The sequence below is a fragment of the Vitis vinifera genome, chromosome 14, assembly GCF_030704535.1.
Source record: "Vitis vinifera cultivar Pinot Noir 40024 chromosome 14, ASM3070453v1".
NCBI lineage: Eukaryota > Viridiplantae > Streptophyta > Magnoliopsida > Vitales > Vitaceae > Vitis > Vitis vinifera.
Window position 1 is genome coordinate 18,040,794 of NC_081818.1, and position 60,096 is coordinate 18,100,889.

Consider the following 60,096-nt stretch of genomic DNA (forward strand, 5'->3'; position numbering starts at 1 on the left):
CTCTGATGATCCCAAGTATATCAACGAATACCAAACAAGCACAATTTTTTCTTTTTTCATTTTTTATTTTATTTTTTCTTTTTTCATTTTTTATTTTATTTTTTCCTTTTTCAATTTTTTCTTTCTTTTTTTTTCATTCATTTTTTTTTCAAAGTAGGCCGAATACCCCACTAGCATAGTCCAACCAAGAGAACCTCAAATCTCAAACCCAAATGGTCTCCTCAAACTAAAACTCCTGGATCAAAACCTAAGGGTGGAACGAAAGATGTGACAAGCCTGACTTGTAGCCTTGAGACGAGAGCGCGTCACCATCACACAAGGGAAAACAGAAGTGAAATGAATACAGTGTGAAGATGCAAAACAGAGAAGAAAAGAAACAAGCAATGATGCAAAAAAGAACAAACGAAGAATAACACAATGCTCCCAATGCTCACAGATCTAATCAATAAATACAAAGCGCACAGGGGTAGGCCCCCAACCCGGGTCAAAAAAAGGTATGCAAGGCTGAATGAAAGAAAAGGCCATAATAAACCGCGTGAGGCTCAAAGGGCTAGCAATAGGGTATATCGATGTATGAGTGTGCAATAGGGAATATGGCTACTCGAAGTGATGGCCACCCATCCTCTGACCATGATCTCACGCATAAAACTTCTTCAGCTGATCCACATTGACTGGCTCTATGAACTGATTTCCGTCTAGGTCTGTCAACCAGGCAGCTCCCTCTTGAGTCAGATCTCAGATGACATAAGGCCCGCTCCAACTCGGTCTAAACTTGCCTCCAAGGTCGCTGATCAATCCCCTAAGGACTTTCAAGACTAGGTCACCTCTTTGGAATTTCCTAGGCCTAACCCTCTTTTTGAATGCATAGGTCATCTTCCTCTGATAGGCCTGAGCATGATCTGCTGCCCTTAATCTCTTCTCATCCAACAGGCTAAGCTGATCGTAACGAGACTGGACCCACTCGGCCTCGGATACATGTTGCTCTAGTGCTACTCTTAAAGATCTCATCTCAATCTCAACAGATAACACTGCCTCCATACCATACACCAAAGAATATGGGGTAGCTCTAGTAGAGGTACGAAAATATGTACGATAAGCCCACAATGCGAAAGGGAGCTTTTCTGACCAATCCCGAGAAGTCTCGACCATCTTTCTCAAAATCATCTTGATATTCTTATTTGCGGCCTCAACTGCCCCGTTAGTTTGTGGCCTGTACACAGACGATTTGTGATGCTGAATGCCATACTCCTAAATCAACGTGTCCACCTCACCCCTGAAATGCACCCCTCTATCAAAAATCAGCTCTTGAGGGACCCTGTATCGGCAGATAATGTGCGATATGATGAATTTGGCCACCTTGGCCGCTATCAATCTAGCATAAGAAGCGGCTTCCACCCACTTGGTGAAATAGTCAATGGCTACTAAGATGTACTCATGACCATTGGAGGACTTGGGCGAGATCTTCCCAATAATATCAACACCTCATACTGAAAATGGCCAAGGGGATGTGAGTGCATGCAACTCAAAAGGTGGCACGTGTATCAAGTCTCCATGCATCTGACACTCCTGACATCTCTGTACAAACTGGCAACAATCTGTCTCCATGGTCAATCAAAAGTAACCAACCCTCATGATCTTACACGCTAGCATATGACCTCCCATGTGTGGGCCACAGACCCCTGCATGAACCTCTCTCATCACTCGATCTGCAGATATACGATCTAGACATAATAATAATAGGCCATCAGGTGATCTCCTATACAGTGCATCCCCACAAATAACAAATCTGATGGCCAACTGTCTCAATGCTCTCCTATCCTTGGTCGAGGTTGACTCTGGGTAAGTGTCGCATGACAGAAACTGATAAATATCGTGATACCATGGCAACTCAATCTGATCCTCTATCTCTCCAATCAGACAATAGTAAGCTGGTGCAGACCTAGTTTTAATCAGCAATGGCCTAATAGTCACCCCCGCGGGGATCACAATCATAGAAGCCAAGGTGGCTAATGCATCGGCAAACTGATTCTCCGCCCTGGGCAGATGTATATACCTTAACACATCAAATCCATCACTCAACAGGTCCAAGTAAGCATGGTAGGGTTTTAGCTTCTCATCCCGAGTCCTCCAGATACCCTGAGTTTGCTGTATAACCAAATTGAAATCCCCGTGGATCTCCAACTATCTAATGCCAAGATCAAGTGTAGTCTCCAAACCTGTAATGCAAGCCTCATACTCCACAATATTATTCGTCAACCGGTGATGATCGGAAAATGGTAACCGGACTGATCTGGGGATATGATCACCCTGTGGTGATATCAACAAGATACCAATGCCAAACCCCGACTGATTGGCGGCGCCATCAAAGTACAATCGCCATCCCATAATGATTACTACCCAAAAAGTGCTATTTTACACCTTTAATGCATTATGTTTTAAGCACTTTTGTGTAGTAGTTCTCCATCTTTAGTCCAATTGGCATGTTAAGGACCTAGCAATATCTTCTAATCATATTTGTGGCTAGTTTTAATGTTTTGATAGCTTTTTGGATCGTTAAAACAAGTCAAGCAAAGGAGAAAACCAAAGAGAAGCAAAGTGAAGAAAAATCAAAATGTAGCAGCTGCAGTCTTCTTTCGCACTTTTGGAGCACTTTCCGAAGTCCAATTTTTACATGCTATATACCATTTTAAAGCTCTTGAAGTCAAGAATCCAACGCTTCAAACCGTGCCCGATTTGGAGCTGAAATGAGGAAGATATGGCCTTCGGAAGCCAACTGCCCCAGCATATGCGAAAATTTCGCATTCCACAAGAGCAAATGCGAATTTCGCATTTAGTTCGCATTTGGTTCGCATAACCCATGCGTGTTGCGAATTTTGCTTTGCCTTTTGCCGACTCCACTTTAGATATTTTCCTTTGTATTTTGTGATGTAATTTCCTTTATTATCCTTGTAAATAACCAATCATAAGCTATGGCTTTTGTAAAGACTTTATAAGGGGTGGAAATCACCTCTTGGAATATGGAATACGTATTACGTTTTTACACTGTGAATTTTACAGAGCTCTCTCGTTCTCTTTGCTCTTTACTATTTTCTTTTTCTTGGAAGCCAAACAACCTCTAAGGATGTTTGCCCGGAGGATGAGAGGCTAAACTTTCGGTTTCTTGGACTAAAGGAAGCTAGGTGAAAAGTCCAGATGAAATGGTGGAAAGCTCCCGTGCATTAAATTCAGGTAGTTGGAATTCATAAATGGCTTCTAAATCCAAAGTTTTGCTTTAAACCCCTTAGAATCACTTTGAATGACCAATACATGGTAAGCTTCAGGTCTTTATGGATGCTTATTGCTAGATTCATATTAGTCCATTAGTTATCATGTACGAGTCATTGGAAAGTGATTCAAGGTGAAGACCCATAGTGTCTTAAGCCATTAATGGACCTTGACTACCATTTCTATTGATCTTTTATGGATTAAATCTTCATTGTCAAACCTATACCGGTTCGGGAAATAACTATAGGTTAAATCCCCAATGCGAGGAGAAAAATCCAGAATTTTCCACTTTCTATTCTGAACTTGATCCTAGCAACCCTTAGCTCCGGGAGACTTTCTTTCTTCCATTTTTAATTAGTTTATGTTAGTTTAGTTTTAAACACTTTCAAATCAAATTTTATTTTCTTTTAAACTTTAAGTTTTTGATTAAGGAAATCATTAAATACAATTTCTAATTTTGAATACATCACTGGTAGAATGAAAACCCATCCCAGAGTTCGACCCTAGAGCCACTATACTATAGTAGCTTTACTACATTAGTATGAGGTCATAGGTTTTATAAATGTTTTTGATTAAATGACCCATTTGGAGTTACAAGCGAATCACATAATACTAGTCATTAAAAAGATCTGCTCATCAGGGAAATCATCATCAACCGATCTGTCATCGGATATCGGCAAAGAAGCTAGATGATCTGCAACAATGCTTCCTTTTACTGACTTCTGTGTGACATAATGAATATCAAACTCTGTCAACAATACCAGCCATCTCATGAGCCTACCGATCAGAACAGGCCTATCAAATAGATACCTCAACGGGTCCAATCGTGAGACCAAGAGCACGAAATGCTCTATCATGTAATGTCTAAGTCTCCTAGTGGCCCAAACCAATGCCAAGCAAAGACGCTCAATCATAATGTACTTGCACTCATACTCAAGCATCCTCTTACTCAAATAATAGATGGCACGCTCCTTCCCCAAATCATCAAGCTGAGCTAACATGCATCCTAAGGCCATGTCTGAAACTGATAAGTACAGAAGCAAAGGACGCCCCGGTGTGGAAGGCACTAAAACCGGAGGAGAAAGGAGACACTCCTTAATCCTCTCAAAAGCGCGCTAACAATCATCACTCCAAACTGTAGGTTGATTCTTCCTCAGAAGGCGGAAGATAGGCTCACAAATGTCTGTCAGTCTAGCAATGAAACGATTGATGTACTGCAATTTGCCTAGGAATCCCCTGATCTCTTTCTCAATCCTCGGGGCAGGCATGTCAAGTATGGCTTTGATTTTCTCTGGATCAATCTCTATACCTCGCTCACTAACAATGTGTCCCAACAATTTTCCAGAAGCCACCCCAAAGGTGCACTTCTTGGGATTCAATCTCAGCCTGAACTGTCTGATCCTCTCAAATAACCTTTGTAAGGCTACTAAGTGATCTGTTCTGTCTCAGGACTTCATTATCATGTCATCCACATATACCTCGACATCTGTGTGCATCATATCATGGAACAGAGTAGTAGCAACTCTCTGATAAGTGGCTCCTGCATTCTTCAACCCAAATGGCATAACCCGGTAGCAGTAAGTACCCCACTCAGTAATGAAAGAAGTCTTTTTCATATCCTTTGGAGCCATCAGAATCTAATTATACCCAGAAAAGCCATCCATGAAGGACAACATCGGATGCCCTGCAGTGCTATTAACCAGCATATCAATGTGTGGGAGGGGAAAATCATCCTTAGGGCTGGTCTTATTCAGATCTCGAAAGTCAACACAAACCCTAACCTTGCCGTCCTTTTTGGAACAGAGACGACATTAACCAGCTGCTCAGGATACTCAACCACTAATAAGAAGCCAACACTGAGTTGCTTTCGAATTTCTTCCTTAACCTGCAAACCCATCGAGAGTGTAGTCTCCTCAATTTCTGCTTAACGGGCCTAACATGTGGTAAAATGGGCAGGTGATGTTGCACTATGGAGGGGTCAAGGCCCGACATGTCCTCATATGACCATGCAAATACATCCAAGTATGACTTGAGCAGGTCAATCAACCTACTCCTCTCATCAGGAGATAGAGAAGAGCCAATCCTAATCTCCCTGGGCTGATCTGGTGCCCCAAAATCTATCAACTCTGTGCTACCAGAAATGGGTGTGACTTTCTCGTCCTCTGTGTCAGAATCAAACTCTGACTGACCACCTAGTGGGTCATCCATATCTCCCACATCATCAACATCATATATATGTGTCGTGGGTACTGGTGGTGCAATCAAAGGAAGATGCTGTGACACAGTCAAGTACTCGAAAATACTCATATCATTATTACCATCAGAAATATCATCAAAGCGGGTGACAAACCCGGACATAGTGTCAGAAGAAAAAGGTGGGTCCATAGAGTCGGACGTTCCCTCAATAGAAGTAAAATCAGAAGTAACGACATCAAGGACTGACTCATCATCAAGTACGGAAACTCCAGATTTGTCAAAAGTAGAATGGGGCCCGCGTGGGGCAGCATCAAGGATACGACCAATGCCTATAAAATCCATATCATCAATATAGGCATCAAGAATAGAGTCATTCCCATCAGTCTCGAGTACAGAAACTCCGAACATATCGAAAGCAGTATGAGGCCCGCGTGGGGCTGCATCAAAGATACGGCCTATGCCGATCATGTCCATCTCGTCAGTGCCATCTCCCAAATTCATAGGTAGGTCATAGTCAGGGACCTCCTCGGGGAAACACATAGAGAACACACTAGCTCGGTCTGGTGATGGGGACGCAACTATCATGGCACCAGGCGTCTCAGTAGTCCCGGTGTCCAAATGCATCTGACCCAGGGCTTGCTGGATGTCCTGAATCTCAATTGTCTCTAGAATGCGAACAGTCCCCTCTGTGCGGGGTGTATGCTTTGAACCCCTGATGAAGTAGTCAACCAATTGGAAGGTGTATGGGCGGAGGGGATAATCAAATGGAATGCCACTCATGCGAGCCCTCACTCTATCCCTGCATAGCTGTGCCATATAACATGCATCAGCCTCTATGGGGATGTAACCCAATCCATAGGGTGTGTCGTGATCAACTGCGAAAGTAAACTCGTGGGGCCCCTGCTGGCGGCGACCCAATCCCATGCCAGGCAAATAAGACATGCCTCTCATCATGCTGAGCACCAAAGTGCTGCTGTGCTAGTCAAATGACATAGGTACCATATCTCTGCTGCCATCCTCTAAGCTGACAACCTGAACCTCATCGAACGTAAACCCGGTCAAATGTAAGTCATTCTCACTGTGACTGATATGTAACACTGGCTCAGACGAAGTGATAATATCTCTATCAGACTGTATCGTGATAATGCCCCCCTCGTGTATGAACTTCACCTTCTGATGAAGGGAAGATGGTATAGCACCAGCCTCATGAATCCATGGGCGACCAAGAAGCAGGTTAAAGGATGACTGAATCCTTAAAACCTGAAATACTATGGAGTGTACCCATAACTGGCCCAATCATGACATGTGTACTGAGTGTACCCATAACTGTCCTCTGAGTCCCATCATAAGCTCTAACAATCTGTGTAGAAGCCCTAAAATCGGCTGGCGAAAACCCAAGTGCAATAACAGTAACCAATGGACAGACGTTCAGGGCAAAACCATTGTCCAGCAGAACAGACGGCACCCGACGGTCTGAACAAACAACATCAATGAATAAGGGTCGAACATGATTTGATCCCTCTGGTGGCAAGTCATCATCAGAAAACACTATGCATGTAGCTCTATCAGCTGTCAACATGTGAATAAGCCCCTCTAGGGTAGTAGCAGTGTCAATCCTAATTTGGCCAAGGGCTCTAACCAATGAATCTCTGTGTGTACTAGATGAGGCCAAAAGGCTCCAAATAGATATGCGAGCTTGAGTAGTGCACAGCTGGCATAATATCTCATCATCTTCCCTCTGAACCTTCTCTCTGGCAGCTATACCAGCAAATGACCTGTCAACGGGTGGAGGTTGTGCTACCCTTCCACTCCGTGTAACTATCTGAACATCTCTGTGAGGGGGCCTATATTCCTCTGGGAACAGAATGAAGGGTGTCATAGGTGGCACATGCTGTAAGTATACTGGTGATACCGGAGGCGGCCCATAAATCTTGTCTGGGGTCAAACTGAATGGCCTGCGGATCTGCTGTCTAGGTATATATCCAACAAAATCTGACTCCTCGTATGGACTGATCGGCTAAGGAGCCTCTCCATCCCAACCCATCATAAATATCTCATCCCCTACAAACTCAATCAAATGTACCCCTTCCAAGGGTGGAGGTACTGCTCTAGTGTCATGAGTAGGTAGCGGGTCTGTGGCTACACCCGGGCGCCCTAAATCAACCAAGCCCTGATCAATCAAATCCTGAATGGCATGTCTCAGTGTTGAACAACTGTCTGTATCATGGCCTGCTCTCTGATGGTAGGCACAGTGAAGATCTGTCCTGAATCCTGGGGGGGTAGGCTGTAATGGTGGTCTAGGCGGTAGTGGGGCAATTAGTCCTCCCTCAACCAATCTCTGAAAAGCTCGGCTCAGTGGCATCCCAAGCTGTGTGAACTGTCTAACCGACCTCGGTGGAGGCGGTGCTCTATACTGATGATGGAACTGCATAGGCGGCCTCTAGGGTGCCTGTGTAGCATATACCGGCTGTGGTGGTGGGTGCAGATAAGTAGTCCCTACCGGCCTAATGGGAACAACTGGTCTGTACCGATCATGCTGTATCATTTGATAAGGAGTGCCTAAAAACTGACTCTGAAACTAAAGACGATGTGCGGACCTGTGTCCTGTCATGCCAATAGTACCAACATCTGAGGTCCTGGGTCCTGATCCCGGCTTCTTCCCCTTTGAGTCTGAATGGGAAGAATCTGCTCATAAACCTCTAGATATACCCTCCTCAATACCATAGAGGGCCTGCACTAACGAGCCAAAGTTTGTCTGAGAGAAGCCCATGAGATGCCTAGCAAAGCGGGGCTGAAGGCTACACATAATCATACTGATCTGATCTCGCTCTGAAGGTCTATCAATAATCTGTGCTATCTTCTCCCTCCAACGGGAAATGAATGAAGTGACTGACTCATCCGGCCCCTGCCTAAGGGCCTCTAACTCCCTCCGGGATACATCCACTACAGTATTAAAAGAATACTGTCTAATAAACTCTTGTCCCAAATCAGCCCATGTCCTACGTCTCAAAGGGTCCAATGAGGCAAACCAATGTTGAGCAGTACCACTCAGTGACAGAGGGAATAACATAATCATCTATGCCTCATCTAGTCTATGCCCGCACATAACAGTGCTATATAACTGCAAGTGAATACGGGGGCACCCTATCCCCGTGTATCTCTCAATGTCCGGCATGCGGAACTCAACAGGCAAAGCTGCTACTGGCAGATGATCATATCCATCCCAACTCATAATCCCATCAGAAACATGTAGTCATCTCATCTTCTGCTCAATCCTGTCAATACGAGCCTGGGTGTCATCAACAATCTGTACAGGTGCCACAACAGAATGCGGCGTAGTCTCAGTCCGGCCGTGCAACATAAATGCTCCAGCCTAGGGAGCTGATTGAATTGGTGGTGGTGGTGGAACTATGTAGTCCTGCTGTATAGTAGGTCCAGATGGCCCAAGTGGTGGTGGTGGTGGTGTGGTAGAGTCATGCGGGGTGCTTCCTAGAATCAGTAATGGCTGGGCCTGGTGCCCATCAATCCTCTGACCCAATCCTAAGATAACGTCCCTGAGTGATGTCATGGTATCGGTAATCTCAGCCAACTGGTCAACAGTAGCGTACTGAGGGTCCATATCTCTATGATCTGGTATCTGCTCTAACTGGCTGTGTGGATCTGATCCTCTAACCAGTCTATCTCCAATCTGAATCCAAGCCCGGGAACCTAGGTCGATCTCAATCAATAATCCTACAAAAGGAAAGGGGGACATCAGTCCCCGTGACTATCAATCCTGACATCAAACTAGGAATGTATGACTAAAATCTTTTGAGAAAATGAACTAACATGTGATGTCAACGGCTAAACCGATATACGGTTCCGCAGGCAGGAGCGGGATTCTGACATGGTGATATCTCAGGGGTAATGTGGCTCAAAAGTCAAAAAAGAGAAAAGACAAGTCCTAAAAGACTAGATGACTGTACCCACAGGGATACGCAACCTAAGGTCCTAACCAACAATCAATCAACAATCAAAGTGACATGCTGGCCACGCATGTATCCATGAAATCCAGCTTAGGGCTATACAGGTCTTCATTGCTCAGATATCCATCTTCTCCATAGTGCTCCCAAACATCGATATAACCCTTATGCTAGACCCTATTCCAAACCCCTAGCTTGGTCGAAGGCGAACAATTGGGAATGACTCCCAAGAAACACAAGCAATTCATGAGGAATAGTTGACCAAGACTAGTGATTCGGAAGTAAGAGGATACACACGTGCCCCACAAACACAAGCAGCAAGCAGTCATGCAAGGGAAGGAGCAGTCATACAACAAATAGTCATGCACAAAGAGATAGCCTACCACACATCTACACACAATCTAATCATCTAAGTCTAATCCCAAATGTCATAGCTAGATACCAATCAACAATGAGCAAGCATGCTAGAATCCAACAGGTGAACACACAAGCAACAACACATCACAGGTGCAAGCCAAATACCAACCAAGTACGTGATCATCAGTCATCTATGTAGCCTAAGAGTCTACTGATCAATGAACCATGTGCTCCAATATACCCAACTCAAGTTCAAGCTTGATCTTCTTATGAAACCAAAGATTCTGGGTTCGATCCCCAGTGAAGTCGCCAATTTGTGGACCCTCACCTGATCCATCGAATTGGCGCGACTCGCTTTTAAAAGAAAAGAAAGAAAGAAAAAGTTTGTGTTTTCCAGTTTTTTATAAAACCCGCCCCCGGTGAGGAACGGTGTTGTATGGAGTCGCCACTTACTTTTTATTTTTATTTTTAAAATGGGGAAAATTAAGTAAGAACAAAAACCCCTAATGACCCTAGTATGGAAAAAAACGGTCTGCAAAAACTAGATTCTGGGTTCGGGGATCAAGTTACCCATTGGGAAGGTACCTCATGTGAGGTAGCACCCCTCTAGGCCCGGACCTCAGTCTCTACTAATGAATTGGGTATGTGGGAGCATATGGGTCAAAAATGAAACCTTAGGCTAAATAGATGTCATGAATCACACAATCCTAATTGGTATTTGGCATGCATATGAATTCAACCAACCAAAACAATGAGTGCGTACCTGTGGTCCCCAGCCAAGCGCTGCACAAAAGGTTAGCCAAACACAGATAAACACATAACAAACATTCAGGATTAAGCACCATGCATGCATATGATTCAACAATAGAAACCAACGATGCATACTTGTGGTCCCTAGCCATGTGCTACAACAGAGGGTAAGTCAGCTACGCAACATGTATTCAAAATCAAACATCAAAGCTTGTGCCAAAAAGGAAGATAGCTGGTTGAAATGAGGTAAGGGACTCCCCAAATGTCATACAAATCGAACTAGACTCATCTAGACCACACCACCCATAACTTCAAAATTGCCCATACTAACTGAAATCAAACACTGACTTAAACCTTCAAGATGGCTCACAAGTGCCCTATAGCAAATGGGTTTGAGCCCCAATGGATACAGGCTCGAAAAATGCCAAAACCGAGGGCTACCTAAAGTCCTCCAACAGAACAGGTTGAACTAGTTCTCAACTGGTACAACCTATTGAGAAGAATTCCCAAATTCTTTTTAGAAAACTCCTAAATGAGGAAGGAAACAAACAAAAGAAACGGTTCTCAATTCCGAGCCCGGATGAGTGAGAACCAGACAAAGAAAGGTCAGGGGTTCCTTATGGCTGACAGAGGCAGCCAGCTATGGTGCTGAACAGGTTGAACCGGTTACCAACTGGTTCAGACGGTTGATAAAAAATCCTAAATTTGGCCAGAAAGTTTCTAACTAAATAAGGAAACAAACAAAAGAAACGGTTCTCAATTCCGAGCCTGGATGAGTAAGAACCAGACAAAAAAAGGTTAGGGGTTCCTCATGGCTGACAGAGGCAGCCAGCTATGGTGCTGAACCGGTTGAACCGGTTCCCAACCGGTTTAGACGGTTGATAAAAAAATCTCAAATTTGGCCAGAAAGTTTCTAATTGAATAAGGAAACAAACAAAAGAAACGATTCTCAATTCCGAGCTCGGATGAGTGAGAATCGAACAAAGAAAGGTTAGGGGTTCCTCATGGCTGACAGAGGCAGCCAGCTATGGCGCTGAACAGGTTGAATTGGTTCCCAACTAGTTTAGACGGTTGATAAAAAATCCCAAATTTGGCCAGAAAGTTTCTAACTGAATAAGGAAACAAAAAAAAGAAACGGTTCTCAATTCCGAGCCCGGATGAATGAGAATCGGACAAAAAAAGGTCAAGGGTTCCTCATGGCTGACAGAGGCAGCCAGCTATGGCGCTAAACCGGTTGAATCGGTGTAGCCGGTTGATGAAAAATCCTAAATTTGGTCAAAAAGTTTCTAAATCATTCATAACCAATCAACAACAATCATGTGTGGCCTTTATTACCCACACCCAAGCAATACAATCTTCATATCAAAGGAAATAAAAGATGATGCGGAAGGAGAAAATGCATATGAAGAAGATGAAGATAAACTGTAGGTAAAAAAAAAATTCAGCCTACTTACCTTAGAATCTCCACCAGATATGATCCGTGTATGTCGATGATGACCTCCAAAAACTGAGATGTTGTAGCTCTCCTCTTCAAAATAACCATAGTGTTGAAGCTTTCCCCCACGCTCTTAACTCAGAAGATGCCCTGACCTTCTGTTTTTCTCACCAGTAAAATATCCCTTCTCCAAAGTGTCCTCCCTTTTTCCTTTGCCCTCCTATCTTCTCACATTTTATACTCATACCCCTCTCAGCATTTGAGCCTCCTGGGTTCCTTCCTCTTCAGCACCGAAATCCCCTCCATCAGCATGAAAAACACATCCCCCATTATTTCTCTTGCACTTAGGAGGCCAGCTCACTCCCTTCAGTTTTCAGCTTGCTTCACCACCAAGAATCCATATGGATTCGTGGTGGGCTGCAAGGAACCCAAACCAAGGCCCAAAATGGGCCCACAACATTGACCAAAACCGATCTGGAGCTTATGGGCCTGAGCCATGTAGGATTTAGGTCCCAAAATTACCAAAATCAGTGTTTTACACCAGCTGACTTGATGAACCGACTGAACCGGCTAAACCAGATGTCAACCGGTCGAATAGGTTGCAAAAAAAAATTTGAAATTTGACAGAATGTTCCTGGAAGAGTGAGGAATTCATGAAAAAAAACGATACGCAATTCCGAGTTCAGAAAAGGGAGATATGATCAAAATAATTACCAAAAATCAGTGTTCTACACCGGCTGACTCGATGAATCGGTTGAACCGGATGCCAACTGGTCGAACCGGTTGCAAAAAATCTTGAAAATTTGACAGAATGTTTCTAGAAAAGTGAGGAATCCATGAAAAAAATGGTATGCAATTCCGAGTTCGGAAAAGGGAGATATGATCAAAATAATTACCAAAAATCAGTGTTCTACACCGCCTGACTCGATGAACCGGCTGAACCGGATGCCAACCAGTCGAACCGGTTGCAAAAAATCTTGAAAATTTGACAGAATGTTTCTGGAAGAGTGAGGAATCCATGAAAAAAAACGGTGTGCAATTCCGAGTTTGAATGAGGGAGCTATGATCAAAACAAGCCCGAGTGCTCCGAACCTCAACATGCCCCTATAAACTCCAACTAAGCTAAAACATCGGGATGACCCCACTTCCTTCCTATAGGGTGATGTGAACGACTAGGAAAATGGCCACGATGACCCTCCAAAATGAACCACATACGCACCACAATGGACCACAGACAAGCCCACACGAGGCTCAGACACCGACTAAGCCCAAAAGGGGCCCTAGTGGTGCCATATGAGAACGATGGGTGCAGGTGACACCCAAAGGATAAATGTCAGTGTCGAGGGACAAAATTGAGGGTCTACACTCGTACTGATTTCGGTGCACTCTCAACTGGAGATTAAAAGAAGGAATACTGAATCCAAACTGTGACCAAAGAGGCTCTGAAGGCCCTTAGATGCACCCACATGTAAGGAGGGAGTCCTAATCGAAGGATCTACGACTCAACCTACAAGGTCAAGGTGGCTTTAAAAGGATAAGGATGGACTTTAAAAGATCCCTAGCAGAAGTGATCATAACCTCCGGCGATACGCAACCCTCTGCACGCCTCCGAAGAGATGAGACGCTTCCATGCAAGGTGGTCATCACCTCCACACATGCACTACCTCGACATCCCAGGGGGTTTCCTATGGTGAAACCTCTCAAAACTCTCAACACTCAGTAGTCGACTAAAGTGCACGGTGAGTGGTGTGGGTGCATCCGAAAATCCTATGAAGCTAAAGTAGAAAAAAGAAACACACTAATCACACAAATATCCATGAAACCTAGCTCTGGGTTATACAGGTCTTCAAAGATTGGACTCCCATCAGCATCAACGTGTTGGCCTCCTCCAGAATGCTCCCAAACATTGATATAGCCCGTCACTAGACCCTACTCTTAACCGCTAGCTCAGTCGAAGAGCAAACAAAGCAACAAATCTCATATCAAATACGAGATCAAGGAAAATAAGGTTGACCGAGATTAGAGAGTTGGAGGTAAGGGGATAGATGTGTATCCCACACAGACAAACAATACATGCATCACACAAAGGAAGAGCAGTCATGCAAAGAATAGGTATATCATCCATATCTACACACAAGCTAAGCAAGAAACATGATAAACAATATAAGTATACAACAAGAATAAACAATATGTCGAGATAAACAAGATAACATACAATAAAGAGAAACAATCATGCTAATATGAATAAGATATACAAAAATGAGAATATACATGTCAAGGAAAGTAAGATAATCATATAATAAGAAGAGTAACTATGTTAAAGTAGGTAAAAGAATCAATGGATGTAATCAATATGTGAACATCTCCAATGAGCAATAATAACTAAACATGCCTCATGGATAAACATATCAAAGCTCTCAACATGTAATCAACACTCAATTGTACAAAAACACATAAAGAGGGGTATCCACTGATCAACTAATCAAACACCACATTTCCCTCAACTCGAGTTCAAGTTTGACCCTCTCTTATCATCCCCAGTGGAGTCGTCATTTTGTGGACCCTGTATTTCTGCTCGATGCATTCCCACTTGATGGCAAAACTCGTTTTTTATTTATTTGGTGAAATTTTAATTTTTAGGAAAAGACTTGGAGTCGCCACTTATTTTTGTTTTATTTTTAAAGGGAAAAACAAAATAAGAAAGAAAAAAACATAAGTGTGACTCCTGTAGGAAAAACGGGTCTGTGAAAAACTAAGTCTGGGTCCGGGGGTCAGGTTACTTATTGGGAAGGTACGGTGGTGAGCCGTAACACCCCTCTAAGCCCATATACGTACGACCTCTACTAAACGAATTAAGGAAATTGTGGCAATTAATTAATTAATTATGGATACTAAGAAAAATAATCAATGTAGAAGTCACGGTGAAAATTAATATACACAAAAATAATGATGAAATCTAATTATAAGAATACACAAAATAAATGACAAAAGAATTATGCAAAATGACTTATTGAACTAAATAAATAAATAATGAAAAAAAAATTTAAAAAAAGTTTTCAAGAAATTTCAAAGGATTTTATTAAAAATTATTTTGAGTGAGTGATTTCAATTTATTTATTTACAAAATATTTTCTTTAAGTGATTTGATTCAATTTCATTTGTATTTAATTTTCAAAAAAAGGTTATTTACACTTATTGTATCAAAAGAATTTATTACAAAATTTCAATTTGGGCACAAAAATTATTTTTTCTTGTTTTAAAAAAAAAGAATGAATTTTTACAATTTTATTTACAAAAATGTTTCAATTTGATTTCATTTAAGAAAAATGATTTATACAAATTATTTAAAAAGACATAACTTTATTTACAAAAGAATTTTTAATTAAAAGGAAAAAATAAAAATAAAAATAAATAAATAAATAAATCATCTATTTCTAAAAATGACTTTTAATCCAATTTTGATTAAGTAAAAAGAGTTTATTTAAAAAAAACATTTTTTTGGACAATTTTATTAAAAATTAATTTTTGGGACAACTTTATTTACAAAACAATATTTCGACAATTTTTCTTAAACAAAGAAATTTTTGGACAAATATTATTTAAAAACAAAATTTCAAATTCCATTAAAAACATTTCTTTTGGATTTTTCTAAATGCATTTTTCTGAATTTTTATAAATTAAAAAAAAAACTTTCCTTTATTAAAAATGATATTTTAAAATTGTTGTTTTATTAAAACACATTTACTAACTTTTTCCTCTCATTTAAACAAAATTTCTAGTTTGTTCGATGTTCAATTCTTTACATACTCAATAAATATATACAAACGAATATTTATAAGAACTAATAAAAATAAAACCAAATAAAAGTGGGAAATAAACTTACAACAAACTCCACGTGTCATAAATTCATACTCGGCCAACAAGATTGCAGAACGGGTTCATGCAAAAACAAAAATAGCACAAATGTAAGTATCCAAAAATATGTAGAGTCCAAAATAATCATTCAAGCCCAAATTCATACTTCAAATTAGTCTAATAAATTTCATCAATTATAAATGGGCCCAAACTAACAAATATAACCTAACAAAAATGTCTCACATATCATAGACCCTAATCTAAAATTTTCAAATTAATAGCTAAAATATAAGCTCAATTAATCAAACCCAAAACACGATAAATTAAAATAAATCTCATTATGCCTAAATTTGATATTTCATAATCCAATCCTAATTTAATATACATCATAACATGTTCAAATTAAATAATTCAAATGGGCCAAGCTCAAATCAAATATTCAAATCATCCAACAAATCTCACCCATATTGTGGGTCCAAAGTTCACATCAATTAACAAACTCACATTAATAAAACACATAACCAAAGGAAATAATACCTTAAGCCCAATCTAATAAGCTCAAACAAATAACCAATTAATAAACCCACATTAATAATACACATGGCCAAAAGAAATAATACTTCAAACCCAATCCAATAAATCTAAACAAATAATCAATTAACAATAGCCCAAGCCCAAATAAACAATATGCAATTGATATAGTCCAAATATCCTAAATTAATCCTACAAACCCAAATTAATAAATTTCAAATTAATTTACCAACAATAAATTAACCCAAATTTCATTTTAATTAACAATAACAAATTAACCCAAATTTTTCATTAATTAACAAACCCACATTAATAATACACATGATCAAAGGAGATAATACCTTAAGCCCAATCTAATAAGCCCAAACAAATAACCAATTAATAAGCTTACATTAATAATACACATGGCCAAAAGAAATAATATCTCAAGCCAAATCCAATAAGCCCAAACAAATAACCTATAAGCAATAAGCCCAAGTTCAAATAAAATAAACAATATACTATTGATATAATCCAAATATCCCAAATTAATCACCAAATACAATATACCCTCAAACCTAAATTAACAAATTTCAAATTAATCCACCAACAATAAATTAACCTAAAGTACACATTAATCTAATAATTCAAATTTTATAAACTACAATTGCTATTAAAATCAAATCAAGAAAGATAAAGAAAAGCAAAAAAATAATAATAATAATAATAATAATAATAATAATAATAATAATAATAATAATAATAACAATAAAAATAAAAATGGAAAATGAGTGATACAAAAGTGAGAGGATGACAGAAAAATGGAGGAGGTCGCCGGTCGACGAGGGCTCGCCGGCGGCGATCGACCGGTGACCTTGCCGGTGGCAGTGGATGGCTTCTTGGAAACAAAAATAAAATAAAATAAGGATAAATAAAAATAAATAAATAAATGAAATGGGAGAAAATGGGGATGGAGGGATGGGCAGCTGAGTGTGCTGATGGGGGAGAGAAGAGAAAAGAAAAAAAAATCGGAGGGAGGAAATAAGGAGATGGGTCGCTGTGAATAGGAGTCTGGAGTAAGGAGTTGTAGAGATGGAGTGAACGGAGGGGGAAAGGAAAAAAAGAAAAAAAAAAAAGGGGTGCTGGCCCGTGAGAGGAAGGGGAAAAATCCCCTCCCCCTAGAAGCCAAAAAAAAAAAAAAAAAAAGAGGGAAGAGTCCGAGAGAGGGGAGAGAATGGGAGGGAAAAAATGGGGGGCAAAAAAAGAAAAAGCATGATGAGAGGGAGCTTTTGGACGTGGGAGAGCATGAGGGGTAGGTGGAGGAAGAGAAGAGAGAGGAGAGAGGAGACAGAAGAAAGAAATAAAATATATATATATATATATATATATATATATATATATATATATATAATATAATACAATATAATACAATATAATATAATAATAACAAATAAAATGAATAAATAAAAATAAAATAATTTACAAAATAATGAAAAGGAAAAATTGAAGGGTGACTGGGCAAAAAATAGTACATGTAATCGGGATTTAAAATTGGACTTAAAATTAATGTAAAAATAAAATTATAAAAAATTTTGGAGTCTACACAAATATAATTAAAATAAATTTAAAACTCTTCCAGTATCAAATTATTTATTTATTTTTATATAAAAGAGTTAAAATAACGAAAATCATTTAAAGGAGTATTTTCTTATTAATGTACAATCTGCATAATCTCATAACAATTCCATTAATGGTGCTCATTTATGGAGGAAAAAAAATGGAAATCACAATTAGGCCAATTAAAATTTCGATCAAACTAAAGAAAAAACTATAAAATAAATACATAATGAAAATCCTAAAACACAATGTATAGGATACGTCAACGCACCATATTCAAACTTTCATATGAGGGTTATTTTTTTTTTTCAAATTTTCATAAAAAAAATAACTTTAGGTTTAAAATTTCTGAATTGTAAATTCACTTAAATATCAATTTATTTATTTATATACTTTTCTATTAATTATTATTATTATTATTATTATTATTATAAAACCAAAGTAACAATTGTATTATAAAAAGGGGGAAAAATATTTTGAAATAAAATTTTTACATAGAAAGTTTTTTTTTAAAAAAAAAAAAAGAAAAAGAAAATTAACTTTTCCTCCTTACCTAAATCTAAAATCTCCACTTCCCTTTCACATTCATCGTATATAGCATTTGTCTTTTAGGGTTAATAATAATATTTGTAAAACCAAAGTAACAATTGTATTCTAAGAAGATGAATATTTTGAAATGAAACTCTTATGAAGAATTTTTCTCAAAAAAAGAAGAAAAATAACTTGTCTTCTTGATTTGGTATCTAAAATCTCAACTTCTCTTTCACCTTCATTCTCTATAGCATCTGAAAGTATATCTAGAACGTGTTTTAGGGTTATTATATTATTATACTTTTATCTTTTTTATATACAACAAAAACTTTAGCCCAATATTAAGATTCTCTTAACTATGAAGATTAAAATTCCATTAGTCAGTTAAACAATTGTTTTTGTATTTTTTCTAAGAGGGTAAGCTGAAATTAGTTACAAATTAGCTATAAATTAGTTTCAGATTAATTACAACACTCTTTGTTTCCGGCCTCCTATATTTAAAACCTTCCTACACATATTTATGATGATGATGAATGAGAACAATACAGAGCACTCTCTTTCTTCTTCTCTTATCTGCTTTGTTTCTTTTTCATATTACCCCATTCAAATCATGGTCCCAAAATCAATCCCTATTGTCCCCAAACTATATTTTTTGGACTAGCTGACGAGCCGCGCACTAGAGAATTAAAGACAGACGTTAAGTGATAATGCATGTGTAGTTTCAAATGGTTGCTTTCGACTTCAAAACTTGGTACACGTCTTTTTAGATGTCGAATCCACTTCTTTATGAACTTTAGGTCCGTACTTTCACATGAATGCAGTCCCAATCATGAACTTAGACATTTGAAAAAAGAAGAAAAATCCGCAACTTGCCAATGTGCTGTTAGTTGAGGTTAATAAATGCATTTTCATGAAAAACGTATGCATGAAAGCGCTTTTCGATCAATGGACACTGCCTGTTTATCGCATACAAAATAAAGGTGTTCACGTATCATACTTACATGAAAATTTGTTAAATTACTCTAATTTCATCCTAATAAAACTAACTATATTTGGTTCTAGAAAGTATTGAAATATATATATATATATATATATATATATATATATATTCATATTTGATTTTCTATTAAAATTATTAATATGATGGGCACCAATGGTTGTTAACAAAAGTGCTCATCATATAAAGACTTACAGAAATGTCCATAATAGTGAAACTTATTGAAGTGATTAACCTCGGATCTTCATTATATGGTGGGCAAACCTAGAATTAATCTAATAATATACCATAAGTCAATAATTATTCTACTAATTGGGTTTTCAAATCATTATTACTTGACTAGATAACAAAGGTTAACATTTTTTCTTTTGTTGACTAAGAGCAGAAAACCAAAATGCACATGTAAAACAAACAAAATTGTCAAATCAATGGGAAAAAAGTTACAAAATTTATATATATACTTCATATTTTCACAGAATCCCTTACTTGAGTTTGAATATACCAAAAGAACAAAGTTGCAAAAATTTCCAATAAACCACATAAGAAAATCCTTCATACTAAAATTCTAATAATCATTATACTTTAAGTATATATTTATTTATTATTTAACCCTATACCAAAATTAGGTGAGTAAATTATCAAAAGAAATATCCAATTTCCATTAATTAGGTTGACTTAATTATATTTTCCTAAAGAATTACTCAAATTTATTTCCTAATTAAGGAATTTAGCCTAATGTTTTTCTAGCATCCAACTATCTAGAATTTATTTAAACTTTTATTAAGATTAGTTCTTCCATGCATTAAGCTGAATCTTCACAAAAGAAAACTTCTCCTGCACATATGCCCATGTCAAATTTCACTATACCCTATATGACACCAAAAATACCTTTGCAACCTATAGGCCTTTTTAAAAAAAAAACAATGTCTACTTCTTTCAAACAACAACATATTATTTTTCAACCTAAAATATACTTGCATAAATTTTCATAACCACATTACACCATCCTTGAAGTTTCTCCATAATAATACTATTGAAAAAAAAAATTATGGAGACATGATATTTTATTTTGTAAGTTTGAATTAATGAATAAAGTATTTGACTCTGACTTATATGGTCCTAGTTAACAGGTTATAATAATTAACCTTGTGACCTTAGTTAACAGGTTATAATTGTTGACTTTTAATTTTGTTCAACTTAAAAGGAACAAATTTGAGGCTAACCACTCATTTGTAAAGTCCCACCTAATTGGGCATCATTTGTTATTTGATAACCAAAGTAAATATATTTTGAATGTATTTGATTTGGTTTTAATGTGAAATTGTTTTGAAATGGATATGAGAGAGTTTTGTAGAAAAGTTTTGAATGTATTACCTTGTTTGAACTCAAAAGTTTTTATGAGAAAAAGATTATACATTATATCTTTTGTTTTCAATCATAATTGAAAACGTTTGATCCATGAAACTGTATTGATATTCCTTATTAGACTTTGTGCTCATTCCCTTTCATTGATAATTTTTTAGGTACTCTCAATTCGGGTGAGAAATGATGGCTAGGCTGATTTGGTTGAGTGTTGGGTTAAAGTTGCTAAGACTAATGTTTAGGGACAATCGTTATCTTCTAAGGGTAGCTCCTTTGATGACTTTAAGAAGTTGGGTCATCCTTATTTTTTTGGCACGTCAAATCCAACAAAGGCAAAGGTTTGGATTCTTAAGATGGAGAAATTCTTTGATGTCATAGATTGCTCTAAGGAGCTAAAAACCTTTTATGCAACATTTCTATTAGACAAACAGGCAGATCATTGGTGGCGTATGACTAATAGACTTTTAGAGGATCAGGAACCTATAACATGGAGACAATTTAGAGAGGCTTTCTACAAGAAGTACTTCCATGATAATGTTAGACAACACAAGGTGGAAGAGTTTGTCATTTAGAACAAGGGGATATGTCGATGGCCCAATATGAAGCCAAATTTACAAAATTGATTGCTACATATGAGGAAAAGACATTAATTTACTAGGATGGATTGAAACCTTATTTAAAGAGCAAGATATCTATTTTGAAGCTTAGTGTCTATTAAGAGATTGTAAACAGAGCCCTTATAGCAGAGAAGGATAATAAGGAGCTTCAATAGTATAAAGAACAACAAAGGAAGAGGAGTAGGAGTGATGGTATCCATGATAACTAAGAATAGAAAAGGTTTGTTTCATTTGAGGGTCAAAATAAAGAGGAAATAGTGCAAAATTTAGATGTGATTTGTTTTATTTGTGGTAAGAAACATTGGGGTAAGACATGCTATAAAGAGACTAGAGTTTGCTTTGGTTGTGGGAAATATGAACATATGATTCTAGATTGTTGAAAAGTTTTGAATGTATTAGCATGTTTGAATTCAAAAAAATTTATGAGAAAAAAATTATACATTGTATCTCTTGTTTGCAATTATAGTTGAAAATGTTTTATCCATGAAATTGTATTGATATTCATTATTAGGTTTTGAGTTTATTTCTTTTCGTTGATAATTTTTTAGGTACTCTCAACTCGGGCTAGAAGTGGTGGCTAGGTTGGGGAATTTTTATTTATTAGGATTTTTGTTCAAACTTTATTTTGGACATTATTTAAATATTAAAATTTAATTCTCGTTTAGATTATTTGAGTATAAAATTATTTAAAAAATAACACTTTAGTTGATGTGTTAGTTTTAAAGTTGAGAATTAAGAATTATAAACTTTATTTATTTTATTATCCTAAATAGGAATTTGGTAATTGAAAATTATCCAATTACAACTTACAAGAGATAGATCGTTTACATTTTGTACCTTTGGACTAGGGGTGTGAAATGAATTTCATGTCCGGTTATGGGGGTGGCAACAACATGTGAAGTTTGAAATTGTTGCTTTCGACTTCAAAACTTTGGTACTCGTCCTTCTGGATGTCGGGCCACTTCTTTATGAATTGTAGACCCGTACGTCTGTATGAATAGTCTCATGAATCATGAACTTTGACATTTGCAAAGAGGAGAAAAACCCATAACTTGCCAATCTCCTGTTTGTTGAGGTTAATAAATGCATTTTCATGAATTAAAATCATCAACCAATTGGCATCCGGTCCTTCCATTCAATTCACTTCAAATAAAATTGCGAAACATGCCAAGGCTTTTTTTTTTTATATATATAGTTTTATTTTTCTTTTATTGTAATTTCATAAATAAGTTTTAGAAGATTATAGGCTTTCATCCATAAATTGGACCGACATTAAGTAATAAAGAGGATCTTGAAATATTTTTTTAATTAAAAAAAGTAGTAAAAAATAATAATACGTCATAATATTGATCAAAAGTTGTCAAGCCCAAAATTCACTCTAACGACACGATAATTATTTCACATACAGAACAAATGAATCAAACAATCATTTTTTTAAAAAGTAAATATATTATAATTCTCTAAACTCAACTTCAAAAATTAACACACTAACACTTTACTATTGTTTAAATATCTTCAAACCCGAAACAATTCAAATTGGAATTCATTTCTAATATCCAAAGTAAAAGTCTAAACCAAAAATCCTAACAATGACCAAATCTCATCCTAATCATTCATTCTTACTCGAATTGAGAGTACTCGAAAAAAATTGTCAATAAAAGGAAATGAACTCAAAACCCAATAAAAAATATTGATATAGTTTCATGAATAAAAAATTTTCAATCACAAATATAAATAAGAGGCACAATTTACGATCCTTTTCATAAGAACTCTTAAGTTTAAATATACTAAAACATTCAAAACTTTTCAAACCATACTTTTTTATATTTACACTAATAAGAATTTCATATCAAATTATATCAAATATTTTCAAAATTTCTTTACTCTAACTATCAAATAACAAATGATGTATGATTTTAGATGGAATTTTATTGTCTAATCAAGTAAGACTTTTATAAATAAGTGACTAGCCTCAAATTTATATCTTTTAAAGTGGAGGAAACCAAAATCAAACATTATTAATACTAATAACCTCTAAGCAGACCGCTCAAGTTTGGAGTTCAAAGCAATTACATTTCCATAAAGGAAACTAAAAGTCAATAATAATACCCTTGTTGATTAGGGTTAAACAAACTAGAGACAATCAAATCTATGTGTATTTAAGAGATTGTCCTCGGTATTCTTTCCCCTGTATTATCCCACAAAAATAAACTATAAGAAAACACTTTTGTTTCATTTATTGGAACTCACAAAAATAAAAAAATAAAAAAATAAAAATTGATAATATCTCCATTTTTTTCTATTTTAAACAATCAAAGATTATCACACATATTTTTCATGCAAAATGTATTAGACCCACATAGAGAAACAAGAAAATATTATATATATATTATAAAATTTATAAGAACTTAATTTACCTCGGAAAAACACTCAAAAACCCGAACAATTTATTATTAAAGAACTTAATTTTCACCTAATATAATATAAGAAAATGTCTATTATTATTGACTATTTATCTAAAACTATAAATTAATAATTGCATTAATTTTCTATTTCAACTTTTTAACCGATAATAATGTAATTAGTGAGTTTTAAAATTTTCATAAAACTTTTATTTCTTCCAAATTCTATTCCAAGAATCCACTCATCTTTTCTTATTTATTTAAACTAAATCTCCTATTGCATTATACCCTTCTATTACTATTATTATTATTATTTAAAAACTTTCTACAGTATTTATCAAGAACAGTACCTCCTTTTGTTTTTTTAGTGGCCGAACCTCCGTACTTGCACTTGACCAACAGCCGTCACATGTCTTCATAATTTCATTTCATGCATGATTTTACTTAGGGTTATTGGTTTTATTTACTTCCGAGCAGCCTACACCAAACCCCTGCACTTCTCCACACCACAATCAATATATATATATATATATATATATATATATATATATTAACTCTTAGGGAAATTCTGCATCCACACACCACCACCACCACCTTTTTACATACGCTTTATTTTCCATGCACACACTTCCACATGTTTTTTTTTTCTTCTTTTTTTTTTTTTTTTTTTCCAACTCTCAGCCTCCACACATGCATGACGTGTTTGTTTGTTTGGTTTTTTCACGTCCAACATCTATGATTTATTTTCTTTTGGTTATTTTTATTGTTTACATCTACTCATTTAAATTTTGAGTCTTTTTATTATCTCCATTAATAAATTTACATATGTTCATATATTTCTAATAATTGAATTTTTTTTTTTATAAATCAAAGTATAATCTAAATTTCAAATATTCCAAAAATATATTTAAATTATTTAAAATTAATTAATGAATATAAAATATTAATTTAAAGCCTAAAATTTTATTGGAATAACAAAACCTTACACTTCCAATATTGCACTACCATTTCTGACCTCATCTAAAAGGATTTCTGCATAGAAAAGTTATAAAATTTACTTTATACCTAAGATTTATGATGTGAAAATAACTTTTTACATTCTTTTAGTTTATTTAAATTATTTCTTTATTTCCAATTTATAATCTTACCCCTAAAATTTCTATGGTTAAGGATATAAAAATAAAAAAATTATCTTATTTTGGGTCATATAAGAAGAGTAATTATGATAAAAATGTTTTAAACGGTATTTGTTTTTTTTAGTTTTTTATTGAAAGTAAATAACATATTAATTTTTCCTTACTTTTTAATATTTAATAGATATAAAATATTACAAAAATAAATAATCTAATACTTAATATTATTAAACCATATTTAGTTTTAATTTCTATTTAAAATTAAGTTTAAAAAAATAAACATTACGTACATTAATCTATAACACTTTTATAAATAAAACATTTCTATCATACACGCTTTTACATCCAGTGCATCACTTTAAGTAATGTTTTTTGAACTTTCTAAAAGTGTTTGAAAAAAATTAAATATTTGATAAAATTTAGGAAACACTTTTTATGTTAGAAAAGCTTCTTATAGTCACTGAAAAATGAGCTCTAAATTGAGATAAAGATGATTTCTAAAATTAATATTTATTTTTTATGGGATAAAATGAGAAGTAGAATATACGGGTCTCTTACATTTTGGAAAATAGTTTGGAAAAATCAGTTTTTGATAATAGCCATAAAAAATAGGGATCCATACCCTTCAAAAACAAAATTATGTTTGATAGCTCAAATATGAAAATATCTATATATATTCCCAAGTTTCTTAATTTCCAGTGCTGCTTGTGGTTGGTCTTCCTCGTTTAAATGATATCCCACCTACCAAGTACAGCCGATGGAATTAATTCCCCATAGACGACAAAATTCAAGCAATGCCAGTACTATAGCTGATGCTGATGCTGATGCTGAGGTCGCTGTAATTTCCTTTTCTTTTATCCCCTTCAATTCCTTGGTAAATACATGTTACCAGCGATCAGTGATTCATGTATGGATTCAACCATAAATAGAGCTCAAACTGAAAGCAATTCGGCAATTCATTTGGAACTGCAATGGCTTTAACAGGCTATGACTGTGAGATCCTTTTAGTGGTTATTTGCCTTCTGCTCCTTCTTCGCTTTTTTAAAGGCAAAAATATAATCCCATGGAATTGGCCTCTCATCGGAATGTTGCCAACGATTCTTTTCCAATATGATCAGGTTTTAGATCTGGGTGCTGAAATTTTAGAAAGATGCGGAGGCACCTTTCTGGTAAAAGGCCTGTGGTTGGCTCACTCGGATATGCTAATCACTTGCATTCCTGCGGACGCGCACCATGTGATGAGCACAAACTTCTGGAATTTTCCCAAAGGGCCTGAGTTTAGGATGATGCTTGATGCTTTTGGGAATGGACTATTCATTTCTGACTTAGAAGACTGGAGTTTCCACCGAAGAATTGGTCGAGCGTTGTTCAATCACCAGAGGTTCCAACAGTTATCAGTGGATATTACCCTGGATAAAGTGGAGAATGGCCTAGTCCCAGTTCTGGAGCATGCTTCCCAACAACGCTTAGCGGTGGACTTTCAAGATTTGTTCCAAAGGTTTGGACTAGATGCAACATGTGCGTTGATCACAGGGTGCGACCCCAAGAGCCTCTGCCTCGAGCTCCCAGATGTTCCATTCGCATCCGCTATGGAAGAGGCTGGAAAAGTGATATTTCTACGCCATGTTTACCCAAAATGCATTTGGAAGTTACAAAGGTGGCTCGGTATTGGGTCAGAGAGAATTTTGATTGCAGCCAAGAAAACCCTCTATGATTTTGCAGCGGAACATGTATCCTTCATGCGAGAAAGGTCGAACATGGGAACTAATCAAACCGAGGGGCTTGATATTTTATCAGCATATATCAATGAAGATGAAGCCTTCCAATCATCGGCCAGTGACAAAGTGTTGATAGACAACATCTTGAGCCTCTTGCTTGCAGGTAAAGACACAACTAGCGCAGCTCTCTCTTGGTTTTTCTGGCTTGTTTCAAAAAACCCTTCAGTTGAAACCAAGATCATTGAAGAACTCAAAGCAGCTGTACCAGCAAAAGAAGCTGAAAAATGGCATCTATTTGATGCAGAAGAGCTAAGCAAGCTGGTTTATCTGCATGGGGCATTGTGTGAATCTCTAAGGCTATTCCCCCCAGTTCCCCTACAGATCAGAACTCCTCTTCAACCAGATATCCTTCCAAGTGGCCACCGGGTTGATCCTTCCACAAAGGTAATTTTTCATGCGTATGCCATGGGCAGGATGGCTTGCGCATGGGGAAAAGACTGCCTAGAATTCAAGCCGAGAGATGGCTGACGGGAAAAGGAAGGACTAAACATGAGCCAGCATACAAGTTCCTTGCGTTTAGCGCAGGACCCAGAATTTGTTTGGGGAAAGAGGTGGCTTTTTTTAAAATGAAGGCCGTTGCTGCTGCTATCATGCATAACTACCATTTCCAAATGGTGAAAGGGCATCGGGTGGTTCCTACCGTTTCCATTGTTCTTCATATGAAGCATGGTTTAAGGGTTAACGTTAAAAACAAATGGGCCTGAATTGAATTATTCCACTGGTTTGGTTCTATATATATATATATATATATATGCAGTTTTAGGTTTTTCCAGTTCTCGTCCCACCTCTTAAATGGAGATTACTACATATTGTGCTTGTATTATGGATTATGTATCAGGAAATCAGTACGGTTGATAAAGTCTTTGGTATAATAAAAGCCATGCATAGATGGCTCATAAAGATTAATGTACATTTTCTTAGTAGTATAAGCTAGACTTAATCTAGATTGTCCTATAAATGTTACGATGTATATCTTATGATTGTGTTGAGGGACAGTTCCCATAAATTTCAATTATTTATGTCAGTGGGAAGATGCATCTTGGTTGGTAGGCCTTAAATAATGTAAAATGTCTTTTTTGGGAAACTTGTATTTTGGGAGGGCCATTTGGAAATAATATGGATTTCAAAACCCTAGGAAATATAATATTCAACTAATAATAAACTAATAATATAAAAAATAATATGATTCTTTGTGCACTTTGTGCTGAGTGGACTTTTGATACCCACTTTGCCCTTACCCAATCTCCATGTTAGCATCCACGTTGAGATAGGAGGCAAAAGGGAAAAAAAAAATTAATTACATAAATTTCCCAAACATCTTTCTCTTCACTTTCTCACCACCCGCACTAAAGCCAAAGAACCCCAAATTTGAAACCATAAACCCTCCCTGATCTTCCTCTAAATCCAAATAACCTAAATGTTGTGAAATCCTACCTGTGATTTTCTCATATATCCCCAAAATCCCTATAATCCCAAGAAACAAACCCTAATCCTTATTTGCACAAGTCGATGTCATAGATTTAAGAGTGTGGGCATCAGTCGATGTCGTAGATTTGAGAGCGTGGGGAAACCCTAACCTCTTTGTCTAAAGATCTAGTTCCGAATCTCTATCTTCATCATCATCATCAGGTGATATATTTTTATGTTGGTATATTTATGGTGGTTTATTTGTGTTAAATTTTTTTTTCACATCGAGAAAGGAGGGTGTGCCGAAGTATGACTATGAAATTTACATATTCTTTTTTTCTTTATGTACAAAACTTCACCTTTCTCTCTAAATTCCTCTCAATTAAGGGCTTCTTTCGGAGATTTGATGTAGCTGCTAATCTTTTGTACTATTTCTCGAAAACCCTTTTTTTTTTTTTTGTTGGAAAATGTTCTCAGATTTTGAAGGTAAGAAATTTGTTTATTTTTAATATTGAAATAGAAACTCAATTGCAGTAATGAATTGAAGATGTTTATTATTATCATTATTATTATTTGTTATTTGTTTGGTTAATTTAGAGGTTTGTGGGTTGGTTGATTATTTCTCATAAATCATTGATCTCAATTTTTTTTTTTGTATTAATAAATTGAAGATTTTATTTTGTTTTTTTTTTCTTTTTCTTTTTTAATGCTTTGTGGTACTAGGTTTAAATTTTTTACGGATGTTTGGGTGGGCATTATTGAAATTAGTGGGTTTATTTTGAGAAATTTAGTTTTCCGACTGAGGAATTTATGCTTCTGAAACAACAAGCATTCAGTTGAGGAATTGTTTTAGGGTTAAAGCCATACTAGATTTTAATTTTGTTGTTTCTACATCTTTTAAAGAATGATGTTAGGCGGTTAGAGTGTGTTCTTTTGTTGTTTTAGGGTTTTTAGGTTGAAAATTGATATGGATTTATGTTTATTAGATTGAGTTAGAATTTTTTCCCACGAATTTATTTGAGAAGCCATGATATGTAATTGTGTTTTGAGATGGTTTTATACTAATTAGTTTTATTTGTGTCTATTTTTGTGCATTTATCTGAGTTTTTTTTTTTTGGTTTTATATTTTTCAAAATGGTTTTTGGTTCATGACTCTTAGAATTGGAAAGGTTTAAGCCAAGTAGGATGAGTTAGCTCTTTTACTTTGGATTTATTTAATATTCATTTTTTCGGGTTCTGCTTTTAGGATCGGATTACATTTGTGAGTCTTTAAATTTGAGATGACTCTTATTTTATTTTATTTTTTGTCAAATGGTACTGTGGTTTTCAAACTACATAACAGATGTAGACATAGGCATTATTGAGGCTTGGAGACCATTGATGCAGTTCTTTTAATTACATTACTTTTTACCATAATTCAGGATTGACTTTTACTAAAAAATATTGATTCTTCATTTTGGTCTCCTTCATAGTTAATGTAAGCATCACTATTTCTACATCTTTGTTATCTTTGTAAATAATTTTTTGCCTTGAATTGTATAACATACTCATATAATTCAAAGTTGCAAAAGTCTTGACCCACAAATTACCATCTCATGTGGATTTGGGAGATAAGAAATTTACAAGTTGAAATACATTGAGCTTTGATAATTCTTACATATTGAAAACTTTTTTATTTATACAATATATTCTGATGGCATTTCAATATTTATGTTTACATTTTGTTTTCTTTTAAATTTTTAAGCAGATTCATGGGTCATAAAGGCTACCATAGGCTTCAGAATTAGACTTTAATATCTAAGAAGCATTTCCTTATTATAATACGAAATGCTTTTGGAAGCTGGTTATAGAATTCCCAGGGAAATGCTTAAATTTTTCAAAACAACATCATATTATTTTTCAACCTAAAATACACTTATATAAATTTTCATAACCACATTACACCATCCTTGAAGTTTCTCCATAATAATACTATTGAAAAAAAAATTATGGAGACATGATATTTTATTTTGTAAGTTTGAATTAATGAAATAAAGTATTTGACTCTAACTTATATGGTCCTAATCAACGAATTATAATAGTTAACCTTGTGACCTTAGTTAACGGGTTATAATTGTTGACTTTTAGTTTTATTCAACTTAAAAGGAACAAATTTAAGGCTAACCACTCATTTGTAAAGTCCCACCTAATTGGGCATCATTTGTTATTTGATAACCAAAATAAATATATTTTGAATGTATTTGATTTGGTTTTGATGTGAAATTGATTTGAAATGGATATGAGAGAGTTTTGTAGAAAAGTTTTGAATGTATTACCTTGTTTGAACTCAAAAGTTTTTATGAGAAAAAGATTATACATTGTATCTTTTGTTTGCAATCATAATTGAAAATGTTTGATCCATGAAGCTATATTGATATTCCTTATTAGACTTTGTGCTCACTCCCCTTCATTAATAATTTTTCAGGTACTCTCAATTCGGGTGAGAAGTGATGGCTAGGCTGATTTGGTTGAGTGTTGGGTTAGAGCTGCTAAGACTAATGTTCAGGGACAATCGTCATCTTCTAAGGGTAGCTCCTTTGATGACTTTAAGAAGTTGGGTCATCCTTATTTTTTTGGCACGTCAAATCCAACGGAGGCAAAGGTTTGGATTCTTAAGATGGAGAAATTCATTGATGTCATAGATTGCTTTAAGGAGCAAAAAACCTCTTATGCAACATTTCTGTTAGACAAACAGGCAGCTCATTGGTGGCGTATGACTAAGAGACTTTTAGAGGATCAGGAACCTATAACATGGAAACAGTTTAGAGAGGCTTTCTACAAGAAGTACTTCCATGATAATGTTAGACAACACAAGGTGGAAGAGTTTGTCATTTAGAACAAGGGGATATGACAATGGCCCAATATGAAGCCAAATTTACAAAGTTGATTGCTACAGATGAGGAAAAGACATTAATTTTCCAGGATGGATTGAAACCTTATCTAAAGAGCAAGATATCTATTTTGAAGCTTAGTGTCTATTGAAAGATTGTAAACAGAGCCCTTATAGGGGAGAAGGATAATAAGGAGCTTCAACAATATAAAGAACAACAAAGAAAGAGGAGTAGGAGTGATGGTACCCATGATAACTAAGAATAGAAAAGGTTTGTTTCAATTGAGGGTCAGAATAAAGAGGAAATAGTGCAAAATTCAGATGTGATTTGTTCTATTTGTGGTAAGAAACATTGGGGTAAGTCATGCTATAAAGAGACTAGAGTTTGCTTTGGTTGTGGGAAGCATGGACATATGATTCTAGATTGTTGAAAAGTTTTGAACGTATTAGCATGTTTGAATTCAAAAAAATTTTATGAGAAAAAAAGTATACATTGTATCTCTTATTTGCAATTATAGTTGAAAATGTTTTATCCATGAAATTGTATTGATATTTATTATTAGGTTTTGAGTTTATTCTTCTTCGTTGATAATTTTTCAGGTACTCTCAACTCGGGCAAGAAGTGGTGACTAGGTTGGCGAATTTTTATTTATTAGGATTTTTGTTCAAACTTTATTTTGGACATTGTTTAGATATTAAAATTTAATTCTCGTTTAGATTATTTGAGTATGAAATTATTTAAAAAATAACAATTTAGTTAATATGTTAGTTTTAAAGTTGAGAATTAAGGATTATAAACTCTATTTATTTTATTATCCTGAATAGGAATTTGGTAATTGAAAATTATCTAATTACAACTTACAAGAGATAGATCGTTTACATTTTATACCTTTGGACTAGGGGTGTGAAATGAATTCCACGTTCGGTTATGGGTAAGGGTCTCCAAAAAGCTCGCGGCCCACGGCCCGGCCTGAGCCCATTTTTGGATGGGTCGGGCCATGGGCTCCAATTTACATACGCTTTATTTTCCATGCACACATTTCCATGCACACACCACCACCACCACCTTTTTACATACGCTTTATTTTCCATGCACACACTTCCACATGTTTTTTTTTTTCTTCTTCTTCTTTTTTTTTCCAACTCTCAGCCTCCACACATGCATGACGTGTTTGTTTGTTTGGTTTTTTCACGTCCAACATCTATGATTTATTTTCTTTTGGTTATTTTTATTGTTTACATCTACTCATTTAAATTTTGAGTCTTTTTATTATCTCCATTAATAAATTTACATATGTTCATATATTTCTAATAATTGAATTTTTTTTTTATAAATCAAAGTATAATCTAAATTTCAAATATTCCAAAAATATATTTAAATTATTTAAAATTAATTAATGAATATAAAATATTAATTTAAAGCCTAAAATTTTATTGGAATAACAAAACCTTACACTTCCAATATTGCACTACCATTTCTGATCTCATCTAAAAGGATTTCTGCATAGAAAAGTTATAAAATTTACTTTATACCTAAGATTTATGATGTGAAAATAACTTTTTACATTCTTTTAGTTTATTTAAATTATTTCTTTATTTCCAATTTATAATCTTACCCCTAAAATTTCTATGGTTAAGGATATAAAAATAAAAAAATTATCTTATTTTGGGTCATATAAGAAGAGTAATTATGATAAAAATGTTTTAAACGGTATTTGTTTTTTTTAGTTTTTTATTGAAAGTAAATAACATATTAATTTTTCCTTACTTTTTAATATTTAATAGATATAAAATATTACAAAAATAATTAATCTAATACTTAATATTATTAAACCATATTTAGTTTTAATTTCTATTTAAAATTAAGTTTTAAAAAATAAACATTACGTACATTAATCTATAACACTTTTATAAATAAAACATTTCTATCATACACGCTTTGACATTCAGTGCATCACTTTAAGTAGTGTTTTTTGAACTTTCTAAAAGTGTTTGAAAAAAATTAAATATTTGATAAAATTTAGGAAACACTTTTTATGTTAGAAAAGCTTCTTATAGTCATTGAAAAACAAGCTCTAAATTGAGATAAAGATGATTTCTAAAATTAATATTTATTTTTTATGGGATAAAATAAGAAGTAAAATATATGGGTCTCTTACATTTTGGAAAATAGTTTGGAAAACCAGTTTTTGATAATAGTCATAAAAAAATAGGGATTCATATCCTTCAAAAACAAAATTATGTTTGTGTGGACCCCACATTTTGCTCGATGTGTTTCCACTCAATGGCGAAACTCGCTTTTTTGTTTTATTTGGTGAAATTTTGATTTTGAGAAAAAGACTTGGAGTCACCACTTATTTTTGTTTTATTTTTTAAGGGAAAAACAAAATAAGAAAGAAAAGCTCTAAGTATAACTCCTAAAGGAAAAAAAACAGGTCTGTGAAAAACCGAAGTCGGGTTCGGAGGTCAGGTTACTTATTGGGAAGGTACGGTGGTGAGCCGTAGCACCCCTCTGAGCCCGTATACGTACGGCCTCTACTAAACGAATTGAGGAAATTGTGGTAATTAATTAATTAATTATGGATACCAAGAAAAATAATCAATGTACAAGTCATGGTGAAAATTAATATACACAAAAATGATGATGAAATCTAATTGCAAGAATATACAAAATAAATGATAAGAGAATTATGCAAAATGATTTATTGAATTAAATAAATAGAAGATATTAAAAAAAGTTTTAAAGAAATTTCAAAGGATTTTATTAAAAATGATTTTGAATTAATGATTTCAATTTATTTACTTACAAAAAAAAGAATCAACTTATTTTCTCAATTTCATTTGTATTCAATTTTCAAAAAAACTATTTACACTTATTGTATCAAAAGAATTTATTACAAAATTTCAATTTGGGCACAAAAATTATTTTTACTTGCTTTTACTAGAAAATAATGAATTTTTACAATTTTATTTACAAAAATATTTAGATTCATTTTCATTTAAAAAAATTATTTTTACAAATTATTTAAAATGACATAACTTTATTTGCAAAAGAAATTTTAATTAAAAAAGAAAAACAAAGATTTAAATTCTCTATTTCTGAAAAACACTTTTGATCCCATTTTAATTAAGGAAAAAGAATTCATTTGAAAAAAAATATTTTTAGACAATTTTGTTAAAAATCAAATTTTGGGACAACTTTATTTACAAAACAATATTTGGACAATTTTTATTAAACAAAGAAATTTATGGACAAATATTATTTAAAAAACAAATTTTCAAATTCCATTAAAAACATTTCTTTTGGATTTTTCTAAATGCATTTTTCTGAATTTTTATATATAAAAAAAACTTTCTTTTATTAAAAATAATATTTTAAAATTGTTGTTTTATTAAAACACATTTACTGACTTCATCCTCTTATTAAAAAAAAAATTCTAATTTGTTCGATGTTCAATTCTGCGCACACTCAATAAATATATACGAACAAATATTTACAAGAACTAATAAAAATAAAACCAAATAAAAGTGAGAAATAAAATATGTACTCAAATAAACTTACAACAAGCTCTACGTGTCATCAATTCGTACTCAGCCAACAAGATTGCAGAGTGGGTCCATGCAAAAACAAGAATAGCACAAATGTAAATATCCAGAGACGTACAAAATCCTAAACAAATATTCAAATTTCAAATTAGTCCAATAAATTTCAGCAATTAAAAATGGGCCTCAATTAACAAATATTGCCCAACAAAAATATCTCACATATCTTAGATCATAACCTAAAGTTTTCAAATTAATAGCCAAAATATAAGCTCAATTAATCAAACCTAAAACATGATAAATTAAAATAAATCTCATTAAACCTAAATTTAATATCTCACATATCTTAAATCATAACCTAAAGTTTTCAAATTAATAGCCAAAATATAAGCTCAATTAATCAAACCTAAAACATGATAAATTAAAATAAATCTCATTAAACCTAAATTTAATATCTCATCATTAATATTAAGCCCAATTTAACATACAAACCTAGATCCACAACCAAAATCAACCCAATTTAATATTCAAACCCACATCCAAAATATACTACAATATTATATTATATCCAAATTAAATAATTCAAATGAATACAACCATACAAATTATCAATTAATTTAGCCCAAATTAACAAATTTCAAATTAATAAATTCCAAATTAATTCACCAATAATAAATTAGCCCAAATTTCATATGAATTCTCTAACAACAAATTAACCCAAAATTTCATATTAATTTACCAACAACAAATTAACATAAATCTCATACTAATTAATAAAGCTCAAATGTAAGGCCCACAAATAAACACAAATACACAAGCCCAATTTCAACAACAATTAATATTGAAATAAAAGAAAATAACAACCATAACAATAATAATGATAATAATAATAATAACAATAATAATAATAATAATGTTAGGAATTTGAGGCTAATACAAACTATGATAATCACCCTAGAGGGGGGGTAAATAGGGTGATGGTCTCTTTTTCACAAATTTAAACTATACAAAAATAAGAGACAATTATATGCAAGTATGTAATAAACAAAATAAAGATAATTGCATATAATTTAAAAGAGTTAGGGAAGAGAGAGTGCAAACACGAGAGTTTATAGTGGTTCGGCACTTCTTTGCCTACGTCCACTCTCCTCAACCTCCTAACCGAGTGAGGGTTCCACTATCTTGAACCTTCAACCAAGCTTCCAATCTCTTTACAATTGGATTATGGTTCCAATTCACCCTCTTGGACTTTTGGCTCCAAACACCCTTTACACTTTTTCAAGAGATATCCCTCTCTTGAACAACCTCTCAAGTGATACCCCTCACTTGAGAAAATTCCTCACAAAGATATACAAATAATGATCTCACAAAAATCCTAGTAATAGAACTTTAGGCTCAAAGATACAAGAAAAACTAGGATTGAATGGTGCACTAAAGATATGCAAGTTATGAAACAATGGTGCATTCAAAAAACACTCTCCCAAGTCTCAAATATAATCAATAAACAATGGTGCATTCAAAAAACACTCTCCCAAGTCTCAAATATAATCAAGAATGATTTGGGAAGGTTAAGCTTATGAAACAATGAAGATTGAAGCCTTTTTATAGAAGAAAAAAGTCAAACTAGCCGTTGGGGGTTCGATCGGTCGAGCTAGGGGTCGACCGGTTGACTAGTCGTTAGGAAAAGTGACCCTTGGACCTCAACTGGACCTCAACCGGTCCTCGACCGGACCTCAATTGGTTGAGGTTCAACCTTGACCGGGAAGAGAAGGCCACTGGGAGAGAGAGAAACTTTTTGGCCTCCCTCAACCGGTCATTGATTGGATGAGCACAACCGGTCATCGACTGGATGAGCACAACCGGTCGACCGGTTGAGCCATTTTTTTGGCTATACACTCAACCTTTTTCAACTTAAAACCTTGTTGAAAAACTCATTAGTTCTAAACCTTCTCTTTGAGGTGGTCTTCTTCTTCATGATTTCTCCTTGGCTTGATTTGTCTTTGGATTGCCACTTTGGAAGTCGTCTTGCCTAATCACACTTGAAATATGATCATTAGTTCTAAACCTTGTTTTGTTATCATCAAAATCAAGATTAACCAAACCTTGATTTCACAAATAATAATAATAATAATAATAATAATAATAATAATAAGAAAAAAAACAAGAGGGATGCAAGGGTACGGAAATGACGGGCAGTGGCTGTTCGGGGAAGATGTGGGTGTGTTGGAATGGAGGAAGAAAATAAAAATAAAAAATGGGTTGTAAGAGCGGTCTCGTGAGTGGCAGTGTGTGGGTAGGAAGAAGAGAAAAGAAAGAAAAAAAAAAAAAGAAAGAGGGGAGATAGGGAAATGAGCAGTCAGCTGGGTGTGGGAGTTGGCTGTGAGTGAAGTGTGGTATTGGGGAAAGAAAAAGATGAAGAAGAATGGGGGAAAATGGGGGAGTCGGCCATTGTTGGGAATGGGTAAGGAGAGAGAGATGAGAAAAAAAGAAAAAAAATTGGGGGATCAAAATCAGTAGCCGACCACCTTGTGGAGAAAAAAATGGAGAAAATGGGGGGATGAAAATCAGAAGAAGTGAATGGGGGCCGACTGTGGAGAATGGAGTGGAGTTGAATGAGTGGAGGGGGAAAAAAAGAAAAAGAAAAAGGGGAGGGGGGGGACCTGCCGTTTTTCCAAGCTGGGGGCGAGAGGAAAGAGGAGAAAAAAACAGGGGGAAAGTCTTTGGAATTGGGAGGAAAAAATGGGGGGTCAAAGGCAATTTTGGGCGAGAGAAAGAAGAGTGGGAAGGAAAAAAAATTGAGGGAAAAATGAAAAGTGGCTGGTGGCGACAAGTATGGGAGGAGAGAGAAGAAGTGGGTGGGTGAGGGTAGGTGGAAGAGAAAAAGGAAGAGATAAGGGAGAGAAAAATGAAAAAATAAAATAAAATAATAAATAAATAAAATAAAAATATAAAAATATAATATAATATATTATAATATAATATAATAATAATAATAACAAATAAAACTAATAAGTAAAAATAAAAAATAAAAAAAGTAATTTACAAAATAATGAAAACTAAAAATAAAGGGTGAGTGGACCTAAAATAACACATGTAATCGAGATTTAAAATTGGACTCAAAATTAATACAAAAATAAAATTGGGACAAAATTTAGGGTCTACAATTTGATAGCTCAAATATAAAAATGTCTATATATATTCCCAAGTTTCTTAATTTCCAGTGCTTCTTGTGGCTGATCTTCCTCGTTTAAATGATATCCCACCTACCAAGTACTGCCGATGGAATTAATTTCCCCATAGACGACAAAATTCAAGCAATGCCAGTACTATAGCTGATGCTGAGGTCGCTGTAATTTCCTTTTCTTTTATCCCCTTCAATTCCTTGGTAAATACATGTTACCAGCGATCAGTGATTCTTGTATGGATTCAACCGTAAATAGAGCTCAAACTGAAAGCAATTCAGCAATTCATTTGGAACTGCAATGGCTTTAACAGGCTATGACTGTGAGATCCTTTTAGTGTTTATTTGCCTTCTGCTCCTTCTTCGCTTTTTTAAAGGCAAAAATATAATCCCATGGAATTGGCCTCTCATCGGAATGTTGCCAACGATTCTTTTCCAATATGATCAGGTTTTAGATCTGGGTGCTGAAATTTTGGAAAGATGCGGAGGCACCTTTCTGGTAAAAGGCCTGTGGTTGGCTCACTCGGATATGCTAGTCACTTGCATTCCTGCGGACGCGCACCATGTGATGAGCACAAACTTCTGGAATTTTCCCAAAGGGCCTGAGTTTAGGATGATGCTTGATGCTTTTGGGAATGGGCTATTCATTTCTGACTTAGAAGACTGGAGTTTCCACCGAAGAATTGGTCGAGCGTTGTTCAATCACCAGAGGTTCCAACAGTTATCAGTGGATATTACCCTGGATAAAGTGGAGAATGGCCTAGTCCCAGTTCTGGAGCATGCTTCCCAACAACGCTTAGCGGTGGACTTTCAAGATTTGTTCCAAAGGTTTGGACTAGATGCAACATGTGCGTTGATCACAGGGTGCGACCCCAAGAGCCTCTGCCTCGAGCTCCCAGATGTTCCATTCGCATCCGCTATGGAAGAGGCTGGAAAAGTGATATTTCTACGCCATGTTTACCCAAAATGCATTTGGAAGTTACAAAGGTGGCTCGGTATTGGGTCAGAGAGAATTTTGATTGCAGCCAAGAAAACCCTCTATGATTTTGCAGCGGAACATGTATCCTTCATGCGAGAAAGGTCGAACATGGGAACTAATCAAACCGAGGGGCTTGATATTTTATCAGCATATATCAATGAAGATGAAGCCTTCCAATCATCGGCCAGTGACAAAGTGTTGATAGACAACATCTTGAGCCTCTTGCTTGCAGGTAAAGACACAACTAGCGCAGCTCTCTCTTGGTTTTTCTGGCTTGTTTCAAAAAACCCTTCAGTTGAAACCAAGATCATTGAAGAACTCAAAGCAGCTGTACCAGCAAAAGAAGCTGAAAAATGGCATCTATTTGATGCAAAAGAGCTAAGCAAGCTGGTTTATCTGCATGGGGCATTGTGTGAATCTCTAAGGCTATTCCCCCCAGTTCCCCTACAGATCAGAACTCCTCTTCAACCAGATATCCTTCCAAGTGGCCACCGGGTTGATCCTTCCACAAAGGTAATTTTTCATGCGTATGCCATGGGCAGGATGGCTTGCGCATGGGGAAAAGACTGCCTAGAATTCAAGCCCGAGAGATGGCTGACGGGAAAAGGAAGGACTAAACATGAGCCAGCATACAAGTTCCTTGCGTTTAGCGCAGGACCCAGAATTTGTTTGGGGAAAGAGGTGGCTTTTTTTAAAATGAAGGCCGTTGCTGCTGCTATCATGCATAACTACCATTTCCAAATGGTGAAAGGGCATCGGGTGGTTCCTACCGTTTCCATTGTTCTTCATATGAAGCATGGTTTAAGGGTTAACGTTAAAAACAAATGGGCCTGAATTGAATTATTCCACTGGTTTGGTTCTATATATATATATATATATATATATGCAGTTTTAGGTTTTTCCAGTTCTCGTCCCACCTCTTAAATGGAGATTACTACATATTGTGCTTGTATTATGGATTATGTGTCAGGAAATCAGTACGGTAGATAAAGTCTTTGGTATAATAAAAGCCATGCATAGATGGCTCATAAAGATTAATGTACATTTTCTTAGTAGTATAAGCTAGACTTAATCTAGATTGTCTTATAAGTGTTACGATGTATATCTTAAGATTGTGTTGAGGGAAAGTTCCCATAAATTTCAATTATTCATGTTAGTGGGAAGATACATCTTGGTTGGTAAGCCTTAAATAATGTAAAAGGTCTTTTATAATTGGGAAACTTGTATTTTGGGAGGGCCATTTGGAAATAATATGGATTTCAAAACCCTAGAATAGGAAATATGATATTCAACTAATAATATAAAAAATAATATGATTCTTGTGCACTTTGTGCTGAGTGGACTTTTGATACCCACTTTGCCCTTACCCAATCTCCATGTTAGCATCCATGTTGAGATAGGAGGCAAAAGGGTTAAAAAAAAATAATTACATAAATTTCCCAAACATCTCTCTCTTCACTTTCTCACCACCCGCACTAAAGCCAAAGAACCCCAAATTTGAAACCATAAACCCTCCCTGATCTTCCTCTAAATCCAAATAACCTAAATGTTGTGAAATCCTACCTGTGATTTCTCATATATCCCCAAAATCCCTATAATCCCAAGAAACAAACCCTAATCCTTATTTGCACAAGTCGATGTCATAGATTTAAGAGTGTGGGCATCAATCGATGTCGTAGATTTGAGAGCGTGGGGAAACCCTAACCTCTTTGTCTAAAGATCCAGCTCCGAATCTCTATCTTCATCATCGTCATCAGGTGATATATTTTTATGTTGGTACATTTATGGTGGTTTATTTGTGTTAAATTTTTTTTTCACATTGAGAAAGGAGGGTGTGTCGAAGCATGACTATGAAATTTACAAATTCTCTTTTTCTTTCTGTACAAAACTTCACCTTTCTCTCTAAATTCCTCTCAATTAAGGACTTCTTTCGGAGATTTGATGTAGCTGCTAATCTTTTGTACTGTTTCTCGAAAACCCCCCCTTTTTTTTTTGTTGGAAAATGTTCTCAGATTTTGAAAGTAAGAAATTTGTTTATTTTTAATATTGAAATAGAAACCCAATTGCAGTAATGAATGAAGATGTTTATTATTATTATTATTATTATTATTATTATTATTATTGTTATTGTTATTTGTTATTTGTTTGGTTAATTTAGAGGTTTGCGGGTTGGTTGATTATCTCCAGAAATCATTGATCTCAAAATTTGTTTTTTTTTTTTTTTGTATTAATAAATTGAAGATTTTTTTTTATTAGTTTTTTGTTTGGCTAATACAGAGGTTTGTGGTTTGGTTGATTATCTCTTAGAAATTGTTGATCTTAATTTTTAAAATTTTTTTTTTGCAAATTCTAGGAATATCTACGATTGATGTGATTTTGTTTCTTTTTCTTTTTTAATGCTCTGTGGTGCTAGGTTTAAGTTTTTTACAAATGTTTGGGTGGGCATTATTGAAATTAGTGGGTTTATTTTGAGAAATTTAGTTTTCTGGCTGAGGAATTTATGCTTCTGAAACAACAAGCATTCAGTTGAGGAATTGTTTTAGGGTTAAAACCATACTAGATTTTAATTTTGTTGTTTCTACATCTTTTAAAGAATGATTTTAGGCGGTTAGAGTGTGTTCTTTTGTTGTTTTAAGGTTTTTAGGTTGAAAATTGATATGGATTTATGTTTATTAGATTGAGTTAGAATTTTTCCCACGAATTTATTTGAGAAGCCATGATATGTAATTGTGTTTTGAGATGGTTTTATACTAATTAGTTTTATTTGTGTCTATTTTTGTGCATTTATCTGAGAATTTTGTTTTTGGTTTTATATTTTTCAAAATGGTTTTTGGTTCATGACTCTTAGAATTGGAAAGGTTTAAGCTAAGTAGGATGAGTTAGCTCTTTTACTTTGGATTTATTTAATATTCATTTTTTTTAGGGTTCTGCTTTTAGGATCGGATTACATTTGTGAGTCTTTAAATTTGAGATGACTCTTATTTTATTTTATTTTTTTTCAAATGGTATTGTGGTTTTCAAACTACATAACAGATGTAGACATAGGCATTATCGAGGCTTGGAGACCATTGATGCAGTTCTTTTGATTACATTACTTTTTACCTTAATTCAGGATTGACTTTTGCTCAAAAATATTGATTCTTCATTTTGGTCTCCTTCATAGTTAATGTAAGCATCACTATTTCTACATCTTTGTTATCTTTGTAAATAATTTTTTGCCTTGAATTGTATAGCATACTCATATAATTCAAAGTTGCAAAAGTCTTGACCCACAAATTACCATCTCATGTGGATTTGGGAGATAAGAAATTTACAAGTTGAAATACATTGAGCTTTGATAATTCTTACATATTGAAAACCTTTTTATTTATACAATATATTCTGATGGCATTTCAATATTTATGTTTACATTTTGTTTTCTTTTAAATTTTTAAGCAGATTCATGGGTCACAAAGGCTACCATAGGCTTCAGAATTAGACTTTAATATCTAAGAAGCATTCCCTTATTATAATACGAAATGCTTTTGGAAGCTGGTTATAGAATTCCCGGGGAAATGCTTTTAAATAGAACCTTTTTTTCCCTTCAATTTGTTACTTTTAGGAAGATTTTAACTCAAGTCATAAAATTTCATATGAAAAAAATTGACAAATCCTCTTTTATGTGAAATTATGGATTTTAATTAGTGTTTTTGACAACCCTAATATTAGGAATATTATTGTTTGTGTTGGAATACTCAATTTTCTCTTCAAATCCTTGAACCCAATGTACCATCTCAAACATTTCTTTTTGTTTTACAAATGAATGTTGGAAATAGGATAGACTGATGAAGGCCAAAGAACCAAGAACCAATTTGGGGTAGATTTGGAGATCAATCACTGAATTGTTAAGATGATTTCTTTTTCTAGTTTCATTTGATTTTGAGTAGATTTAGTGGCTATACTTATAGTAATAAATACACAGTACCCTGCTTTTCATGGTGATCATGTTAGACTAAGATTTTTTTATCAATCTCTACATGTGGCTTATGCTAAGAAGTGAAACCAACTCACGACAGACTCCATTTTAGGACTTTATTGAATGATGGATGGACCTGAACTTAAGCATTTTTCATGTCTCGAAGTTAAAAGATTCTTTTATATGTTTGTTTTATAAGTTTGTAGGAAATTTGAGTACTAGTTATTGAGTATAAATTTTATGCTCAAATGGCCTTGCAAGAAAGTTTAGCTAAATTCAAGAAGCAACAAGAGAAGTGTCGATTGACTCTCACTAGCATTGCAACCGAAGCAAGATCCCCTGAGCCTAGAGTACCTTGAGATGCATGTTGGAGCAGTTGAGCCTAGTGATCATGCTTTGGTAGCGATGATGTAATTACTATTGGTGGTGGTCTTTATGTAGCTATGAATTTACTTGTTAATCATTTTGTAAAAGTTTGAACGTTAGCCATGTATTCAAATACTTTGATCCACTAGTTCTTTTAGAAATGTTGGTGTTTTTCTCTGTTATTTTAAGGTGTATATTAGTTACTGCTATTAGTGGAAAGAATAGACACACTTGATTCCTACATCTTCATCATGGTTGAAAAAATTATATGATATTACATGATTTATTATAAATTTTACTCTCAAATATCAAAGATGTGTAATTTAATTCAGTTGGTTATTTTATTTTATGAGATCAAGGTTTTGATTTCTTTATGATAGTGCTACTGCTTGACCAGATCAGATTTATCAAAGATCTTTATCCAATTAAGATTTATGTGGAAAATTAAGATAATATTTTAGAATTAGATGCTACTACTTTTGGTTTGGACTAGTGATCTTGTAGCCAACTCTTGATGGATTTCTAAGAACTATTGTAACTTGGGACTATTGTTCTTGGTAATATCTTTGACCTCATTTGGAGTGATGTTTTTGCCCTTCAAAAAACTAGAATAGCAATGTTTAGAGATGTTATAAACTCAAACACTTTATAATTATTTAATCTTTATATATACATACATACATACATACATACATACATACATACATACATATATATATATATTATGAAATTAAAATGAGTTCAAATAAGTATAAAATTAATTTATTGACTTTAATTCTATTGTATTTATTTCCAGTTGTTATTTTCTTATACTTCTCACCTTTAAATTCTTCTCTTCAGTTTAAGGCAACCCTAAAGCCACAAATGACATATGTCAAATTTCATTTTAGTAAAATAGGAATGGTAATATTATATTACAATCACAAATTTATATATTTTTTTTTATAAAAGTTATACCATTTTACTCTTTATTATGGAAATATGGATATAATTGATTTTTTATTAAAAAAGAATAACAATGTTTTAAAAATAATAATTATTAATAATATTATTTAAAATGAATTTATTATACTATTTTCCTCTTTATTATAGAAATATGGATATTGACATCTTTGTAAAATAACAATTGATTTTTTTATTAAAAATTAATAATAATATTTTAAAAATAAGAATCATTAATAGTATTATTTAAAATAAATAAATTCAACAAAAAATATTGTTTGATTTCAAGTCTATTTTTCTTGTTAAAGAAATTATAATAATATAACTATGTTCATAAATAAATAATAGAATAGATCAATTTTTTTTCAAAAACTTTATGGTATTAATTGGTTAACTATTTGATTTTAAAATTATTTTTTACTATTACTTAGACTTGTTAATAAATCAACCGCATTAAATTTTATTTAATTTGAAGCTTATAATTTTAGTAAACAAAATTTTAAAAAATAGATATGATTTTATATAGAAAATAAACAATAAAGTTATTAATTTTTTTTCATAGATTTCTTATATTAATTTAATCACTATTTGAGTTTAAGGGTCACAAAGGAAGGCCCGAGGCTTGGGATAGGTAGAACCCAACTTTAACTGAGGTAGTACCTAAGGTCCCTTAAGGTAGTAGTACCCAAGGTAGATTAAGGTAGTACCTGAAGGCTATTAAGGTAGTACCTAGGGTAAAGTCCGCAAAAAAACAAAACTGAACCACTTGCCCACACAAGAGAATCACATAATGGCATGGTCTAAGGGTCATAAAGGAATGCCCGAGACTTGGGAAAGGTAGACCCCAACTTTGACTAAGGTAGTACCTAAATAGCCCTTAGGTACTACCTTAATGTACCTTAGGTACTACCTTAAGGGACCTTAGGCACTACCTTAGTTAAAGTTGGGTTCTATCTTTCCCAAGCCTCGGACCTTCCTTTGTGACCCTTAGACCATGTCATTATGTAATTCTCTTGTGTGGGAAAGTGATTCACCTTTGTTTTTTGCCGGACTTTACCTTAGGTACTACCTTAATAGCCTTTAGGTACTACCTTAATCTACCTTAGGTACTACCTTAAGGGACCTTAGGTACTACCTTAGTTAAAGTTGAGGTCTACCTTTCCCAAGCCTCGGACCTTCCTTTGTGACCCTTAAACCATGCCATTATGTGATTCTCTTGTGTGATCAAGTGGTTAACCTTTGGTTATTTGGGACTGTACCTTAGGTACTACCTTAATAGCCCTTAGGTACTACCTTAATGTACCTTAGGACTACCTTAAGGGACCTTAGGTACTACCTTAGTTAAAGTTGGGTCTACCTTTCCCAAGCCTTGGACCTTCCTTTGTGACCCTTAAACCATGTCATTATGTGATTCTCTTGTGTGATCAAGTGGTTAACCTTTGGTTATTTGGGACTATACCTTAGGTACTACCTTAATAGCCCTTAGGTACTACCTTAATGTATCTTAGGTACTACTTTAAGGGACCTTAGGTACTACCTTAATTAAAGTTAGGGTCTAGATTTCCCAAGCCTCAGACCTTCCTTTATGACCCTTAGACCATGCCATTATGTGATTCTCTTGTGTGATCAAGTGGTTAACCTTTGGTTTTTTGGGACTGTACCTTAGGTACTACCTTAATAGCCCTTAAGTACTACCTTAATTTACCTTAGGTACTACCTTAAGGGACCTTAAATACTACCTTAGTTAAAGTTAGGGTCTACCTTTCCCAAGCCTCGGACCTTCCTTTGTGACCCTTAGATCATGTCATTATGTGATTCTTTTGTGTAATCAAGTGGTTAACCTTTGGTTTTTTGGGACTATACCTTAGGTACTGCCTTAATAGCCCTTAGGTACTACCTTAAGGGACCTTAGGTACCACCTTAATCTACCTTATGTACTACCTTAACTGACCTTAGGTACTACCTTAGTTAAAGTTGGGCACTACCTATCCCAAGCCTCAGACTTTCCTTTGTGACCCTTAGAGCATATCATTATGTGATTATTTTGTGTGTTCAATTGGTTCACCTTTGGTTTTTTGCGGATTGTACCTTAGGTACTACTTTAATAGCCCTTAGGTACCACCTTAATCTACCTTAGGTACTACCTTAATTAAATTTATGTACTTCATATCCGAAGCCTCGAACCTTCCTTTGTGACCCTTAAAGCATGCCATTATGTGATTATTTTGTGTGTTCAATTGGTTCACCTTTAATTTTTTGCGGACTGTACCTTAGGTACTAACTTAATAGCCCTTATGTACCACTTTAATTTGCCTTTGGTACTCTCATTGGTATATATGTGCAAGAGTCAAACCTGTGACTTCCAAATCTTACAAAAAAAGTACATGTTAAGTTATCAAAGTTCATTTATTTTTTTTCTTCTTTTATATATCTTTGGAACAAAAAGAAGTGTTTGTGCAACATGGTGTGCCTTTATGGAAAATTTACTCATTTTAATCTAGTTACATTTTTCTTTAAAATTTGGAAATGTTTCTGCCCATTGGAAATTTTCCAATTTTTGTTTGCAAACTCTTATGAATGCTCTTCTCATTGTAGTTAAACTGAACTCAGTGGAGGCGGTTTGTTCAGAACCAGGTTGTTTTAAACACTTCACTAATGAACAATGCCTCAAGGCTCATCTCTAATCTTGCCACCAACACATTATCTATGAGATATGTGGCACCAAGCAATTGAAGAAGAACATCAAGAGGCACCTCAGGACACATGAATGGAGATGTTCCTTTAAGAGAGTCAAATTCACTTCAAGGGTTGTCTCCATGTATTTTCAACTATAAGATTCAAACGGTGTTGCAATAAATTTGTTTTTTTCTTCATTTTTTTTAAAAAAATTTAATAACTTTTTTTGTTTGAATTGGTTTCCTTAGAAATAAATCTTGATCAGCATGTGAAGGTTGTGCATCTTAAGCTCAAACCATTTGTTAGTGGAATTCTGGGGTGTGCCATGAGATTCCCATTCAAGCATATGACAGATAACCACGAGGAAACTGGATGCCACGTCTATACCCATGTAAGTTTTGTTTTACCTTCTTTCAAGGTCATTGTAGAGGATGAATATGTGTTTTTATTTGGTGAAGCTCTTTAAACCACTATAGGAAAAATAAGTGATTTTGTAATTACATTGGTTCATGGGGATTTTGAGGAGTTTGATGAGCAATTCAGGCTAAGGCCAAAGGGTGGCAAGAAGAGGAAGTCCCCACCTATAGAAGCATTGTTACGGAAAAGGGTGACTCCACCAAGTCAATTAGATTTTATTTTGTGTCAAGAGCTTGAGTACCTTTCTTGGTTGCTCTTTTTAGATGTTGAGGATCAATAGTGAGAAACACTCACAATATTACCTTTATCGGTTTAGTATGTTAAGTTATAGAAGTGTAGCAAAAGAAATATATACAATCCTCTAATGGGTCGTTGTTTATAGTTCATATAACTCATTGAAAAAATGCTTTGTATAAACGGTTTCCAATAAGCAGAGAGAATTTGACTTGATCAGACTTATTATAGTAATTGAATTGAGCCTTGAACCTTATAGTTTGCCACTATAGGGCAATAATGTTTTGAAACCTAAAAAGACAGAAGACCTTTTGGTTTCTATCTAGTTGGTATAATAGTTGTAAAGTTTTAAGTGTTCTTTCTAAGTTTAAAGAGATCAGAGAGAGAATATACCCTACAATAATCCAACAAGAACATGAACTTTGCGGAAAAAAAAAATACATATATTATCTAATTCAGCAAATTAAGTTTCCACCACTTATTTTTGTAAAAAAAAATAACAAATCATAATTTTTATTTTTTCCTTTTTCTCCTAAAAAAGAATTAAAAATAAAAAAAGCTACAATCTTCTAATCCCACCTCGGTGAACCCACACAAGCTTGGCCAGCACTCTACATTTTCTATATTTTCCACCGATTCCCAGTATGATTTATGATACCACCCGAGAAAACTACACATGAATCACTTCATGTACAAAGCAATCAAGGAATTTGCAACACAATTTCACAATATAGGAAGTTGGTTTCCTATTCTTTCCTCCCCTTCCTTTTTCTCGATTTTGTTTTTTGCTTAGATATTAAGGTGACAAACACATGAATTCCTTCTATTGGCATAAAATTGTTGTCGTTGCGTGAAGGCTATCATAATTTATTTGTTGCAGAATTCGTTCTTGAATTTGGCCAAATTCTATTGAACTTGTCCCTGTTTTTTAGTCTAAACTTTGATTTATGTTCGTCATAAGTTTGTCAAAGCACATAGAAAGATGTTGCCTTTGATCCACAAGCTGCATAATGAGAAACAAAATGAGGGTCATCACTACAAACATTGACATGTTTTGCAAATATTCAATCTAGATGATTACTAAACACTTAAAAAAATTAATTAGCCTCTAGGAAGAAATTCCTAAATCCATATTTAGAGCTTCTTAAAAGTGGGAAAAATGAAGAAATTTTTAAAAGAGTGATCGTCGTAAACATCTTCTGCATGTTCCAAAAAACAAAAACAAGCATCTCATAAAAATAATAAACAAATAAAGTTACAGATGTAAACATTTTACAAGTGTCCATGCTGGTGGGGAAACAAGTTTCTGACATGCTAGCCAAGAATGGAAATACCAACTTAAGTTATGCTTTTCATAATTATAATATATTGTTCTATGAAAAGTAATCTGTCCAAGATTGTTGATTGAATTGTGATAAACAAGGTAAATGAATAGCATATGAGCAATGATTATGATGGAGCATACTAGCTCATCATGTAAGCACTTTAAGCAACAAAATATTGTCATCAGGTCTGAAAATACACACTTAATGGCAACTTAGTCTTACTTAAATATTATGCTGTGAGCAAAGTATCTTCATCAATAAAGTCATCTACATCCTCAATACATGATTGTAATGTGTTGACAACAACAAATGTTGAATTTTCAACTCTAAGAATATTTTTATGTTGGAGAGAAAATGACTTTACATTGCATGTTTTTCTTGCTTTGACCTATACTGCAAAAGTGCATGACAATAACCAGAAATTTCTATTATCATAAGACAAAGTAGCACAATTCTCAGAACAAACAAGAAATTTCAAATTAAAAAATAGACAAAATATAACACTTTAACCATTTAGTGAAGTTGTAGCACCTAGATCCCATAGAATAGAATGGACAATGTTGCTTGAAACATGGATCTCTCGTATGCAATACAAGGACAGGTACTTATGCTACTAATTTTCTAATATGGTATAATTGGGATAGGCTTATTTACGTAACTTAACATGTAGAACATAATGGGTTAGGATCAAATGAAATATTAGTGCTTGTATTAGAAAATGATTAATAATAATCATATTTAAAGTGCTCGGATTTCTTTTTATTTTTGAAAATCTACAAAACACGAATGAACAATACATCACAACACTAACTTGCTTCCTATGTGTTTTTCGGGGCATGGGCTTTTTTTTTTTTTTTTTGTAAACACTCTTGTATTGGAGTCAATTCATTTTTTTTCCATTATACTTTGCCTTGTAGAAAATTGATGGAATAATTAAAAATCTTTTTGGCCACTTGTTTTGGTCATTTTAGTATTTGTATGTGGATTCATCAACATTAGGATAATTTTGCACTATAAATTAGATGATTACCGCAATAAGTTCAAACTCTTGATTTGAACATCTAATTTCACTAGTATGATCGAGGCATTCAAAACCTTCCATTGAATAGAAACCCACAAATAAAATGTTGCGCTCTAAACAAGTTCTTGACTCACCAACAACCTAAAAATGAGATATCTTAGTTAAGACCAACACTACACACACATGAAAAGTGATAACAATTGAAAAGAAACATTCAAATGTATAAAACTTACAAAATCCTTGTTCCCATTGATGAACTACGATAATTCTTGTAAGAACACAAAACTGTTAGGTTTAAGCACTTTCACCAATTTTAACAGCCAAAGTTGGTTGTGAAACCCATGTTTCTCTGAGATTGAGATAACAGTTGACAATGAAGATGACTTAAAATAAAGCCTTTCTTTTACATTAAAACCAAGTACATCCTCATGGACAGTGCATAAACATTTCATCAAGAAAACTAAGAATCAACCTAAACTTCCATTCAGTGGTAGAAAAATGAAGAAAAATAATAGAAATTGTGGTTTTGAGTCATTTATCTTCTGTGTGTGCGTGTCTGTGTCTCTCTCTTTTGGGTTTACTGAACCACTTTTCCAAATACAATAGTGTCATTACACTCAGTTGAGTGGGGATTCTTCAAGAGACAAAGTCTGGATCCCTTTGTTTTTCTAAATTTTTTGGGCCACCAAACGGAACCAATGAAAGAACATAAGCAACTTATTCAAAAACCATAAATTTTAAGACAAAAACAAGGAAGAAACAAAATTAAATAATTGAGATGGAAATACAGGATCAACACAAATCAAAACCCTAATATAGTAATGATAGAGGAATCGTTTAGGGAATATGTAAGTGCACACATAAAGAGGGAATGAAGGAAGGAAATAGAGATAGAGTCGGACCAAGCAGTGAGGCTTGAGTGATGATCCTCAAATCCTTTAGAGGAATAAAGAAATGTTGAAAAGCCCAAACCACAATTCTTGCGTTTATAGAGATTGAATGCATTATTATCAACACTCCATCTCCATTTCCACATCAAATTCCATTTTCTTTTTTTCTTTTCCCTTTCTTTCTTTCTCTCTTTTCTTCCTTACTTTCACACTTGGAAAGTGTAGCATGAGGAAAAACCTAATTCTAACCATTCAAGTAGTTACATACACTTCCAAAATCTCGAAAAAACAACACACAACATAGGCATGGTTTGAAATTATCGTTAAAATCAACCATTTTTTTTCCAATTAGTTTGAAAATGCATTTAAAAATAGGGAAACTTAGGTTTAACAAAAACCTTTAAGAAAATTTTCACTTTTATTTTCTAGGTAACCAAACAGAGAACCCAAGAAAGAGAAAATTTGCATACCTTGCCTTCTCTCTATGTAACCAAATAGAAAACCCAAGAGAAAGAGAGAGAAGGCATACCTTGGGTTCCGACTTTTCATATAGTGAGGTCGGAGTCGTTGGCAAACCAAATTAGAAAGGGCGAAGATTGCCTCTTTTATTTGTTAGGGTAACCGGTAACGTGAGATAATGAGATTAAAATTAGGGATTTTCTTTTTTTGTTTAATTTTTTTTGGGTTTCCAGGTCGATGTGGACGCTGAAGTGGCCGAAGAGAGAGGGCAATTATGGTATGAAATAACACCTCATAGCAAAGTGCATGAAATCCCAAATTTTTTTGTCATCAGTGTAGGTATCTTTTTTTGTGCAAAATTGCGTCTAAAAAATGTTATTATTTTGGGATAGGAAGCCCAAAGCATAACTTTCTCTTTGTAATTTGATTAGTTCAAAGAGAATAACTAATCTTGTCTCAAGTTATTTCAAGCCTTTTTTTACTAGTTTAAATTAAATTGTTTCATAGATATCAAATAAAACAATATTCCAAGAATAAATAATATATTTTCAAAGCCTAACTCAATATGATTTATAACTCAAGTTGCCCAACTCAAACAAAATCCAAACATTTTTCCTAAGCTCAGTTTGAAATAGAATTGAGCTCAAATTTGAGAAAAATGTATGGGTTAGCCTCAAGTCGATAGAGTTGGGTAGATTATGCGTGTTAGTGATGAAGTCAAAACTTAGGTTAAGTCATGGGTTTGGAAGGACTGGATTGAACTACAAAAAAAGTGTATAAAATATTAATAAGCCAAAAAGAGAACGAGAGCTAAGTGTCACGGACTTAGTCTTTTCCTAAGCTCGTGCCACACTTAGACAATTTAAGACCCTTGACCTTGCTAAGTCAGCCTTACTCCTAATGTTTGGCTTGCTAGGCTAAGATGCACACGACTTAGGAGCTAGTAGGCACACATAGGCAACACTTGAAGAATATGAAGTTTTATTGCTCTCAAAGGATGCTTTACAAGTGCTTTGGAACTCACTTGTTTGGTGCGTTGGCCAAATAAGGCCCTCACCTATTTATAGGCACCAATGGAACTCTCTAGAATCTTGGAGGGTTCCTTACAATTCATGAATATTCTAGAACATCCTACACAATTCTATGTACAAGCCTATGTACAAGAATATACAAGAGACTTTTGGAATTCTCTAGAAAGCTTTAGACTCCTCTCATGCCTTCCACCATAGTGTAGAAATGTGTGAACATCTTTAGGCTTCTTTAGAAGCTTTCCCACTCTTCCCACCTATGGCTTAGTGTAGATGGCTCCAAAAGTCTCTAGAAGTTTCTCACTTCCTATATAAACCCATGGGGAGGGTCATTTGTGCATTATGTGGCACTCTCCCCCACCTAAGCCGCAAACGTCCTCGTCGCACCTTCTGTTTGAAACTGCTCAATTTGCTTCTAGAACTGCCATAGTGCATCCACTGGCTCCTAGCTAGCCTCGCTCTCTGGTAATCTCTTCCATTTCACCAAGTACTCTGTAGCCGAAGGCACACCTCGTCTCCTTATGACTCGGTCTACAATGATGTACTCTACCTCCTTATCATAGAAGGTTACGACCACTATAGGTGTCCTCTTAAACAACCATCGGCTTGGATCATTCTTGTCTTTGTGATATGGTTTTAAGCATGAAAGAAAATATCGAGATATATCGGCAATACATCGCCGATATATCGTGTATCAGAGGTTATGGAAATGATATTTGGTGGAGAAATATCGTTTTGGCGAAATTTCAGGGAAAAATTCTAAATATCGGCGATATGGCGATAAATCATCGATTTTTCTCGATATATCGAAATAGTCAACGCGGTCAAACCCGCTACAGTGCGGTCAAACAAGCTACAATGCGGTCAAAAGCGCTATAGTGCCCCTTGTACAGTATCTGTTATCCTCAAAATTCCACTCTCTATTGCTAAGGGGATTCGAGCCACTTTACCACCAGGGTAAGTTTGCCCCTTGTTAAATAAAAGGCACTAAAGATATATATTCAAAGTTCTCATATAAAGAAAATATTAAAAAAATATTTTAGAGAGCCAATTAATTATAATTATTTTATAATTAAATGCAAAAATTTCTTTTAATTGATTACCAAAAATATAAACATTATTATGATAATTTTCTTCACAATGTTTTTAATATCATTAATAGATCAATTAAATATTAAAAAACTGTGCATATATCACAATTTATTTTATATCATCTAACACAATTGAATTGAATGGATCATAATTATAATATTAATATATATTTTAAAATTAAACATATTATAATCAAATATCATAATATTTGATGTAATTTAATAATAAATGTACACTTATAAAATTCATATTTTTATTGATGCATACAATATTATTATCAAATATGATAAATCATATTATACATATATCAAATTCTTTAATAAAACAATTTTAAAATATCTATTATACTTTTAATTACATTTTTATGAAGTTTTTCTTATATTTTTATAAATTTTGATCAATTTTAGGCCTATTGATATTTTTTTTTCAAAATATCTGCCAATATATCTGATATATCCGTAAAATCCAAGTACCGATATATCCGTGATTACCGATATTTTTATCCTTGGTTTTAAGTAACTCACATGAGATGAATCTTCAACCTTGGTGGCAACTCAACTTTATAGGACACCTTGCTAACCTTCCCAAGTATGGGGAAGGGTTCCTTATACCTCCTCACAAAGCCCTTATACATCGACCTCAGCAATTTGAATTGTTAAGGAAGGAGCTTGACAAGCACCATGTCCCCAACCTTATACTCCGTGTGACATCGCTTCTTGTTAGCCCACTTCTTTATTTTCTTAGTGGCCTTGACCAAGTATGAGCGAGTTATATCGGCTTACTCGTGCCACCCCTTAGCAAACTTAAAAGCCACCAGAATTCTCCCCGTATAGCCCATCACTAGTGTGTGAGGAGTCAATGGCTGCTGCCTCATGGCTAGCTCAAACGGGCTCTTATTGGTCGCCTCACTTCTTTACAAGTTGTATGAGAACTGGGCCACATCTAGAAACTTAGCTCAATCCTTTTGGTTAGAACTCACGAAGTGCCTCAAGTATAGTTCAAGTAAAGCATTCACCCTCTCAGTTTGTCAATCCGTCTGTGAGTGAAAGCTTGTAGAGAAGTGAAACTCTGAACTCATAAGCTTGAAAAGCTCTATCCAAAACTTCCTAGTGAAGTGCAGGTCGCGATCACTGATGATGTACTTAGGTAACCCCCAATACTTGACCACATGCTTAAATAATAGCCTTGGCAACTCTTCTGTAATGCAGTCCGTAGGGGCTACTATGAAGGTAGCATACTTAGAGAACATGTCTACTACTACTATGATCGAGTCATAGTCCTCCAACTTAGGTAGCCCAATGATGAAGTCCATAGTGACGCTCTCCTATGGATGCTCCTCTATAGGTAATGGCTCCAATAGGCCTCTAAGTTGTCGTTGCTCTACCTTGTCTTGTTGGCACACAAGACAAGTCCTCACATAGGCCTCAACTTCATCCCGTATCTGAGGTCAGTAGTAAGTGGACTTAAGTGGTGCCCTTGTGCGTTGTTACCTAAGGTGCCCAACCCACTTGGTGTCATGACACTCCTTGATAAAATCTCTTCTTATATTCCCCTACTTAGGCATGTAGAGTCGTTTGTGCTTGGTGTATAGTAAGTTATTCTCCACCTAGAACAACTTAGTCTTTCTTTCATGAGCTAAGGCAATGAGACTCTTAGCCAGTGGATTGTGCTGCAACCCTTCCTTTAAAATATCCACCATGTCTCCTTGGGGTTGGCTCATCATGGAAGCTAGCTCTACCTTGCGGCTTAGGGCATTGGCCACATGATTAGCACTTCTTACCTTATACTCCAACGTGTAGTCGAACTCGACCAGGAAGTCTTGCCACCTAGTTTGCTTAAGAGTTAGCTTCATTTGCGTTTAGAAGTAACCGATGGCAACATTGTCGGTCTTTACTACAAAGTGGACCCTAGTAGATAATGCCTCCATGTGTGCAAGCAGTAAAAGATGGCGGTCATTTTTTTTTTTTTTTTTTTGCACCATGTAGCACCTCTCTGTGTCATTTAGTTTGCGACTCTCGAAGGCTATCGGATGCCTATCTTGCATAAGACTCTCCCTATAGCAAAGTTTGAGGCATCCGTGTGTACCTCAAATACCTTGGTGTGGTCAAGTAATGCCAACACCGGCTCCTCAGTCACAACCTTCTTTAAATCTTCAAAGGCTTGTTAGCACTTTTCGTCCCACTCTCATGTCTTGTTTTTCTTGAGAAGATCGGTTAGTGGAGCTGCCCATATAAAATATCCCTTAATAAATTGTCGATAGTAATTAACCAGACCAAGAAAATATCTTAGTTGAGGTACCTTGGTTGGTGGATCCCAATCTTGGATGGCCTTTACTTTGTCATCATCCATCATCAACTTGCCATCCTTGATGCGATGCCCTAGGAAGCTCACCTTTTCCCTAGCAAATGAACACTTTTCCTTCTTTACATATAGCTCGTCCTACCTTAGGATCTTGAAGACCTTCCTTAGATGCTCTACATGTTCCTCCAGGGTGTTACTATAAATGACTATGTCATCCAAGTATACCACCATGAACTTGTTTAGATATGAATGGAAGATCTTGTTCATAAGTGTGCAGAATGTTGTTGGTGCATTGGTGAGACCAAATGGCATCACTAAGAACTCATATGAGTCATACCGAGTCATGCATATAGTCTTCGGCTTGTCCCCTTCCGCAATCCTCACTTGGTAGTTTCCTGATCTCAAGTCCAACTTAGTGAAGTACTTTTCCCTACTAAGTTGATCAAATAGATCAATAATGAGTGGAATGGGGTACTTGTTCTTTATCGTTACCTTATTGAGTGCCCGGTAGTCAATGCATATCCTCAGGGACCCATTATACTTCATCTGAAACAAGATCAGGGCGCCATAGGGAGTCTTAGATGGTTGGATGAACCCCGTATCTAGTAACTCCTTGAGTTGTCTCCTTACTTCCTCCAGCTCAGGCGGTGCCATCCTATATGGTCCCATAGTAAGGGGCTTAGCTCCTAGCTCTAACTCAATCTTATGGTCTTCCTTTCTTCTAAGTGGGAGACTCTTGGGCAACTCGGGTGGCATCACGTCCTTGAACTCATCAAGAACTCCCTTGATTTCCTTAGGCAGGGGCTCTTCAACCCATCACCATTTTCCTCTTTAAGGATAGCCAGGGTCACCTCTTTCCTCTTTAACCCCTTCTATATTTGCATAGCTAATAACATAGGGGTCTTGGGAGAATCCTCGGTGACCGTAGGGACCATGTATGGATTCTCCTCCTCTACAATAGCCATTGAGCATAGGAAGGGTAGTGGAACGCCTTGACCTTCCGTAGGAAGTCCATCTCCAATACCATCTTGAAGTTATCCATGGGTACCCCTATGAAGTTGACCATTTCTTACCATGAACCAATGCATAGCCACCTTGTGTGCTACACCATGTGATGGCTTGGTAGCTAAATTAACTTCCTTGAGCTAACGTCCCTCCTTGGATGCTTAGAGCTCCAGTCTCTTTGCCTCATCCTTCGAGACAAAGTTATGCGTGGCATTAGTGTCCACCAAGGCCTTGGTGGCTTTTCTATTTACATGGGCCTCCACGTACATTAGCCATTTGTTTTGAGGTGTCTTAGGGTGTTTAGGAGTTGTAATGATCCTACATGAGCATTTATCTCCTCCTCATTCTCCTCCATCATGGCATTTAAGGCTTTTCTCTTAGGGTAGTTCCTCACCCAATGTGGACCGTCACATAGGAAGCGGTTGGTCCTGGGTGTGAACTTTTTTTGTTTGTCCTTGCCCTTGCCATCCTTGTTACTAGGGACCTTGCTTGATTCTTTCTTAGGAATGTAGCCCCTTGACCCCTTGTCTTCCCCACTTTTAGCATGATTACCCTTGGATTGTGGCTTAAGCTTGGAGAAGTTTTCCCTTTTGTATTCTACCAAGGACTCTACTACCGCCATGGTCATGGCTAGGTCTTGGACACCACAACTCCTCAACTCTTGCTCGACCTAGATTTATAGGTTGTCCATGAATTTGAGTAGTAGTTCTGTCTCGGACATGTTGGGAATCTCAAGCATTAGTGTATAGAATTCCTTAACATACTAATGGATCGAGCTCGTGTGCTTGAGATGTTTCATGTTTTTCCTTACTAGGTAAGCCACGTCCTCAAGGCAGAATTGCCTTTTGATATTCCACTCAAAAGCGTCCCATTTTCTATATTGGAAAACCTCCAACACCACCATAGAGTAGCATTATCAGTGAGGTAAAGGGTCGCGATGCATACCTTGGTAGCTTCATCTGTTAGTGCGATAACCTTAAAGTACCTCTCCATGTGCCACAAGAAGTTGTCCAGTTCTTAACATCCCTCTTGCCACTAAACATGTGTGGCTTAAGCACCTCCATCCTTAGTGGTGCCTCATGAGTGGCCATGACCCATGCTGACACTATGGTCTTGTAGATGGCCAGCTTTTGTTGAACCTTCTAGTCTCGGGCCTCCATGTGTGCAGCAAAGGTCTCCACTTGACTCCATGCTAACAAACATGCTCATGACCTTGTCTTGGAAGGATATGAACTCCTCGTGTGACATCGACTGAACTTGTGAGACGAGCATCCCCTCACTAAGGTCCTAGATTTGCTTCCTTAGATCTTTTAAGCCTTTCTCCATGCCTTGCTCAATCAAGTCCATCCCTTCCCGAGTGTCTGCCATGGCTAGCTTTACCTTGGCTAACCTTGCCTCCATGTTGGCTAAGGCATCATGAGACTTATCCTTCCTGCCCTTGCCTTGTGTAATAGGCTCGGTCTCCCTCATAGGGTTTGCTCACTAGTCTCATCCACGTTGGAACCTGACATGCTTCCTTCTCTATGCTTGCTTCGTAGTTGCGCTCTAATACCAATTGTCATGGACTTAGTCTTTTCCTAAGCTCGTGCAACACTTAGACAAGTCAAGACCCTTGACCTTGCTAAGTCAGCCTTACTATTGATGTTTGGCTTGCTAGGCTAAGATGCACACAACTTGAGAGCTAGTAGGCACACGTAGGCAACACTTGAAGAGTAGGAAGCTTTATTTCTATCAAAGGATGCTTTACAAGTGCTTTGAACTCACTTTCTTGGTGTCTTGGCCAAATAAGGCCCTTAACTATTTATAGGCACTAATGGAACTCTCTAAAACCTTAGAGGGTTCCTTACAATTCATGAATATTCTAGAGCATCCTACAATTCTATGTACAAGCCTATGTACAAGAATATACAAGAGACTTTTGGAATTCTCTAGAAAGCCTTAGACTCCTCTCATGCCTTCCACCATAGTGTAGAGATGTGTGGACATCTTTAGGCTCTTCTAGAAGCTTCCACACTCTTTCCACCAATGGCTTAGTGTAAATGGCTCCAAGAGTCTCCAAAAACTTCCCACCTCCTATATAAGCCCATGAGGAGGGTCATTGGTGCATCCTGTGACATAAGGCTCACATTGCCACAAACATAATAAAACCTACAAACACAAAATATAAATTAGTTATAGAAATAGCTGAAAACCAATGAAGATCATACATTTGTTAAAAAAACAAATATAAATATCATTCTTCAACTCACAAGAATATTGCTAATTGAATAGAGGTCAAGATTGAATATTTTCAAACACACACACACACACACACACACATATATATATTCACAACATGGTGACCTTGTGTACAAGTAGAAATTTAATAACATACAATAAAGAAAACGCGCTCACACACACACACACTTGTGTACAATTATAAATTTAATAACATACAATAAAGAAAACATGCACGCACACACACACACATACACACATATATATAAAAGCAACATATTTGTCTTAGTCAAGTCCGATAGTATTCACAACATGGTGACCCTATGTACAAGTAGAAATTTAATAACATACAATAGAGAAAACACTATAATCAACTACTCAATATAAGTTTGACATTGATATATGAAACTTACATTTGTAAAGTAGCAAAGAAGAAACACCAAAACAATTTTAAAAGGTTCCAAGAGAAAAAGAATTGAATATTGGCAAGATATTTACTCATTTTGATACAACCCACAACAAGAAGTAAGAACTTTGAAAGTTGCAGCACCAAATTAAATTTCACATGATACCAAAATTGTATCCCAAAAGTTAATCCAAGGAAGAAAAAATGTTAATTGCTCATGACACATATTAATATCTCAATGACCAAGTCTTTAAAGTTGCACCTAATCCTCAAATTCATTATCATTCCCTAGATTTTGAAAATGAGGATGTGTTATTTAAATAAAATAGATAAAAAAACAATAAAACAAGTTATTTTTATTATAAGTAAAAAAATACCTTGAGCATGAAAGTTTTTATAAGTGCCATAAGCTAATATTTCCTAAGGAGAAAATTCATTTTTGATACCTACAAAATATAGACATATATTGATATAAAAACTCACCAAATTTAAAGAATGAAAATAAAATAGAAAAACCTAAATATAAATTACCTATCTCAGTTCCATCGAGCATAATTTTTTCTAGTATCAATTGGATTGGTTGAAGTACATTAAAGTCAATTTTGTGCACAAATCAAGAACTAAACAATTTTTGGAATCAAAGAGGTAAAAAATTGATCTACTACTTGATCCCACATATGAAAAACATTTTCAAAAGTAAATGTTGACATAAGAATTATCAAAATATCTTGAGCCGTAAGAGAGGTACATTATTTCACTACAAAAAAAATTATCATATAGACATAATTTTAATAGAGGTTAATAAATTCTACAACTAAACGTAACATATAGCCTCACTTCTATTTAATCCTAGTCTAGAATGTGGAGTTTCCTACCAAATTAATAAAATCGTGCAAATATAGGAATGGGTTGACTGCTTCTACAATTGTTCTATATCTATAAGAATGATTTGATAGCTACTATATATGGTTAAATAGAGTCGCTACCATATGAATTTTAAAAGCCATGTAGCTTGAC

General features: G+C 35.0%; 2 protein-coding genes and 1 pseudogene across 2 annotated transcripts; 2 read left to right on the forward strand and 1 right to left on the reverse strand.

Annotated features, from left to right (window-relative positions):
- Positions 1-6,438: 6,438 nt before the first annotated feature.
- LOC100854795 (uncharacterized) lies at positions 6,439-7,891 on the reverse strand. The gene is made up of 3 exons (XM_010662168.1): positions 7,544-7,891; positions 6,788-7,477; positions 6,439-6,720 (listed from the first exon to the last, which is right to left on the reverse strand). The coding sequence occupies exons 1-3, from the start codon at positions 7,889-7,891 to the stop codon at positions 6,439-6,441; spliced, it is 1,320 nt and encodes a 439-aa protein (XP_010660470.1).
- Positions 7,892-25,959: 18,068 nt separating this feature from the next.
- Positions 25,960-27,234, forward strand: LOC100260452 (alkane hydroxylase MAH1). Its single transcript, XM_010662041.3, has one exon. It carries the CDS (start codon positions 25,960-25,962, stop codon positions 27,232-27,234), a length of 1,275 nt encoding a protein of 424 aa, XP_010660343.2.
- A 10,833-nt stretch (positions 27,235-38,067) lies between these two features.
- LOC132255072 (alkane hydroxylase MAH1-like) lies at positions 38,068-47,381 on the forward strand (annotated as a pseudogene).
- The last annotated feature ends 12,715 nt before the right edge of the window (positions 47,382-60,096 follow it).

Excerpts from the sequence above, each read along its gene's own strand:
- LOC100260452 (XM_010662041.3), top strand. The coding sequence starts at position 25,960 with ATGGCTTTAACAGGCTATGACTGTGAGATCCTTTTAGTGGTTATTTGC.
- LOC100854795 (XM_010662168.1), bottom strand. The coding sequence starts at position 7,891 with ATGCAGTTCCATCATCAGTATAGAGCACCGCCTCCACCGAGGTCGGTT. Across the intron at positions 7,478-7,543 it reads TACCTCCACCCTTGGAAGGG|CCGATCAGTCCATACGAGGA; the intron begins GTACATTTGATT and ends GAGGCTCCTTAG. Across the intron at positions 6,721-6,787 it reads ATGATGGGACTCAGAGGACA|GTTTTAAGGATTCAGTCATC; the intron begins GTTATGGGTACA and ends ATAGTATTTCAG.